General features: G+C 37.2%; 2 protein-coding genes across 6 annotated transcripts; one reads left to right on the forward strand and one right to left on the reverse strand.

The window, feature by feature from the left end:
* The first annotated feature begins 34201 nt into the window (after positions 1–34201).
* On the forward strand, positions 34202–44330 carry LOC104600295 (ABC transporter C family member 10-like). 5 transcript variants are annotated; one of them, XM_088895463.1, is made up of 13 exons: positions 34314–34330; positions 34488–34641; positions 35043–37119; positions 38082–38402; positions 38484–38570; positions 39884–40471; positions 40558–40722; positions 41575–41869; positions 42124–42338; positions 42425–42730; positions 43520–43583; positions 43652–43891; positions 44018–44330. In XM_088895463.1, exons 3-13 carry the CDS (start codon positions 35071–35073, stop codon positions 44122–44124), a joined length of 4437 nt encoding a protein of 1478 aa, XP_088751589.1. In that variant the 5' UTR covers positions 34314–34330; positions 34488–34641; positions 35043–35070; the 3' UTR covers positions 44125–44330. The 5 variants fall into 5 exon arrangements, with proteins under 5 accessions (XP_010261467.1, XP_088751590.1, XP_010261464.1 ...); XM_088895464.1 differs by having other exon boundaries at positions 34203–34641; positions 34994–37119; XM_010263162.3 differs by having other exon boundaries at positions 34203–34641.
* Positions 44331–45395: 1065 nt separating this feature from the next.
* Positions 45396–49131, reverse strand: LOC104600294 (tRNA dimethylallyltransferase). The gene is made up of 2 exons (XM_010263160.3): positions 48525–49131; positions 45396–45713 (listed from the first exon to the last, which is right to left on the reverse strand). The coding sequence occupies exons 1-2, from the start codon at positions 48911–48913 to the stop codon at positions 45608–45610; spliced, it is 495 nt and encodes a 164-aa protein (XP_010261462.1). The 5' UTR covers positions 48914–49131; the 3' UTR covers positions 45396–45607.
* Positions 49132–69117: the final 19986 nt, after the last annotated feature.

Below are 69117 nucleotides of genomic sequence, written 5' to 3' on the forward strand. Positions count from 1 at the left end.
CCAAAGATGAGTAATTTTGTTCAGTGTTCTCTTTAAGTCTCTAAAACATCATTTTTATTTTGTTGAGTAAGATATTTATTTCATAATGTAGGAATTCAACTACTTACACAAGTGGGATAATTTGGCTTGCTCTTGCAGGGTTTGCTGGCCCTTTCTGGTAAACTTCCTTTTAATTGAGAAGAAAGCTTTTAGGAATATAATTTCCTATATTTTCTTTGTTAAAGAAAATCAGTTTCAAGTTTGAACTAAAACAAGAGTTACGAATACAGTTCTTCTATTTTATAGGTAAAAAGATCAAAGCAAAATTCTGTGAGAAACAGAAAGAATAAATACATGGAATGACAGTTGCTAGCAAACAGCAGTCTAACTCAATCAAATATTATCAATATATGAAAAGTCACCTACCCTTAGCCCTGAGCAGTATCCCAATACAAGCTCGGATCTAGGGTTGTTAATGGACGAGTTTTGGGTCGGACCCTGTTAAAATCAAAATCAATTTCCATGGATTGGACCGATCAGTAAGACATAGTAAATTGGACTAGTTCAGACTTAAATGGTCTAAGGTATTTATTGGATTGATTGGACCTGGACCATCCATAATGGAATTATATTGGATTGGGCCAGATTGAGCCGATCAATATCTGGTCCATTGATAGAAGATAGGAATACAGGTGTCAATGGACCAGGTTTTAGTTGGAACCAATCTAAATTAAAACCAATTTAAACAGATTAAACAGTTTAAACATTGAATTAGATCGATCCAGAATGATCCAAAATATTCATCAGGTTGGATTGGACCTGATCCCTTTATAATGGATTCACATTAGACTGAACCAAATCCGTTCGAATTGACGCCCCTATTCGGATCTACTACCCAAACGTACCCACAAGATATTACAGTCATACTCATACATTGGGAACATTCCCATGAATGAAAACTGAGTTGATGTACGGGTACGGCTGTAGTAGTGTCTCGCGGGTAGGCTGTGGGTGGTGTTGTGATAGCAGATTCACTCTCCCAATATAACTCTTCTCTCCGAAGAGTCAGCTTTGCAGTAAGGATGATAATAGGCTGGGCTGGGCATCTGGCCTTGTCAGCATTACTGGGCTGTTTGGGCCTAAGATTTTAGTATTGAACCTCGCCCCAGCTTGCATTATGTGGGGGCTTGATGTGAGCTTGGGCAGAAATGATCATCCCCAGTTTGCAGACATTGTCCAAGGTGTTCATTCTGGTCACCAAACATTTCCCTTCTCTATTACCATGAAGATTGCCAACCACAAGTACAGTATATATGAACATGTGGAGAGCCACAGCCACCTTGCCACATTATCCTCAACGAACCATAATCACAACTCACAATACAAGTTACATATTTTACAACTTAGCTTTTTCAATAAATGAACATTTTTTTTTAAATTAGCATCACATTCTCTATGGATTTTACAACTTCGCTCCAGATTTGGAAGTTAAGAGTTGTTGTTTCTTGAAGGCACATCCGAGTAGGGGTGTCAATGGATTGGATTTGAATTGGACCCATCCAAGTCAAAATCAATTTGAATGGATTGGATGGACCAACAAGACACATTGAATTGGACCAGTCCAGACTTAATGGTCTAAAGTATTTATTGGATTGGATTGAATCTGGTCCATTCATAATGAATTTATATTGGATTGGGTTGGATTGAGCCAATATCTAGTCCATTGATAGAAGATAAAAATATAAGTGTCAATGGACGAGGTTTAAATTAGAATTAATCTAAATTAAAACAAATTTAAATAGATTAGACAGTCCAAACATTGAATTGGACCAATCCAAAATGGTCCAAAATATTCATTGGATTGTATTGGACCTAATCCATTTGAAATGGACTCACATTTGACCGGATTGGATTGGCCAATTGACACCTCTATTGAAGAGTATACTATAGGAGTTAGTTGGTGGGTTGCATTCAGGATGTTGTATGGTGGATTGTAAAGTCTATTTCCTGCCAGCTTGTGACGAAGATACAACATTTTTCAGATGCTTTGGTTGTGCCTGTCAAAAGTGTCATTGGGACATATGGGATCTTTCCACTATGACAGACCTGGGATAGAGGTTTATGATATAACACCTCATTAAATTGAAAGCATTTTATTCCCTTAGGATGACATCCTGTTATTCTTGGGAAACCTTAATTAGGCCCTGTTTGGCATCACGTCTCATAATCGTTTTTGGCAATTCTTGCGATTCTGAGAATGAGAATTGCATTTGGTTTTGTTCGGATCCCGTTTTTCATTCAAAATGGGATTAAAAAACCCCTTTGTCAGCTTCATTTATTAGAGTGAAAAAAAATCTGATTCTCTGAATGAGAATTCTTGGTCAAATTCATTCTTGCGATGCCCTTCTTTAAAAAATGAACACGTGTGGCAGGAGTCACATGTGATAATGAGAGTATAATGGTAATTGCAAACATCTTTGACATAAAACCCTCATTCTCTTCACATTTTGCCTTGCATCTTCTTGCAAGTTGCAATGACTCTCTCTATCCCTCTCCAGCACCATCAACATCATCTTCCTCATACTCTATCTCAAGTAATATTTCAACCAGTTTTGTTTTCTCCACGTCACCTTTCTCATACGACATCTTATTGCAAGTTGTAACAGTTCTCTCCGTTGCTTTTTTCTTTTCTTCTCAGTCTGAGAATCCTTTCAGTCATTCTTTCTCCACCGGTCATCTCTAGCACCATCATCACTCTCCCAACTCACAGGTATGGAACTCTTGATCCCAATAAATTTTATTGTTGGTGCATGGGCTGTAATGGATGCATCCACGAAACGATAAATTGATTGTTTCTTTCTCTCTATTTCGTTCACTCTTGATCCCAAAAAATTGATTGTTGCTCATGAATGGTGATGTTGTAGCTAGGACGAAAATTGTAGCAATTAAATACTTTTTTAGTTGAAGTCCTTGCATTGTTCACGGATTGTTGCTCATGGATGGTGATGTTGTAGCTAGGACGACTTGTTGCATCATTTTGTCTATCAAAGAATTGATTCAAAGAAAGTGGTTGCTGCAAAACATGATTCTATTTCTAAGAAATAGGAATCAAATGACTGTGCCAAACAGGACTATAGTGATTCTCAGGATGAAAATTCTTAGAATCCATCCTTTTCAGAAAGGATTTTGAGAATGAGATTCTCTGGAGTGATGCTAAATGGGGCCTTAGTCTCATTTACTGTTTATTCTCTCTCCCTCTCTCTCTCTCTCTCTATATATATATAGAAAAGGGTAAAAATAGTTTTTCAAACTTTATTTAATACATTATGTTAAAAGACAAATACCGCCAAGTTCAAAGTATTGGATATGCTTAACATATTGGGAAGACAATTTTAAGATATGTATTGAGATACGCTTTGGATGCACATGCGTATCGGAGAAAAATTAAGATACACATAGATACACATAGGAACACTATAAAAACTTCAATATAACATAAAAAATACATCAATAATACTAAATATAAGGCTTTAATAAGATATATACATTAAATTAATATATTTTGACAGAATTTATGAGGAATTGCATCATACTCAACATATGTGAACATCTAAACAATTTTTACTAAAATTATAATCACATCAATATTTAATAATTCAATTCAACACATACAACATAACTCAACACAAAGTGTAATTAAATGTCAAATGATCTATGGATATAATAGATCAGCCATATTAAGAAAATATTCAGTCCTTAGGGCTATATCATAACAAAATGTAATTAAATATTATTTATTATTAATTCTAAAAATTATAAAAGAAATAAAAAAATCATATTTGAATAATAAATGTCAAATGATTTATGGATATGATAGATCAACCATATATTAAGAATATATTCAGTCCTTAGGGCTATATTATAACAAAATGTAATAAAATATTATCTATTATTAATTCTGAAAATTACAAAAAATAAAAAAAATCATATTTGAATAATAAATGCTAAATGATCTATGGATATGATAGATCAGCCATATATTAATAATATATTTAGTTGTTAAGGCTATATGGTAACAAAATGTAATTAAATATTATTTATTATTAATTCTGAAAATTACAATAAAAATTCAGAAAAAATCATATTTGAATAATAAATGTTGAATGATCTATGGATATGATAGATCAGAAATGTATTAAGAATATATTCGGTCCTTAGGGCTATATCATAACAAAATGTAATTAAATATTATTTATTATTAATTCTGAAAATTACAAAAAAAATCAAAAATCATATTTGAATAATAAATGTCAAATTATCTATGGATATGATAGATCAGCCATATATTAAGAATATATTCAGTCCTTAGAGTAATATCATAACAAAATGTAATTAATTATTATTTATTATTAATTCTGAAAACTACAAAAAAATAAAAATATATATATTTGAATAATAAATGTCAAATGATCTATGGATAAATGTCAAATGTCAAATTATCCATATATTAAGAATATATACAGTGTTTATGGACAAATCGTAAAAAAAATAAATAAATAATATTTATATTTAATTCTAAAAATTATAAAAAATAAAAAATAACATATTTAAAGAATAAATGCCAAAATGCCAAATGATCTATGGATATGATAGATCAGCCATAGATCTACAATACATTCAGTCATTATGGACAAATCATAATAAAAAATAATTAATTAATATTTATTTTTAATTCCAAAAATTCCAAAAGTAATAAAAATAATAAATATTACATAGAAAATTTCAAATCTTACATGGATATGGTAAATCATCCATAGGTTTCTAACATATTAAGTCCTTACATTCAAATAAGAAAAACAAACATTTTTTATTATTTTATTATTTTTTATTTTTCCAGATTTATTCATAAAAATCCATAGATCTACACATATAATAAAAAAAATTGTGATTTTTAACATGGGAAATGTAGATCATCTAAGTTTAGAACACTTTCAAGCATTCAAACAAGAAAGAAACAACAAATCAGAGAGATTAAATGAAAAAAAAATTGAAAATTTCACATATTTTCTAAAACTTCAAAAATCTTCCCAAATCTTCATGTTTTATGCGTTTTTGTTGTTTTTTGTAGATTTAGCAATCTAGGCAAGTATATCAGAGATTTGAAGTGGTTTGGGAGGGAGATAAGGCTTTTTTCGGGAGAAAGAAGCCTTCTTTCATCCATTCAAACTTTTTAACATCCGCCCGTATCATTTTGGGTCGTATCGGTCAATATGACCCTGTATTAGTAGCGTATCGACCGATACTGCATCGAAGCAGTCGATAGCTATTGTTTTATATCGATATGGTACCGATATAGGGGAAAAGATACGTGAGACCCGATTTCCTCGCATTCCTCATATTGGCCATTCAAAGATACGATACAATACACCCCGCATCGGACATATTGTATCGAAATTTTAAACCTTGAATACTGCTCTATGCATTAAAAGGTTGCTACCTATTAATGCAATTGAAGTGAAACACAACAAAGACTAATAACTTACATAAAGTCCCTACTAAATGCAATTGAAATGAAACACAACAAAGAAAAATAACTTACATAAAGTCCCTACTAAATGCATTACAAGACTATTAAGATGCCTTTGTGTTACCAAAAGCTTCAATTTTCTCAAGAAAAAAAAGGCATATTAATTTAATGATGGATTCCTATGTAAAGTAATAAAGTTAGTGGAGTAAAGTTGTTTTTACATCATCATATTGGAATTCACACTTCACACCATACCCCACGTGGGACAGGCTGGTGAAGTTGGTACATTTTGGTTTCGTTAATGTGGTGTAATCCAATTTTTAGGAGCAATAATTTTATACCCACAAGAGATGGGCCAATGGTTTAACCGCATAGGTTAAATGGGTTAATGATGTCATAATGAAATAGTAATATTTTTAAAATAAATAGAAACTATAAAATTTTGGACATGAATCTAATATCATATAGTCATTATAATAAACAAAACTTATCAATGAAGAAAATGGAATACAAAATTTAAAATCCACTAAGAATGAAACCACTATTCTGTTGGGGTGGTGGTGGGTAGCTGGTTTAAACACAAGTTAAATGGACCAACCCATGATGTTATAATAAAGTAATAAAAATTTTAAAACGTATAAAATAAAAAATCTATACAAACTTTCTAGAAAAAATTTGGGCAAATCTCAATTCTCTCATATTATATATTCATTAGATTAATCAAAATGTGTAATAAACGGTGATGATGATGACGACTAATAACAATAATAACAATAATGATGATAATAATAATTGTTTTTGTCATATGAAATTTTCATGTGCAACACACATGCACATTTACTAGTTAGAAAAAGCATGTAAAAGTTGCTTTTTATTGCCAACAGCCTTTTTCTTGTTTCAGCTCTAGAGGTGTGGTGCTAGTTTCTTGAGAGGGGAAAATTGGTTGTGTAAACACCCAAGATGCAAGATTGGATGTTGTGCTCAGGAAGAAACTGTTAGAGGTATCTTCCTATCCTCTTAATCTTTGATACTGTTTTATTTAGGCTCAATTTGGGAGTACAAATACAAATATGTATAGTATAAATACATACAAAGTAATACAAAATATGAGGTTTTGCATCTAATATTTGTATTTATACCCCTTCCAAACTAAGCCTTATAAACAATTTTTTGTACTTGGATTGAGGTTATTGCTGAACTGAATAATGTTTTGTGTCCATTTGTGGAATCATTTATCCATTCTCATGCCTTATGAAAGAGTTTCTAGTGTTTTCTTTAACAATAAAATAGAATAAAATAAAAACTAGAATAGACATGTCTAAACTTTCTCAACCATTCACAGGGAAAATTTTAACTTAAAACCCCTCTAGGATGATGTTAACTTGGGGAATAAACATATAGCCAATTCAAAGAAAGGATCTCTCTATCTAATGGATGTTTTGGAATGACCACAAGATTTCTTTATGTGGCAGAAATATGTGAGGTTATTTTGCGAGCTTGCCTAATTGAGGCCTTTTTGAGGTTATTTTTAAATTAAAAATTTTGCACAACATGTATAACTTGAGGAAGACTATGATTCAAGGTATAGGATTGATGTTTTTGTTAAACAATGTATGCACTTAGTTCCAATCAGATTAATGTACAGATACATTTGTTATAAATGAATAAAAGTGTATTATTGTTTCATGGCGATATTGGTATGTTTTTATGTAGTTACCCCTTAAATTGGACACTTATGAGAATCGTGTTAGTTTAGAATGTTCTCGGCCGTTGGATAGACTTGGGGAGTTTATCTTGCCAAGGCTGATACTAATGTGCTACCAAAGAAGTCGGGGTAGTTTGTCTTAGCTGTTAAGGTTAGACTCGAAGCACATGTAGTGTGTGTTTAGATGAAACACTGAACCGATATCATTTTCTAGTTATTCCCTGGACCTTGGAAATTGATGGGGAAAAATTAAAAAGTTACATATAACCCCTAGCTTTGATTATGGTACTGCACTAGGTGTTGAATTGAGTTGTCTTTGATATGCTAATCAGTGAGATTCATCAATGGTCAAAACCTGGGTATGTTGCGGCAATCTGAGAATTCATCTGAGTGGGTGATCATAGTAATAGGATCAACCCCTTTATCAGACAAAGTGAATGATAGGGATTACACTCTCTCTGATAGAAACCTAAACTATCGATAGTGGATTTCGACTGTGTTTGAGATTTGGTTTTGCAAAATGTTTTAATTCTCGAGATCCATCCAAATAGAGAGTGTGACATTGTACCTTGTAGCCAGGGGAGAAGTCCTTCCCTCTCGGGCAGTGTTGTGATCATTGTGGGCCAAGAGGTTAAGTGTAAGAGACCATTATAGGGTTGATGATTTGATGGGCTTTATCTTACTTAAGTCTATTATCTTTGGATCTTCATAGGATGGCTGAATTCAATGATCATTTAGTGTAAATGTTGGGCCCATATTGAGCCCATAGTGATGTGCTCAGGGGTTCAATGCATTTAGTAGTAAATTTGCTTAAGCCTTTTCATAGAGGCTAGGTTGAACCCATGTGGACTTATGTGAGATCATTGTGGGGTCCTACGCCATACAAATCAAGCTAACATTGGCCATGCAACATCTTGGGTCGTGAGCCTTTGAAGGAAATGGACCTAAGGCAATAAGATTTTTTTGATAAATCCCATATTTAATAAGATTAAGTAAGTTGTCACATAACAACTTAAATTGTCATGTGCTCTAGACCAAATCTAGGTTTGGAAATGGGTATAGAGAACTCATCCTCTTAAGAGGATAAAGCTTATATCTTAATAAAGTCTAGATCCAAATTAGATTTGGATAATCTCTTAATTTGATTAGGAGAGTTTTCCATAAGGAGATAAAAGAAGAAGATGGTGAACCAGACTAGAATACCACTCTCTCTTGTTCTCTTTTCTTCTATTTTGTCTTCCAAGAAACCTTATCATGACCTAGGCTTTCAAGGACTGATAGGGATAAGTTTTCTTTTGATTTTTGCAAGAAAAATTCATAGGAATTTCAGTCTCATATTCCCCAGTTCGATTAAAGTAGTTGGATTGTAGTTTTGTTGAAAACTGTGTTGCTGAATCAGCTTCACTTATACATTGTGCCATTTTCATTGGAGGTTGGTTTTAGGATTGATTTGTGCATCAACTTCCACCTTGGGATATACGTTTTTGGTATCCGTATCAATAATAAATCTCCCTCTTCATTTGGTTTCAAATCTGGTCTGGTTGCACCATTTTCATTGGAGGCTGGTTTTAGGACTGATTTGGGCATCAACTTCCACCTTGGGATATACGTTTTTGGTATCCATATCAATAATAAATCTCTCTCTTCATTTGGTTTCAAATCTGATCCGATTCAATGCAATGTTAATCTTGAAAAATGCAAATTTTCAAAACATAGGGAATTCGATTCCCAAAAGGATTAGGAAATTTTTGAAATTTTGCCTGGCCATCTAGCACGGTTCAACCATCCATATGATGGATCCTAACCCTTCCAACAGTTTAACAGAGGAAAAATGGTTAATTAGTTAGGTCATTCAAGAAGCTTCTTTAACTGATCCAATTAGTTTTTTTTTTTTTTTTTACATATATGGAAAGGTGACATAGGAGCCTAAGAGCCAAATATGAATTTTTTTTTGAATTTTTTATGTATTTTTGCATTTTTAAGAAGTTTTCTATGTTCTCATGAGGTCTGGCTTAGGAGTTTGATATTTTTAGCCATACTTTAGTAGGAATGGCAACGGGGTGGGGCGGGGATAAGGTTATCCCCATCCCCATCCCCATCCCCACGAGGATCCCTATCCCCATGGGGATCTCCATTCCCCGTGATTCTTTATAATGCTAACCATTTTGTTTATGTTTTTTATTTTATTTAAAAACATAAAAATAAAAAAATTAACATTTAAAATCGTATTAGAAAATATTCAAACATATTTTTAAAAATATTAATATATAGATGTATATTTACATATTTACATATATAACATATGCATACATATATACATATATACATATACATATATATTAGCGGGGATCCCACAAAGTGGGGATTGGGGTCCTCGCAGGGCAGGGAATGCTCTCCCCGTCCCCACCCCATCCCTGTTAACGGGGATGAAAATTTCCCCATCCTTGTTCCCGCGGGGGGAAAATCATCCCCATCCTTGCCCCATTCGGAGCGAGGAGATGGAGAAAATTGCCATCCCTATACTTTAGTTGTATTAAAACTTCAAAGTCATAGGTTGAGTTGTTTAGGAATTATTTAATTTTTATTGTAGTATTCATGAAGTGTATCTGACATGAACACTTTTCATCCATTTGGGAGAGTCGATGCAAAACTGACTCTAGATCCAACTTAGGCTGCATTTGGCATTTCTTATTTTAAGGACTTATCTCCTTTTTGTAGTTAAAATGCCCTTATGAATACCGTGTTTTTAACCGCAAAAAGGAGATAAGTCCTTATAATAAGGAATGCCAAATGCAGCCTTAGTTGTTTAATTGGGTTTGATTGCTTTGAGTTTTTTCAAGTAACTTTGATAATTGATTAGAAGTATGCTTGCCTTCTGTCTCAGTTGGTCAAACATGATTGATATTAGCCCTTCATTTGATGCCTAAATTCATGCATGAGGCAAGAAATTTTGTATTTTAGATTTTTTTTAAAAGGAAAAGTATGCTTTCGTTGATTGAACTGAAAATAGATTACAGAAGATAGCACCCATACATATAAGTTGTAGTAAAAACAACCAAGAAGTGAGTCCGTAGCTTTGTTTACAATCACCTCTTTTGAGTTGAAAACCTTTTCAAAGACTTGAGCATTTTTTTCTCTCCAATTATCTTCAATGAAGACCCAACAAAGGTGATTAGAAAGTTTTCATGTGTTGTGAAAGGTCTTGAGCTTTGGTTCACTCAAAGCCTTGATTTGGAAATTGTTCACAAAGAGTAACAAAACAATGAAGGTTTTTAATGGCTTTAAGGCTTGTTTGCAAAGGGCCATTGTCAGATTTACTACTTATCCATTAATCCATATAATGAACCATCCATAGTTGATTATTGGATCCTTTTCTAATTCATGGGGCTACACAATGGGAATGTGATTCCCACTGGGACCTCCTAATTCTTTTTACGCCAAAAAAAAAAGACCATTCGTTTCAAAACCCTATTTGACCCCAAGTCCTCAGTGCCTCAGACCTTCCTTTTCCCAATATCCTCTCTTCTTCCTTTTCTTTCTCTTCTTTCTCTCCCTCTTCCTCCTCCCATTTGTTGCTGCCATTGCTACTAAAATCGCCAACAATCAATTTTAGTAGATCACTATTTCTTCTTTCTTCCTCTCTTCTTCCAAATCTATGCTTAGATGAACAGAGGTTGGAATTTGCCAACTTTTCGCTTCTTCTTCTAACTGGGGCCAAACTGAAAATTTTGTCTGATTTATTTCAATTCCCATCTGAATCAAACAGGCATTCAAAATATTCGATTCTGATTCTAAATCCAATTCATGAGGATTCCCATTTCCATTCCAATTCCAATCCTGACCGCAAACCGAAGGACCCTTAGAAGTGTTAGTAGCAATGGCAGCGACATAGGAGATTAGAAGGGTCCATTATTCCGGTGATGATCGACCAATAGACCATTTTACCAATTAAGTTGAGATTGGCTATCAATTGAGTGGTGGCTTGATCTGAGTAGTCACCATACCTTAAAGAAGAATTGTCAAAATTGTTGCTGAAAAAAATAATGTACTATGCCAATAAAAATGAAATACGGCCTCTACGAGTGCAAAAGGTGATAATTCAATACAATAAAGAGTTGAGGTTGGCGGATAAAATGCAATATTTTGCTCACAAGAGAAGCGTTATTGTGCCATTATGATTCTATAGTTGGATAAATTATCAGCTTCATATTTTTATCTATTCTTGCAGCTACCTACAACCACCCATCACCATATCAGTATTCATTCTCCTTGGTTATTTATTTATTTGATTTGATGAGACTCCCAGCGTAATTATTCAGTTTTCGATATAGTAAATAATGAAATAAAGTATGGCTTATGTTGAGCACCTTAATCGATAAAATATGGTACATTCAATTCTCTTTGGTGCTCGGTATCTTGTTTTGGATGTAGAAAGGTTGCTACACGCGCGACAGGTAAAGGTCCCCAGCCCCCAAGGCTAAACCTGCTTGTGTCAGTTCTCGAGGATCAATTTTGGTGCCTGTGATGCTAGGGATTCATAATCCTTATACAATAGCTTTTTTGCAATTTGGATACTAAACCCAAGAATGATGGCTTGAGTAAGATTGGCACACCTTCTCCAGGTTGTGTATGCCTGTGTCTGAGGTTTCTGGTTGTGTCGTCAACAGTCAATACTACTCTCCCGTTATTAGAGGTGATGATTATTTGTAGCCTGTACTGAAAAACGTTCAGGCCTGGGCCAATTTAGCCCATATATATATATGTATGTGTGTATGTATTATTTTGGTCTATGGACATGGTATAGATTATATCCCATGATCATTGTCTCATTGATCACCCTTACCCGTTTTAGAGAAATAAACAACAAAAATACTGACAACTTAAATAGCATATTCAGAATTAGGATTTTTTATTGAGGGGGGCCAAAAGATAGTAAACATAGGTAGAGGAGACAAAATCTAAGAGGGATTTAAATGGATATTATGAGGATTTTTAAGCATAGGGGGCCATGGCTCCCCTCAAGCCCCGAGCACCCAACCACTCCTTATTATGGGGATTCAAGAAGCCCAAACTTTGGATTTTTTTGTATGTGCTTATTTCCTTTCTTAGACTATATTGGCCCACCACATCATTTTGAAAAAGCCCATACTGCCCCTGTTTGAAATAAATGCTTTTTCAGCAAATGCAAATGCTCATGAGTGCTTATTAAAATAAGCACTTAATTTTGAAGCAAGAGCCTTAAAATTTTAAAGCTCTTCTTTTTCAAAAGTTTTAAAGCTTATGTATATATATATATATATATATATATATATATATATATACATATTAGCGGGGACCTGTGCGATGCATAGGATCTATTAAGCAAAAGCTAAATAATAGAAAGGGTCATTTACTAAAATACTCCATATAGTTTCATGGATTTACTAAAATCTACCCTATAGTTAGCATTTTACTAAAACACCACTTATAATTTGCAATGGATTTAATCAATCTTCCATTAGATAAATGATAGTGTTGACCCTAATTTTCATTTAAATAAATTTAATCAAAAGAAAATAAAAATACCATTTTTGCCCTTAATAAGACATGAGCAACCACTCTATTGGCTATATTTGGTCAATTTTGTTTTCTCTACAAAAAAGTGTTAAGAGTATTTTTGGAATAAAAAATCATGGGCCTAATAGCAAAACAAACACTCCTTAATGAAAGGTTGATTAAGTAAATAAGTTGTAAAATATATGGGATATTTTAGTAAAGTGAAAACTATAAGGTAGGTTTAAGTAAATATGTAAAACTATAAGGTGTGTTCTAATAAATGACCCTAATAGATACACATAAGGGTATACAATTGTTTTATATTTTCAACTTTTTAAATAATTAATAATAATTCATATTTTATACACTACTTTTAGTAATACAAAAATAACAATAATTAATTTCAATTAGGTTTATTCATCAAACTGATGAAATCGACCTACCTGATCAATCCGATCCGAGTTGGTTGGTTTTCTAGTATTTTAAGTTGACTTTGGTTAAAAAATTTCCCAATTTGACCAAGTTGGATTACTTTCACTTTGGCTACTTGTAAATTGACCAAAATCAAACGACCTAATCATATATATATATATATACATATATATATATATATATATATATATATTATTTTAAATACAATTTTTAATATGAAAAGTGAAAAATTTCCCATATTTCTTAGTCTAAAATGTTTTATATCATAAATCTAATTTTTAAATTTATTTTTATTAATTGTACTATAATTTTTAAAATTAAATTAAAATTTTAAGTTTAAATCTTTTGAACCGACTAACCAGACCAAAAAATCAACCCAAACCGATACAACTTGAGTAGGTTGATTTTCACAAGAGGTCGGTCGGTTTCAGCTAACCAACTCCCCAACCTGACCAGGTCAATTTGGTTGGCCAAATAGCCTACGGCTGAAATAAACCAACACATGAACACTCATAATTTTAGTTAAATTAATAGTCTCATCTCTGATAAATAACAATAGTTTAATCTCAAATAATTATTGAAAGTTTTCTGTACAATAACAAAACAAAATAAATTTAAACATAATCATTGAAAATACATTTATCACAAAAAGCAATAAATAATTATTGAAATACAATAAATATTAATTTTAGTATATATAATTATATAATAAATACAGATTAAGAGTTTAAAATTATTATTAATAAATATTATTTTTTGAAAGTTATTTTCTCGAACTATTACTTGATATAATTGAAAATAGTTATTTAAAATACTATTTAAAAATATTAAATTATTATTATTTTCAATAATATGTTATAATTATTTTTCTACTTTTCAGATTTTTTTAAATTTATTACATAATTTCTTTATTTTAACTATTTAAAATATAATTATGTTAAATATTTTTTTATTTAAAATATTGAGTTATTTAAATACTTAAATAATATGTAAAAATTTTAAATTTTAAAATATTAATTATTTATTGAATTTAAATAATCAATATTAATGTAAAATATTAATCATAATTTATACTATTATTACATAATTTTATTATTAATTTTGTAATTTATTAAATTATTATTAATTTCAATAATATGTTATAATTATTTTTTTACTATGAATATTTTTTTTAAATTTATTATATAATTTCGATTTTTTAACTATTTAAAATCTAGTAATGATAAATGTTTAGTTATTTAAATATTTAAATAATCTACAAAATATTTTAATTTTTTTCGTTATTTGAAACTATTACATTTAAATTGATAATCTGAAAAGACATAATTTAAATTGTTAGTACATAATTTTGTGATGTATTTTGTAAAATTACAAAATTATTTTTTGTGTTTTTAATAAATATTTTAAAGTTATAATTTAATTTTGTTAGAATATTTAAATAATTCTTAAATTTTTTTTAATCCAAACTTTCTTTAGATAGATATAGATAAAAAGTCGGGGAGAAGATAAATAGGAATTAGAGATAATTTAGGAGAGCAATTCTCGGCTAAATTAGAGATAATTTTGGAGATAAATAGGAATTAGAGATAATTTAGAAGATAAATAGGAATTAGAGATAATTTTGGAGAAAGTGGGGGATAGTGGGAGAGGTAGTTTGGAGAAATTTTAGAAGAAGAGATTATTTAGGTTATTGGGAAAGTGCATCTCATTGGTTGTCTTGAAAATAACATGGAATAAAAATAATAAAAAATTTAAAAATAGGAAAAAATTTATTGACTGCTTTGTTTTAATATATATATATATATATATATTAAAAGAATAATCTACCTTGTTAACGTTATTAATATTCCTGTATTTAATTTTCAAAAGAAACTAAATTATGAATACTTTCCAAATGATTTTTATTGCAGTTTGTTAATTGGCCTAATTAGGTAGTAAAATCAGAATTAATTATTTGAAAGCATGTCAACTCCAAAATCTAGTTTAGAGGCCCACCACTTAACACTTGTAATTGGATACCTCATAGTAAGAAATTTGTTCTTTTAGGCTATTCTTAGTTTGACAGAAAATACGAGAGGAATATTGAATTGTGAAATTCCTTTGAAATTTTCCCTCTACTTTATTTTTCTCTCTTATTTTTTTTTGTCAAACCAAATAGTCTTAAGCTATCCAAGATTCTAGCATAAAGAATTGGCCGTTTGGAAGCTTCCTGCATGATATTACCCCACACCTCTACCAAAAAGGCATGCACATGAAGCTTAGGCTGTTTTTCTTTTTTTCCAAACAGCCAAGCCTTTTTTTCCTGCAAAAAGTATCTTATTCCAGCGTCAAGCTATCCAAATTGATTAATATTTGGAAGAACCATCATCATATTGGGAAGTTTGGATACTAATAAGGTTGGAATAACTACGAATACAGTATAATTACAAACACATAAGAACCACATATTTTAATAGTTTATATAAAACATACATATTGCGAGTCTAGACATTTAGATATCCTACAATAACTTTACTAATAATACATCAAAAAATGTTTGAGCATTCATTCAATCTACTAATTAAAAGTTCATTACTAAACACACCAAATTGTTGTCAGATTAACAGATTTGATAAATCATTTAACCCTTCTTATACTTCTCTCTTACCATGAAAATCATTTAGAATATATAAAATAATTTATTTTTAATTTTTGATTTTTGTCTACAAAATAAGCAAAAAATCATTTTTGACATAAATTATTCTTATACTGATGAATTTAATAGATCATATAGATCCATGTCATAGTGTTTTCTTGCAAGAAAAAAATTTTATAACATAATTTTTGGATGTCAACCTATGTCAACATTGAAAAGCTTTTAACCATGGTTATATATCACTTATTATATAGCGTGATCATGACCATATAGCCATAGGTCCTCAACGATATCACGCCGTTCCGCTTGTGCCACATGTCCAGATATCGATACAATACACCCTATATTAGATGCATCACGCTGATAATTTGAACACTGCCCCATTAGGTAATTCTTAATGAACTTCTTATCTCTTAACATTTCACTTTTGTTTTAGAGTTAATTTTGTTCAGTGGTGTTCTCTTAGACTATGTTTGGTTTGAAGGAAATAATAGGGGATGTTTGTTCAGTGGTGTTCTCATCAACACCACTGATGGCTCTAAAAATCTTGTTTTCAAAAGTAATGTAGGGGGTGTTTGGTACAGTGTGCAGTTGTGTTTTAGGCTAACCAATACAAATTGATTAATCCACTTTTTGACTTGATGAATACAAATTATTATTTCTACCTAAAAAGTTAGATTTGATGTTTCTCAATGACATTTGTATATTTATCACAAATTTGTATTGACCAACCTAAAATACAACAGCAACGCATTAATTCTACTATACCAAGCACCCATTTAAACTTCCTGGCTATAATAAAAAGCCCTCTATATAAATATTTATCTAGATAGTGTGTGTGAACATATATTTTATACTAATATTATTTTTTTAAGCCTGTAAAGGTGAAATTTATTTATAAAAATGTTCAGCAAATGCATGAGCCCTACAAATCCTGCAAATAGCTCAGAAAGCCAAGAAAGCGGAAAAGGAGAAGCAACACTGTAGTGCTACCAAGTTCCAACCCTCTACCAATTTGATTTGACATTACACATCTTACCATCAGACGAGAACCCACTGTAAAAGCGAAATCCGTTTTATATGAGATGTGCAGTTTGAGATGTATTGGTAAAAAGTTGGAACGTATTTTGTTCACAGATGATCAGGACTGAGACTAGATCTATTTCTCACTGAGTGCACCTCACAGATATATCTCACTGTTTATCGGAAACATCTCCATACTTATGTGTTATAATTTATGGGAGATATTCTGAATGTGCGGTGGGATGTACTTCTGAGGTTGGTGTGAGATGTACTCTTTGAGAAGGAGATCCCAATTCATCCAGACTCCCTAAGGCAAGCAACACTTCCCAATCAAAAAACTATAAATCCAAAACCTAGTGTAGGTGGGAGATTCAGAGATTATATATATATAATAACAGTGCCAAGGCAAAGCCCGTCGTTGGCACTAAATATCTCAACCATTAATATAATTGTGAGGAGTGAATCAAAACAAAATATTTAGATAGAATTGCCCCGTACAGAGTACAGAATCTTTATCCGACCCAAGGGTTTACTTGTGGGTTCAATGTATAGTAGGCATTAAACAAATAATTGGGCCACACTCCACAACACACTCTTTCCGTATTCTATGAATCATCTACAATGGTCAAGGGCCCCATCCATGATCCATCACATAGGAATACACCCATTCCTGTCAATTTTATTAGTAGTTGTGCATCACAATCCATTGCACTGTCTTTACTCATCAGAATCAGTAAAACAAAAGAAAAGGTGGATGCATGTTGCAAATTAAGTGGGAGTGGGTGTGTGTCTCCCTCAGTGGTCACAGAACCGCCAGGTCTGGGTTGAAGAGCTAAATTAAGGTGGTGAGCTATGGAGTCGCCTTCAGGTCCAGTCATTCCCCAATCCCTCCTCTTGGCAAACAATAAGTATAAAAGGTGAGCACTGAAGAGGCAGAAAGAAGGGTTTTGGGTGAGATCAAATCAGTCCCCCCACAAAATTATCCCCTACAACGTCTTACAGCATATTCTCATGGTACATTGGGAACATCTCTCAATAATAATACCAGAAATGATAATGTCATCATTGGAAGATATCTCCAATACACAGTGCGGATGTGATGTCGGACGTTGTGGGAGAATCATGTGAGAGCTGATTTGAATTCGTCTTGGGTAAAGGATAACAAGGAAAGAAAGATTCTTTTTCTGTTGCAAGAAGTAGGGAAATAGAAGATGGGCCTGGCAGAAACTCAGAAAAGCTGAGTTTAAAAGAAGATAAACAAGCAAAATTCCATTTGCAATTTCTCCTGGTATATATGCTCCTTTGTGGAATATTTCTATTATAGTGGATGCAGGAATTATGGCCCAGCATGTTCATCAATCAGTGAGCACTAAAATTGTATTCGAAAGAGAAAGGGCAGTTAGTGGGCAGAAAAAGGGAGTAAGAAATATGGACTCTTTTCTTTGGAAAAACACTTTTACCTTTATCTTATATTATTTTCTCGTTGTCACTACCACCCACAATCCGATTCAGTGATTTTGGCCCACCACCATTATTTGCAAAAACCAATTGATGCTGATACCATTACTTAGTCCAATGTTTTACTCTGCATGTGGCCCATGAACATAATTATGTTTTTCTTTTTAAACACTTTTTTGCCACGTGAGCAAATCATATAATATTTGTCCTGAAACCATTGTACTTAGGAAGTGAAGAGGATTCCATAATAATTATATATTTAATTCTGTAATTCACATTACATGAATGAAGAAGTGAAGAGTATTCCATAATCCATACTGTGAGCTTTATCATTTACATGTAATGTATATAACAATTTACAAACATTTGATATAAGCTCAACACTGGTCCATGCATGTATAATTTCTTCTCCCAATAGCAAGGACTGAGTGAATCTATCATAATTTCCACAATTCTTTTAGTATTACAGAGAACAGGTAGGTGAGAGATCCCCTTGTTTGATTCTTTTATACTTCGCAAAACAGCACTTCATTCCGCCTTAAAGGGAGTTATCACCTTGCCATGTGCATTCTAAACGTGAAAAAATTGAAAATCGATTTCTAGGTGAACACTCTTGTTGTGATTAATTGATTTGAAATCTCAAGTATAACCTAGTTTGGGTCTTGAATGATGTTATTGATGTTGCACGATTTGAGGTGTTTCGAACCGTGGACATAATCAGATAGTCCTGCCAACTGAACGAGACCGAGGTAGAAGGATGAAACCGCGCAACGAGATCTACAACTAAGAGAAAAGTTAGAGGCCCGAGGAGTTGTTCCCTGGGTAGGCACTCCAACGCTCAAGTCAGTAGGATAAAACAGCACTTCATTCCGCCTTAAAGGGAGTTATCACCTTGCCATGTGCATTCTAAACGTGAAGAAATTGAAAATCGATTTCTAGGTGAACACTCTTGTTGTGATTAATTGATTTGAAATCTCAAGTATAACCTAGTTTGGGTCTTGAATGATGTTATTGATGTTGCACGATTTGAGGTGTTTCAAACCGTGGACATAATCAGATAGTCCTGCCAACTGAACGAGGCCGAAGTAGAAGGATGAAGCCGCGCAACGAGATCTACAACTAAGAGAAAAGTTAGAGGCCCGAGGAGTTGTTCCCTGTGTAGGCACTCCAACGCTCAAGTCAGTAGGATAAAAAAAGGAAGTGGCCTGGCCAAACAGGTTGAAATAGTGTTGGTTCGAGCTAAAGAGATAGTGTAGATAGGTATTCAAAGAGTACATTTCCAAAAATCCCTTCCCTCGAGCGAATAATACCTATTTATAGTTGGGTGTTTGTGTCCCATATGGACAAGGCTTCCGGGGTTATTGAAATGAGGGTGTCCACCAAGGATTTCGATAGGCTTTCTCATCCCCAATGGAATCTACTTCCTTGTCCGTGTAGAACACTCCTTAGTCATGCTCTTCCATTACATATGACATCAACATAGCTTGTGAGGGAATCGACTACAAGAATAACCACATAGCATCCTTGACCAACTCAACCATCATCCCAACAGTTATTGTGAATTCTTTTATTTCTCAAACAAATGGCAATAGCAAGGGATTTAATCTCCTTTCCAAAAATTAGGATCCAAAGCTTGTTGCCATCCAGAAACATATTGTGTGTCATCTTGGTATCCAATTAATTGATGCTAATTAATATGTCCAAAGCAAACTAAACAGTTGATGCATAATTACATGTAAAAAGTAGATGGTGAGTGGTTTCCAACTCCATCCCACATAGATTGCATATTTTTTCTTCCTTATTTTTTGTAAGTTTTAATCTGTCCTTTGTTGGCGCTAGAGGTGTAAATTGGGTCGGCATGACATGGCATGAAGGCCCATGGGCCATGCCAGGCCCGGCATGAAGGTTCGTGCCGCGTTGGGTTGGGGGTTCGAGGTCCACGGGCTGGCATGACATAGCACGACAATTTGTATGCCGGCATGGCACGACACGACAATTCATGTTGTGCTGCCCACGGGCCTGTGCTCGGTCCACTCGGAATAGTTTCAGCTTTTGGGAGGGTTTTACAGAAATACCCCCCAACAACTATAAACAACCATATTAGGGGGTATTTGTGTATTTTTCTTATGGGGGGTTGAAAAATGACATAAATGCCCCCCAATAGCTATATAACAACTAGTTTAGGGGGCTTTTTGGGTAAAGTTATAAATAACTTTACAATGACCAAAATACCCCTCCTAATAACTAAATAACAACTAGTTTTTTAGGTATTTTGGGCAATTGAATTATGTTCAATTCCTATAAATAGCCTTATCCTCCACCATTCTCATCACACTAGTTCAACAATTCCCTCTCTCTCTCTCTCTCTTTCTCTCTCTCTCTCTCTCTCTCTTTCTCTCTCTCTCTCTCATACTCATACATTCTCAATTCTCTACAATCGGAGTAATTCTGATTATCTAATTGTCTAATTCTACATTCTCCAATTCTCAAGTCTCAACTTTATTGAAATTTCAACTTTCAATAAGAAGAAGGCTTGCTTAACCAGCTCAAGTATCTCAATTTGGGAGGTTTGGACGTTGAAAGACTTCAACTATTGAAATCAAGTTGGGATTTTGATTCGGCAATCCAGGTAAGTCGAATTAGATTAATTTTTATCTTTTTAGTGCTAGAGAATAAAACTTATTCAAGGACCTCACTAACAGCTTAAGCTTTTATGTTGAATGGTTCTTTGAGATGGTATCAGAGCCACTTTGACCAAGTGGTCTAGTGTTCGATTCTCGTCACCCCCATTATAATAAATTAAGTTTTAGCACAAGGTATGGGTGGGCCTATGTTGTCCATGCTTTAAGCCCAATGGGCCCTCATGTGAGGGGGCATGTTAGAGAATTAAACATATTCAAGGACCTCACTTAATAGCTTAAGCTTTTAGATTGAATGGTTCTTTGAGATTTAGAATTAAAGAAGATGCCTGACTCTTCTGAAAACCGATTCCCCAACATGTTCACCATTGATGATATTCAATTGCATCATGATAGTGTTAGCACTGATGCAATTGATGTCGATGGAAGTGAAACTTTCACCCCCAGTATTGATACTAGGAGAAAAAGGAGGAACTCTAAGTTGAGTAGCCCGGTTTGAAAAGTTTTCAAAGTAGAGGATATTGAGGGGAAGGGAAAAATGGCCATTTGTCAAAAATATAGAAAGGACTTTAGTTATTGTAGCAAGGGTGATACGGGTTATTTGAACAGACATCTACTGACACATGAGAAAGAAGAAGATGAAGAGAAAGAAACAACCCGAACACAGATTGGGAGGGGGAGCACTTTTGGTACTTTTAAATATTCACAAGAAAAAATGAGACAAGAACTTGCTAAGTATATTGTACATGTAGAACAACCATTTATATTAGCTAAAGATCCAAAGCTAGAAAAATGGTTGCATAGTTCTGTAAACCCATAATATAAAAAGGTTTTTAGGAATACAATAAGAACTAATGCTTTAAAAATTTTTCATTCATATATACAAAATTTAATTTCTTTGTTACCAAATCATAATTCTATAGTTGGAATTACTTCGGATGTTTGGATATCCAAATTTAATATTAGTTATATTTGTATTATCGACCATTTCATTGACGAAAATTGGCTTTTGAATAAAAGAATTTTAAGTTTTACTAGGCTTGAATGGCCACATAGTGGCCCAACTATTGCTGCAAGTATTTCAAATACTTTGCATGCTTATGGAATAGAAAATAAATTATTTTCTATTAGTTTTGATAATACCAGCAATAATGATTTTGCAATAAATATATTAAAATCTCAATTAAGACCATGCTTAAATGGTAAATTATTTCATATTAGATGTGCATGTCACATCTTAAATTTATGTATTCAAGATGCCTTGAATATTATTTCTACTCATATTAAAAAACTAGAAATTGTATTATATATATAAAATGTTCAGGGGCAAGAAAACAATAATTTAAATATTTATGTCAAAATTATGGTTTAAAATATAAACATTTTATACTAGATGTAAAGCATAGGTGGAATTCTACCTATGTTATGTTAGAAAGTTGTATATCACCATCCCTAAGGTTGTGTTTGGTTTGAAAGAAAAAGATTCACACCAAACACAACCTAAACTAGTCATTCAATTCCCGTAACCTTATTAACTTTAAGGGGGCATTCTTTTTTTGGATTTTGAGAGGGGGAAAAGTTGGTCAATGGGATTTTGGTTCCCATTAACCAAGAATCCCATGTTATTTTTTCAGATTTATGTGGGGACCAGGGAAAGTTTATTTTCCTGTGTATCATTACTCGGGTAAGTGATACCCATCTCCTAGGTGGGTAAATGACTTTCCCGCATAGGGGGAAAGTTGCCAACACTTGAATGGGACAAAAATGCCCATTTTAATAATTGAATTTTATGGCTAAAATGGTCATTGCCTTATTTACATGAGAAATAAAAGAACATGGGTAAATGCACTTACTCGGTTAAGTGTTTCCCAGAAAAACTTACCCAGGTAACTGCATTTACCCAGGTAAGTAACTTACCGAAAAAGCGAACGAGGCCTAAGTTTAACCAATCAAGAGCTGTGTGATGCACAGGTTTGTTATGTGAAATTGAAGAGGAAGGAGCCTATGACATATTTCCAATCGAACTAAGTCAATGCAAGCCCAACTCAAGCATTATTTTTTGGGTTTTGTATAGTCGGTCCAATTATAGTTTTACTCATGTATCATACCCAAATAAACTTTTTGTTTTTTTAATACAAGTTTTATTGGGATTTTAAAGAAAATTTATACATGCACTTCCTCTTGTCTCTCCATCTATTTCTGCTTCCTATAAATATGAAAGTTATATGTTATTTACTTTTGGTCCTAAAATAATAAAATTATGGGCAAATTTCTTAAACTACCCCTATTGTTTATCTAATTGACAAACTGTACCCTTACTGTCTAACTATTATCTTAAGCCACCCCTACTATCTCTGACAATTGACTAGCTCTACCCCTGTCGTTAGTGTCTGTTAATATTCTGTCAAAATCCTTACACATGTGACATTTAATTTTTTTTAAAACTTAATATTACCATCGTTCTCTCTCTCTTCCTTTTCTTCATTCTTTCTTCTTCTCTACCTGAAACAAAACACTGATCTGAAATGTGTACTCATACAAGCACAGACACTACTTTTGTGGCGTAACTCACGCTCCGTAGGATGAGAGCTCCTTAGACAGAGACAAATGCCACAAAGCAATGTGACTTGTGACTTTCTATGAGGTCAGGAATATTTTTATTGAGCCACATAGTATAGTTGCCGCTTTAGTATTCATAGCACCAAGTAAGCTTACTAGCTGAGTGAGTGCAAGAGAGAGAGAGAGAAGTTAAGGCTTGGACACATCTGTGCTTGGGGAGAGACAATAGAGCTAGACCCGTAACATCTGCGCAATAGCAACAACGTTGCTTTTGATCACCAATGCATTGAAGAGATTGAACCAATTTGGAAAGAGGATCAAGGGTCCCTGATCCACTTGATGAATTATGATTATATAGATTTTGGAGCATGATCACCAATTTGGAAAGAGGATCAAGGGTCCCTGATTCATGTAAGAATGCAAATTTGTTGCTTTTTTAGTGATTAGACAGGATTGGAATAGTAGTAATGGGTATTTAGGCCCCGTTCGATTTTTGGTAAGTTACTTACCCGGATAAATGCAATTATCTGGGTAAGTTTTTCCAAGGAAACACTTACTCGGATAAATGCATACCCATGTTCTTTTATTTTCCAGGCAAATAAGGAATGGCCATTTTAACCATAAAAATCCATTATTAAAAGCGCCATTCTTGTCTCATTCAAGTGTTGGCAACTTTCCCCCTAAGTGGGAAAGTTATTTACCCACCCAGGAAGATAAACTTTCCTTGGTCCCCACATAAATCTGAAAAAAGAACATGGGATTCTTAGACAATGGGAACCAAAATCCTATTGACCAACTTTCCCCTTCTCAAAATCCAAAAAAAGAATGCCCCATAATTGGAAAAATCCCGCTGTTTAATTCAGGTTTCTCAAACATCCTATTATTTCCCCTATTGAAGGAGGGGCCATCACAAAAAGTAAAATTTTACACATCCAATCCCGACCCAAGTTTGTGTTGGGGGCCCTCCCTGTGCTTGTCGGAACCTCATTGCAACTCCTAACCTGCAACAGTGGGATAGCAATCAATTGCCCCCACCCTCTGCAAACAATCACCAAGTTGTAGCGAAGAGATTGGTGGAGGTGATGGTGACAAAGGTATTCAATAGAAGAAAAAGAGAAAAAATGTGAGAAGGTGATGATGTAGCTACCTACGGAGGTATTAAATTTGTAGGCGATATAGATCTGTCGCTGCAACTTGGTGGAGAAGATGGCGACAGAGGTATTAAATTTGAAGCTCTAACTTGCGGTGGTAGTAACTCGTTGCATCCACCCATTACTGTTAAACCCTACTAAAAATGTAAAAAAAAATGGTGAATAACGCTTTTACAATAAAAAAATGTTGAAGAAATACTACTTTTCATCGTTTTACAGCCAATCCAAAGTCGTAGAGGCAATCGTTGCAAGTGATGGTGATGGTTCTCCTTCTCTATTCGGGCACTCTATTCATCTGGGCTTAACCCATGCATATGTATTAAATCGAGGTTTAACGAAGTAATTTTAACTTTCACACAGGTTTTTTACTTAAATAATTTTAACTTTAACGAAATATTTTTTAGGGAGAATGACTGTTCAGCCCACGGGTAGGATGCAGTTTATAGGGGGCTACTAGTAAACTATGGGGGATTGTAATTTCAGAATTCCGCAGTGGGCTGCAGTGTACTTCTCTATATTTTTATTTTTAAATAAAATTTAAATGAGTTTTAAATATTAAATTTTGTTAACTCGTATAGGAAATGGTTTAGCCTCACCCATTTAATGAAATGCATGGTACCATGCACTATAAGCACATAGGGGTCTTGTCCCTTATAGGGGTGTAGGTGGGTGGGCTGGTTGAGTTTAAGGTCAACGTAGGCCCAAACCCACCTAAGGCCTGAGTGCAAATTGGGCATCAGGTCAATCTCATTTTTTTTATAGATAACAAAAACTTTTATTAATAGATATTAATAAAGAAATATACAAAGGAGGGGTTAAAACTCTTAACCCTCCCAAGAATACAATTCAGATTACAATATTGCCTAGAAAAAATTAACTCTTCCCACCCCTTGTTTGGCCAATGAGTCTGCCAAGGAATTGGCACACCTCTCAGTCCATCGAAACTTGACTTCCATATTTTGTGTGAGATGTCTAACTTTCTTCTTTTCATTTAGAAACTTCTATAAACTAGAATCATCCTTCATTAGCCAATTTATAGCCAACTTAGAATCACCTTCCACTATCAATTTTCTGATATTTAATTCTTGAGCTCTTTTTAAGCCTTCCAAAACAACCAATATTTCAGCTCTAAGAGAGTCCCCCCATCCAATAGAACCAGAGTACCGAGCAATAATCTGACCTTCATCATCCCTAAAAGCTCCCCCTATACCTGATAGGCTTGGATTTCCTTTGCTACTACCTTCAAAGTTTAGTTTAGTAAATCTTGAATCTGAAGGGGACCAAATTGGGTTAAATGAATTCTTTTGACCAAGTTACTTCTCTCCACTTTCTGATGATATCTCCATTTGAATAGTTTTCAAAAATTTGCAAAGTCTTAACCCAATGAACCACCCTTATAGAAATTAGTTCAACGATTACACCCTTATTTCTTTTTTTCCCATGAAATGTCCATTGGTTCCTTTCCTCCCAAACTGTTCAACATACAGCTGCTCTTACACACCTCCACAAAATTTTCCCTCTCTTCTTCAGCCCCTAACAGTAGTAGAATGGAATAGGCTTTGTACATTGGGGGGGGGGTCCACCTACAACCAAAAAGAAAAAACAACACCATATCTCTGAAAGAAATGGATAAGAAACTAGTAAGTGATAACAAGTCTCACCATTCTTCTTAAAAAGGATGCACCAATGTGGGGATAAACACTAATTAGTTCTTTTTCTTTGGAGTAGGTTGCAAGTGTTACACTTTTCAAGGAAAGCTTCCCAACAAAAGCACTAATTCTGGAAGGAATTGGTCTACAACTTCCAAAATTGGAAAAGGGAGTCCAAAAACAGGGGGAATTAGCTAGTTCTTTGACGAAAGAGGAACATGAGAAGACACCTAAACGAGAAAGGACCCAAATCCTACTATCCCTCCTGAGGGGGTCAACCACCACATCATCTATGATTTTTAGCAGGTCAGAAATGAGGTACAGTTCAGAGTCTCTAAGGGCCCTTCTAAAACTCAAATTCCAATCAATAGTTGAATTAGACGTGGTAAAAAAAGTGGAAACTGGCTCATTACATGATAAAGAATAAAAGGAAGGGAAAAGCTCTTTCAACGGAGTGCTTCCCACCCAAACATAATCAAAATTTCATGAGATTACCAGAGCACAGATCATACCTGATTAGGGGAAGGAAAGAAGGAAGTATGACATGAATGGATTTCCCAGGAAAAGCTCTCGTAGCACTAGCTGAAACTCCTGAGTCTCAGCCATCTGCCACTTGCCCATGAATACCTAAGACAACTTGAGCCCATAATTTGTCCCTCTCCAAGGTCAATCTCCACAGTCATTTCTCCAGCAAAGCTTCATTCTTTTTCTACAAGTTACCTAAAGCAAACCCACCTTCACTTTTGGTTTTGGCAACTATATCCCATCTGACTCTATGATCCATTTTCTCCTCTCCTAGTTCCCATAGGAAATCTCTCATTAACTCTTTCAATATCCCACATATTCCTTCAGCTATTTTAAACACCGACAAATAGTACACAGGTAGATTGGCCAATGTTGACTTAATCAGAGTTATCCTGCTTCCCATGGATAGGTAATTTTTCTTCCAAAATGCTAACATCTTAGTGAATCTCTCAATCACCAGGTTCCAGAAGCTCTTTTGCTTGGGTTATACCCTAGTGGCAGCCCCAAATAGGTCAAAGGCCATTAAGCAATCTCACAACCCAAAATTCGGGCTTTATCCTCCACCTTACTTTCACTCAAATTGATGTCAATCACACAACTCTTATCTAAATTCACTTTAAGATTAGTCACCTTTTCAAACACATTAATCACTTGCTTTAGATTATTCACCCAACTTACCTCATCCTGACCATAGAAAAGAATTGTGCCATCAGCAAACTGTAGATGTGTTACTGGAACCCTATTCCTCCCTACCCTCCAGCCTTTCACCAAGTTTCTAGAGTCTACCCTCTCAATGAGCTTTCCTACGACTTCAGCAATTAGGGTAAAAAGAAAAGGAGAAGGGGGGTCCCCTTGCCTAATACCCATGGTAGCTGAGAAATGATTTACCACCCTACCATTTAATAAAATGGAATATTGGCAAATCCTAATACATCCTTTCACCCACTAGCACCACTTCTACCCAAATCCAAAAGGCTTTAAGACTTCCAATAGGAATATGATTAATCCACCAAGTCATATGCCTTTTCAAGATCCAATTTACACACTAACCCTTTCTTCCCACTTCGTTTAAAATCTTCCACATTCTCATTTACAATTAGGATTTGATCCACAATTTGTCTATTCTTCACAAAGTCACCTTAATTTGGGGAAATTATTAAGGGTAACACCTCTCTAATCTTCCTAGAAAGCACCTTAGCAATGATTTTGTAAAGGTTGTGTACCAAACTAATGGGTCTGAACTCTTTAGGGTGACAAGCATCTCCCTTTTTTGGAATTAGAGCCAGGAAGGTAGAGTTTAAACCTGGATTGATCACCCCTCTTTCAAAGAATTTAGAAAACACTCTTTGGATATCCTCCTTAATTACCTCCCAACAGTCTTGATAATAAGCCATCGTGAAGCCATCAGGACTAGGTGCTTTAGATCTATTCATGGAAAATATGACTACCCTTATTTCTTCAAATTCAAAGCTTTTCTCCAACCACACCCTTGATTCTTCTGGGAGTCTAGGCCATTTCAAACCCTCAATCTATAATCTGCTAGACATAGGCCTTCTATAGATTGATTTAAAATGGTGCACAAAGGCCCCTTCAATCTCACTCTATTGGGTCAATGTTGCATTATTAATCACTAGCTTGGAAATCCAGTTCTTTTTTCTCCTGCCATTGGCTATAGCATGAAAGAATTTTGTGTTCCTATCTTCTTCCTTACCCACTTGTGTCTGGACTTTTGCCTCCAATTAATTTCTTCTTTGAAGAGGACATCCTCCAAGTTTTTCCTCAGCTCTTTGTCCCTTTCCCCAAATAATCCTTGTTCTTCTTTTGCATCTAACTCCTCAATCTGACTAATCAACTGTTGTTTTCTTTCCTCTAGCCTCCCAAATTAAAGAATATTACATTCTTTGATTTTATTTTTTAACTCTTTTAGCTTCCATTGAAATTTCATACCCTCCCAATTATCCCTTGTATTACTTACTACCCACCATTCCTTCACTTTCTCCTTAAAGCTTGGATGGGACAACCACATATTCTCAAATCTGAATGAGATAAGTCCTCTATTCCTAGGCTCCACCTTACTAATCAAAGCTGGCCAATGATCAATGGTGACTCTAGGCAATGTCCTTGGCTTCAAATCTCCCCAATGTTCTTCACAATCAACAATAAAAAGAAAATCTATCTAATTTTGAACAAGTTGGTTCAGCTTGGAGATTGGACCATGTAAAACAACTATGTGACATATTCAGCCCAATTTTCCTACAAATTCAGCCAATGAATCTTCTTTTGTTTATTCTTTTTCAATCTTCTCTAATTCCTTCTCTTTGGTTCCCTCACTCTTTCTATATTCCACCTCTTCTCCAATTTCTTTATTCCCTCTGTCCTCACTCTCATTTTCCTTCTCCTTCTCTACAACTTCCCTTGTCAAAACATTAAGCTCTTCCACTAAAATACTCAACACTTTCTCCCCTGCCTACTCTTTCTCATGTCTCAAGTTCATCATGCGAAATCGACAAGGAAGCAGATATGACACCTGGAGTACAAACAACAAGACCAGAGCTAGAATTAATACCAAAACCCAAAAGCACAGACATACCTTGAACTAAGTTTGAGGTAGGTTCAGTAAGAGTTTGGATTTACAGCTCCCTCCCAAAATAGATTTTGGCAAGGAGCTTCCTGAGCCTGATTCACACTCACAACTACTCCCACCGCTCTATCGTTTATCCCCTCTTGTGATACCCTTATCCGAAGTTTGAAGATTAACTATTATCATCTTACAGGTTCCCTGCCCACTGTTCAAATTCTGACTTGGTGTTCCTCTTTCCATTATACAGTTTTCCCCTTTACCCACCAAAGTGTACTCTACTTCTCTCAGAATTCCACCATTATTAGAAAATTTTGAAATAGAAGTTATCTCATTTTGTTCCACAACGAATAGTTCAGCAACCGCACTAAGCAAATTCTCCACTTCCTCTTTCTCTTTCATATCTTCCCCAAAGTTGTTGCTCTCTGTTTCAGAATCTGGTTCGTAGTCATCATCAAAGGGATTTGTAGTGAATCCAACCAATGTCCTCCTCTTCATGTTCCTCATACTCCTCTCTCCAACCTTTGGAATACCTAGGGTTTGGACGATCTATTCCCAACTTATCTTGGTTCCCTACTTCGGATTTAGAGACTAGAGCCCATTGCAAGTTTGGCTTCAACTCATTTCTACGATTTCAGCTATTTCGTGAAGCATCCATATTTAGTTCCTATGAAGATGATGATAGACCACCAGTATGGTCTCCAGTCGTGCCCAAAGGGACCCGACTCACGTGATCTTTTAAAGTATCACATGAGTCAAGTAAGACCTAAGGTCATTTCTTTAGGTTAGACCTAGTTTGACCCACTAAGAACCCGATTGGGTCAGATCAGGAACTAAAGTCATTTTTCTCTCCTCTGGGTGGGCGCAAACCTTGGTCCGACTGGGCTGTCCTTTTGACTACTTCTGCGAAAGATTGGCTCTTTGTGTTTTTCAATTCAAAAAAAAATAATTTTCCAACCCAAGCCTAGCCTATAGTGAAAATTGATATACTCAAGGTTGGGTCCAAGCCTAAATAGAGCTTAGGTTGGTCAATTGGGCACAAGTGGGTCTATTAGGTTCAATGCACCAAAAAGTTGCATGAACCTATTTATTATCACTAATTTAAAGCTTTAAATGAGAGTTTTGTATATCTTGGGTTAGGCCTATATGCATGTTGAGTTTAATTCGAACTATTACTAAAAAGTTGCATGTGTATAGTTGGGTTAGGCTAAGGTCAAGCTAAGTTTAAGTCAAGGCTAGAACTACCTAGAGGCTAGCTTTGAGCCCAGCACAAAAAATAGAAAAGCCTAGGGTTTGGGGCATAAACCTAGATATTGGACTTAAGGCCTCATCCCAAATTGGGCATGTGGTCAAGCACGATATTTCTAACCCAACCCTAACTTGAAATAAAAGTTGACATGCTCGGGTTGGATCCAAGCTCAAGTCGAGCTTGGATTGGTTAATTTGGCTTAAGTGGGCCTATTAGGTTCAATGCACTAAAAAGTTGCATGAACCTATTTTACCATCACTAATTTAAAGCTTTAAATAGGAATTTTGTGTATGTATCATGCATGCATGTTAATTTTCAGCTAGGTAAGGTCACTAAAAAGTTTCTTGTGCATAGTTGGGTTAGGCTCAAATAAGTATAAGGTCAAGTTGGGTTTAATCCAAGCTAGAGCTACATAGAGAATATTGCCAAGTCCAGCACCAAAAATCAAGGTTTTAATAACCAGATTGGACATGGAACTGTTTTGGCCACCGGTTCCCAAGTCAAAAGGTTCAATCATCCACTTTGAACGAACGACCCATTTTGATTTAAAAAAATTAAATAAATAACGGCAAAAAAACATTGTTCGGGTCGATGGTTCGACCGCTCATGTCAGCAGGTAGCTGACCAAATCAATGGTTTTTGGGTGAAACAAAACCAGTTGCTTAACCAATTCCTAGGTCAATCACTCCAACCGTTTGGTCCTGTCCGGTTTTCAAAACCATGCAAAAAATAGAAAAGCCTAATGCTTTTGGCCCAAGCCTAACCTAAGGACTGAAATTTGAGGCCCAACCCATGCAAAAATGTTGGTTGGGCTAGTTCAAGTTTAGGTTGGCCTTGCCCAAGTTGCACCCTTAGTCACCCCTAGTCCCTTGCATTGTAACTACATAGTATTGTACATGTTACATATACAGGTCTTCTCATGTTATATGGTAATTTAAAATTGGGGCACAATAATTGTAAGGAGCCTTAGGATATTCCAATTTGAGCCTAGTTGGTCCAAGTCCAACCCAAGTTTTTTTCAAATGGAATCTAAGTGGATCTTAAATTTTCATTAATTTTTATTTTTATCATTTTTAATGGGTCATCTATTTTATATAAGTTTTTTATGTATTTTCAACCTATAGAAAGAATAAACAAAATATAATACAACATTAGAACATGAGTTCTATGTGCAACATATCAAAATAAAATAATTATTATACTATTCTTATTTTATTAATATTTAATTATTAATATATTCTTATTTTACTATTATTATCTTATTATTACTTTCATAATATTATTATTATTACCATTCTTGTCAAACAAACGGAAACAATTAGCCATTTCGATTCTGATTCCAAGCATCAATTCAAAGGAACCAAATAGATCCTTATTGTATTATGTTATATTGCTATTCCCTCCCTCCCTCTTTTAATATCTTTCTTAAATGTATAATAACATGTATTGAGATAAGACACCTCTGAAAATCAACGTTCCTCTTTCTCTTTAATAATATAATATCTTGATAATAATATATAACTTTATTAACAATATAACATAGTTTATCTAATCAAAATTAACAATGATTATTTTTTTATATTTTTAAATCAAAATAAAATAAGAAAATACCAAAAAAGAAAATAGATAAATGTGTTAATTTAAGGGAAATTACCCTATTAGTACCTTGTACTTTGGGCTTAGAACCACTTTGATCTCCGAACTTTCAAAATGTGCCAATCCAGTACCTGTTGTAACCATTCGTTAATCAACCGTTAAGTGGAATTTAAAAAGACACAAATGCCCTCTGAGTGTCATCTAAGTTTCTTTATTAATCATCCAAACTTAACAAAAAATGAACAGTCTCAAATCCTTTTCTCTTCTATTCAAGAAAGTTGGGGTCACGTCTCAGTGAGCATTTTGGTGACCCCAACTTTCTTGAATAGAAGAGGCATGGATTTGGAAATGTTCATATTTTGTCAACATTTGATAAAGAAAATTAGATGATACTCGAAGGACATTTGTATATTTTCAAATTCCACTTAACGGCTAGTTAATAGTTGGTTAATGGTAGGTACTAGATTGGCACACAAAATTCAAAATTTTGATACAATATGCCCAATACGGGGCGTATCGTATCGTCCAATTGGGGTTTGGATACATCTATTTACAGGTGTTTCGAGAGCCCCTCCTTTTTAATAAAAATATGGTTAAAAACAAGCCTAAAAATCAAATTTTGAAAAATATACAACGATGCATTATTTTAAGTACCGTAACACCTCTGTCTATACATAAGGGTGCATTGATACTTTGAACCTGTTGGCACGTTTTAAAAATGTGGATACTGAATTAAGGGAAAAGACTTAAACCTCCATTCATTTTTCTCCTGCATACTTAAATCTCCCCCTCCCTTTTTGGATTGGACTTAGACCATCCCTGTTAGGTGATGTCATTGGACAAAAATGAATGTCCCCTCCGTTGACAATCCATCAAGAGGGAAGGTCACGAGTGATTAATTTTTTTGAAAAAACCCAATTTTACACCATTTTGGATACATGAACTAATTTTCCGCAACAACAAAAATAACACATCTGCTCAATACTTTTCTACAGGTTTGGATACATGAGTTAGTTCATTTTGGATACATGAACTAATTCTTCTTTGTCAAAATTAACGGTAATGGAGGTAGCACATTGTCAACCAGGAGTGGTTTGGAGCTCCTCTCACTACTTAAAGATCTGCTTTACAAAAACAAAAATCTTGCATTCTCTCCAAATGGGGAGTCTGCTATTTTTCCTGTGTTATGTTTTTTATTTTTTTTCAATGTTTGCGAGTTCTCGGTCCCTGGTCACTTCTGTTTGTAAACTATAATAGTTTCTTTCTTCCTTCTTTGTATGCATTTATTCACAGGGATGGATTTCCAAGAATTCATGAGGTTGAGGACGAGGGCATTGATACATGGCGGTAACACATTAGAAAGACAGAGGCCCACATCATTTGGTGCTTAGTTGAAAATGAAAAGTGTGATGAGGGGCACTGGTTCATGGGCATGAGGACAAGGTCACAAGGGCACTGTTTCCTTTATTTAAATTTCAATTTCCCCCCTTCTATAATCGATTGTGAATCATACGGTTTTTAATTAGCGGCGAAAAGGTTGTTCAATCTTCAATGAACTCCATGAATACTGGATTTTTGGTTTCTGCTATTGTTCTTGAACATAGTTAGTTTGGGATTTGGTGCATACCAAGTTTTCGTTTCTTCTGAATAGGGCTTCTTCTTTATTTTGAAAATTTGAAGAACTAACAGGGGCAAAAACAGACTTTTAGATGACTCAATTAGAAAGGGGAAGTCCTTTACCCACTGAATTATCGTGCGGACATTCCTTACATATGGTACCTTACACGCACATCCTATCATGCATTGGAAATATCTTCCGTATTTATTAGAATAATAGTATATAAGGGCAATTTTTGGGGTTTAATATCAATAAAAGTAATATTTTTAAAAAAATTTCAAAAATGTCACCTTTTTAACGAGCTAAATATCAAAAACAGTAGTTAGTAATATCGTTAAGGTTTACTTCATCGCTTTCATTCCATGAACTCCAATTATAGTACTAACTACTGTTTCCAAATAAAAAAGAAGAGATAGTATATTGAAATACTAACTTAAAAACCAGGTTTATACGATCACGATACATGGATAAGGTTGCGGTATTACCAGATTTTATTTATTTTACTTTTGTATTTCTATGCACTGTAAAACTCACTACTAGCTAGATTAATTAGTAATAATAACATGCATGGGTTATCTTGGGTTTCTGATATTATGTACTTTGTATATGTTAATCGTGTTCTTCCCCAGGAATAACAAACCAGAAGCTGTAAGAAGTTACTATTTCTGGAACAGGAGAAGGAAAACAAATTAAGTTAAAGTTAACTATTATTCTTCTGATCTATTGAGGTGTGCCATAACCCAAAGCTCATTTAGCTCCCAACATATTTCTCTTCCTTTTGAGGTATGTTCCTTGGACAATTTTGATAAACTCCATAACTCCATTCAGGAATGAAAATTTTCCAAACTCCAAACACTTATATTTTATTTATTGGGTTGCGGGGGGATAGGTTGCGAAACGTATTTTTCAAGTATAAAGTTCTTACTCCAGTTCTTCGCCATGTCACTTTGTCGTCGGTTTTATATATGGGTTTTACGTTTCTGGTAGTGAATCTAAACTAGTTTTCTTCCAAATTCTTCCCCACTATTAACCAGTCTTTCCAAAGTGAACAAAGAAATCTTGTTTTACCATCTCTAGTTTCCATGCATAATCACGTTCTAACAATTTTCCTTTTTAATTTGCTTTTTTGCATCAGAGGTAGTCTTTCGTCTTTTTTTAGTTTTTTGTACTTTCGTGATGGGCAGGATTTGAAAAGCAGTGGGATCAAGCAAGATGGAGTACTTGTGGACTGTTTTCTGTGGGGAATCTGATTGTTCATATAGTGGTGGAAATCAATGCAGCTCCAGTTTGGTTTCTATCATCTATCCTTCGTCATGTATCAACGACATGTTTGTCATTTTTGTTGATCTACTTCTTCTGTTATTGCTCCTATTCGACTTCTTTTGCAAGACATTGCCAAGAAGAATTCAACCTTCCACCCGCTTCCAATGCTTTCACCTTTTACAGATATCTTCTACCATTTTCAATGGTGGTCTGGGGTTGGTTTACCTGAGTTATGGGGTCTGGATCCTAGAAGAGACACTGAGAAACGGACATACTACTTTACCTCTGCATCTGTGGCTAGTGATGCTATTTCAGGGCTTCACATGGTTGCTGATGTGTTTAACTGTGAGCCTTCGGGGAAAGCAACTTCCAAAAGCCTTTCTGAGGCTCTGGTCCATACTTGCCTTCCTGCTAGCAGGATTTCTGGCTGTCCTGTCTCTATTTGTAGGGAGAAGAGTAACGATTAAGACGGTGATAGATGTATTATCCTTTCCAGCAGCAATTCTATTGCTGCTCTACACTTATAAAGGATGTGAATATGGAGAAGTTGTTCAAATGGACGGCAGAAGTTCTCTACATGCACCCTTGATTGGTCAAGACGGAGGCAACAGTAAAATCGATTCATGTGGCAATGTGACTCCATTTTCCAGAGCTGGATTTTTTAGCAGGATTTCATTTTGGTGGTTGAACCCCTTGATGAAGAAAGGTAAAGAAAAAACACTTGAAGATAAAGACATACCCCAGTTGCGTGAGTTAGATCGAGCAGAAACCTGCTATTTGCTCTTTCTGGAGCAACTGAATGTACAAAAACAAAGAAGACCATCTGTACCACCTTCTATTTTGTGGGCGATAGTTTGTTGCCATTGGAGAGAGATTTTAATTTCTGGATCTTTTGCATTGCTTAAGATACTTACCTTGTCTGCCGGTCCTCTGCTTCTTAATTCATTCATTAAGGTTGCCGAAGGGAAAGAATCCTTTAAATATGAAGGTTTTGTGTTGGCAATATCATTGTTCTTTGCAAAGTGCTTGGAGTCCGTATCCCAGAGGCAGTGGTACTTCCGCACCAGATTAATAGGCCTCCAAGTAAGATCTTTGCTATCGTCAGCTATTTATAGAAAGCAACTGAGACTCTCAAATGCAGCCAAGATGATTCATTCATCTGGAGAGATAACAAATTATGTCACTGTAGATGCTTATAGGATAGGTGAATTCCCATTTTGGTTCCACCAGACATGGACAACAGTCCTTCAGCTTTGCATTGCATTAGTGATTCTCTTTCATGCTGTGGGACTTGCAACAATCGCAGCCATGGTTACGATAGTATTAACTGTGCTCTGCAATACTCCTCTGGCCAAACTGCAACACAAGTTCCAGTCTAAGCTCATGGTGGCACAAGATGAGAGGTTGAAGGCCAGTACTGAGTCTCTTGTGAACATGAAAGTATTGAAACTTTATGCATGGGAGACCCATTTTAAGAATTTCGTAGAAAGCTTGAGGAAGGAGGAATGTAAATGGTTGTCAGCCGTTCAACTAAGAAAAGCATACAACGTTGTTCTCTTTTGGTCATCCCCTGTATTAGTCTCAGCTGCTACCTTTGGAACGTGTTACTTCCTTGAAGTTCCTCTCTACGCTAGTAATGTTTTCACATTTCTAGCAACCTTAAAGCTTGTTCAAGACCCTGTTAGAACAATCCCTGATGTTATTGCAGTGATAATTCAAGCAAAAGTTGCATTAGCACGGATTGTAAAGTTTCTCGAGGCACCTGATCTGCAAAGTGGAAACATCAGGAACAAGTGCAACATGGAGGTGCTTGAGCATTCAATTTTTATCAAGTCAGCCAATCTTTCATGGGAAGAGAATTCATTGAAGCCCACACTAAGAAACATAAGTTTAGAGGTTAAACCTGGTGAAAAAATGGCTATATGTGGAGAGGTTGGCTCAGGCAAATCAACCCTTTTAGCAGCAATTCTTGGAGAGGTTCCTTGTACTGAGGGCAAGGTAAGCTATTATTTGCCACCCCAATTTGTTCTCTTGTACATGGTTGAGAAAGAAATGTCTCCAGTTACAAGGACTCTGTTGCATACATCTTACCTTGAAATGTCACTTCTAAGTGTATTCTGATATGCATCACGACTCACAAACAATTTCACCAGTGGGAAAATTTCCAGAATCTTATTTGATATTTTTCCATCTCTTTTTTCCTTAGTTTTTGAATTAAATGAAGGAAATACACAGTTTTTGAAATGTCAAAATATTATAGAGATATCATTTAATTCTTGCAAGAGAGATTTAATTATAGGGACTTTTTTTTGTTTCATTTCATGGAATGTTCTAAATACCATCTGGTATTCTGAAAAGAAAAAAAAAATGCTTGTGAGGCTCATATTGATACTCTTTTTGAGGACAAGAATGTGCTTTCATAAGGTCTATTGACTCCATAAAGGGCGAAAAGGGCAGCCCGGTGCACAAGGCTCCCACCAATACGGGATCTGGGAAGGAACAGATGTATGGAGACCTACCCCTGCACATACAGAGAGGCTGTATGAGTTTATTTTCCCTCCTTTTAAAAACAAGGAACTAGTTCTTTTCATGGTGGATGTTGAAGTAACTTCACCCAATATTATCATAAAAAGTTTAAATATTTTCAAAAAACAGGGAAGCGTGGCCTTGTCATCCACAGTGAAAAGGATTATTTCCTCCTTTTTTAATGGAGCAAAAGTCTTTTCATCATATACTGATAGCCTTTACAAGGAATCATACTTATAATAGCTGATAAATGTTGTTCTTTTTCGTCCTCAGTTACATATGGTTGAACTAAATTACATAATAACATTAGTAGCATTTCTAAGACCGATTTACATTTCCCATGTTGGAAAGAGTTGTCTGCTCTTCCAAGAAACCACAGGATATGGTCAATAATCATCTATTAATAAATATGGCTCCTTTTGTTTCATTCTCAGATTCAAGTTTATGGAAAGATTGCATATGTCTCTCAGACTGCATGGATCCAGACAGGAAGTATACAAGAAAACATCCTATTTGGGTCCAAAATGGATTGGCAAAGATACCAAGAAGTTGTTGAGAAGTGTTCATTGGTAAAGGACCTTGAGATGCTACCCTTTGGTGATCTTACTGAAATAGGAGAAAGAGGAGTTAATCTAAGTGGTGGTCAGAAGCAGCGTATTCAACTTGCTCGTGCATTGTATCAGAATGCAGACATTTATCTTTTAGATGATCCATTCAGTGCTGTTGATGCACATACTGCTACCAGCCTATTTAATGTAATTTCATATTCTCTTTTCCATGAAATTTATACATTTATGGCTACCATTTGTATTGATATCTGATTTGGATTGTTTCAGGAATATGTAATGGGAGCTCTGTCGGGGAAAACTGTCTTACTAGTGACCCACCAAGTTGATTTTCTTCCTGCATTTGACTCTGTTTTGGTTAGTGGCAATTCAACTCCTGTATTCTTCTTTTATAAATTCTAAAAAAAAAAACTTATGCTTACCCTTTATTGTGAACCTAAGAGCAAATTTAGGACTAATCAGTTTTTGGCCTCGTCTTTTGTTTTCTTTTGTCTATCAAAGGTAAGAATTTTTATATATGAACAAAAAAATATTACTATTAATTGAATTGCTAAAAGTGCAATCAACTTGTGCTTTCCAATCAATATGACATAGCCCTACCAGTAGGCTTGCCATGATTACGTATGAAGGAATTTTTAGGGAGTACTGGTCAAAATGAGTTCAGGTCATATCTGCTGGAACTACTTTATGAGACAGGGGCTCCAAAAAATGCTTTATGTTTCTTTCTTGATTTTGATTACTGGTAGTGCAGTGTTGCATAGACACTTGTAAATGGAAAACATGTCTCTGTCAAACATGCATTGGATGCCAACACTCCACATATACCTGAAGGGCACTTCTATGTAACATTTCCTTTTCTTCTACTAGCTTATTTGACATAAATGAACAGATAATGTACAAAATGAATGCCATTTTTCCTATAAAACATTACTTAGTAACAAAGATAACATTCTAAACCCCTTTTTTTATAGGTAAATAATGTTGAAATTCAAATAATATGAACTATTTTAATAGTATATACTTCTCTATAAATATGTCTATAAGTCCATGTTTTCTCATTTTGCCAAGTTGGAAATAAGTCAGGTTCCAACTCAATTGTCCAAGTCCATGCAACATTGAAGTAGTATAATCTGATCTTTAGAGTCGCTGAAGTTATTTTATCAGATGGGTTTCATTTCTTTTAGCATTTTTTTTGGGTGTGATTTTGTAGTTCCTGGAGCTGCTTGTCACAAAAATCCATCATTCATGTGTTGATTTTTCATGGCTTCTCCCCACCCCCCAAACAAAAAAAAAATGCAACTGATTGCCAGAAATCACTAAATTGCCAAGCTGTTGTAAGTTGTAACTGAGAAGTGACCTAATGTGACTGATTAGTTTAATAAATTGTTTTTTGCTTAACATGTAAGTGGTAATAGTGGTGGAAGGATGCTGTATCTGTACATGAACTGATGTCAAAGCAATTTATGAATGCATTTTGTGAAATAATATCATTTTCCTTTCTTCAGCCTTAATCTCAACTATTTGGGATTCATTCACAAAACAATGCTGTAGCTACATGAATCCTCTCCTGGAAGTTTGCTCCATCAAAAGTCATGTTCTGTCGAATTATAATTTCCTAGATGATATGCTACTGTATGCTGTATTTTAAAATGAACCTATCATTTTCACAGTTAATGTCAGATGGGGAAATCCTGCGTGCTGCTACTTATCACCAGCTATTGGCCACTAGTAAAGAATTTCTGGACCTTGTCAATGCGCACAAGGAAACTGCAAGTCCTGAAAGGTTGGCTGGGGTAGTTTCTTCCAAGGGACATGAAACCTCTTCTAGAGATATAAAGAAGACTTATACCAGAAAACAGTTAAAAGAATCAGTACAAGATCAGTTGATTAAGCAAGAAGAGAGAGAAACAGGAGATATGGGTTTCAAGCCATACATTTTGTATCTGAGTCAGAACAAGGGATTCTTCTACATTTCTCTTGCAATTCTCACTCACCTCATTTTTGTGGCTGGACTAATATCACAGAATTCCTGGATGGCTGCAAACGTTCAAAACCCTCATGTTAGCAGATTGAAACTAATCCTAGTATACTTGGCAATTGGATTTTTCTCAGTTTTCATTTTGTTCATCAGATCTCTTGCTATAGTTGCTTTAGGTATCCAGTCATCCAAGTCCTTATTTTCTCAGCTACAGAACTCTCTTTTCCGTGCACCTATGTCCTTCTACGACTCTACACCTCTGGGAAGAATACTGAGCCGGGTAAGCATCTATATCAAAAAAAAAAACAAATACTGAAATCTATGCTTTAGAGATTTGTCTAACTTAACTTCATGCTTCTTCTATAGGTCTCTTCTGATTTAAATCTCATCGATCTTGATGTTCCATTCAGCTTAGTGTTTACCATTGGATCTACCATTAGTTCATATGCCAACCTAGGAGTACTGGTTGTTGTTACTTGGCAAGTCCTTTTTGTCTCTATACCAATGGTTTATCTGACAATACGCCTACAGGTAATAAGATGTGAAAGGAGGAAGACTTTATAGCAATGGTTTATCTGACAATAGCAGTGCACAAGGCTCCCGCCAATGTGGGGTCTGGGGAGGGACGGATGTACGCAGCCCTACCCCTGGCTCATACAAAGAGGTTGTTTCCAAGATTTGAAACCTGATCACCCAGGTCACAACGGAGCAACCCAACCATTGCGCCAAGGCCCACCAAGGTCACCCAGAAATTGTATGAAGCAACATGTTTCCTATCATACAAATAGCTTCCGAACTTGAATTTTTGGGCACTATACTGTGGCTAACTTGGATAAGAAACTGATTCCTGGGGCAAATATTCTTCCTCAATCATACTGTCTCAACTATCTAATATAACCCACTTGGTTTAAGCGTGCAGAGTGCAGGGGCAGGAAGAACTGAAAGTAATCCATACATACATAAATACATATATAACAGCAACTCCCCTGTTTCTGCCACATGGAGAGATGATTTGGCAGATCCAAACCTATAACCAAGTAGGGGATCCTCTGGATTAGCCATGTGTTCAATATTCATGTCACATCAGACCTATACCCCACCCTGTTTTGAATTTCCCTGGCAAAATATTGTCTATTCATAGTTTTAATTTTTAATACAAAAGTTCCCCAAAATAAGGGCTTATTGTGTACATGTGGCAAGTGCTTTGGGGCTGAAATTTGTCCCATAAGTAGAGCCTGCAAGACACACATATGGTGCCTTTTTGGTCATTTAGGGAAGCTCACTAAATGACTCAACTAGCAAACTCACTCACTCCCACAAATATAATTGTTATAGCCTTTTCATCAACAACTAACTCTTTAGAAGTTAATTTTTAATCCATAGAGGTACTACTATGCTTCTGCAAAAGAGTTAATGCGGATAAATGGCACAACCAAATCTTTGGTAGCAAATCATCTAGCAGAATCAATAGCAGGAGCCATGACAATCAGAGCTTTTGATGAGGAAGAACACTTCTTTGCAAAGAATCTGGACCTCATTGACACAAATTCTACTCCGTTCTTCCACAACTTTGCAACCACTGAGTGGCTGATTCAACGTTTAGAAATGCTGAGTAGCACTGTTCTTACTGCCTCTGCACTTGCCATGGTGTTGCTTCCTCCAGGAACTTTTGGCTCTGGTGATCATTTGCTTTCTTCTTCTGAAAATATCTTAAACATTTACTTGAATATGCAATTTTTCCTAGTATATATGCAACTATGGACATTGGTATTTGGATAAACCATTCAATTTTTTTTGAATGAAAATACTATCTCTGTGGAAATTAACATATATAATCACCTTCCACCTCCCACTTTTAAACCACTTATCAACCATAGATTCTTGCACATATTTTGTCTATTGAACTATTTCAATACCAACTTCTTGCTGCAGGATTTATCGGAATGGCACTGACTTATGGTCTCTCAATGAACATGGCCTTCGTTTACTCCATTAAAAGCCAGTGCATACTAACAAATCACATGATTTCTGTAGAGAGACTAAACCAGTACATGAACATACCTAGTGAAGCACCTGAAATTATAGAGGCAAGCCGGCCCTCAACCAATTGGCCTGCTGTGGGTAAAGTAGAGATCCATGATCTGAAGGTATTTTGTCTCTTGAGAACTTAGAGCTCATATTGTCATTTCATTATTGACGAAGATTAATTCATTGAAGAAATTAATGAAAACAGATAAGATATAGGCCTGAATCTCCACTTGTTCTTCGAGGGATCAACTGCACATTCGAAGGTGGGGACAAGATTGGAATTGTTGGTAGGACTGGAAGTGGGAAGACAACTTTGATCAGTGCTCTATTTCGTCTCGTAGAACCAGAAGGGGGTAAAATTGTCATTGATGACATTGACATCTCAACAATTGGGCTACATGATCTGAGATCACGTTTTGGGGTCATACCTCAAGATCCTACACTTTTCAATGGAACTGTTAGATATAATTTGGATCCTCTATCACAGCATACTGATGATGAAATATGGGAGGTATTTTATCTGCTAATCTGCTGTTGCTGTTAACATTTGCAGTAGTTTTGATGATTGGCAGGCCATTTATCTGTCTGAACATTTTGTGGCAAAACTTTGTTTCTCGCCCCTTTTTCATTGAAATAAATGCCTTCTGGAAAAGGGAGATCCATCAAGCTGCAGGAAAATTTGCTCTAAACTTCCCTGCCTTAACTACTGTCTGCAAACTCGGACTTGATCCAGAGATCATCCATGTGAATTCTATTTTTTATCAGGAAATTTGACTTGGATAAAACAGAGTATAGATTTGCTTCAGGGTAAACTTGACTTGGATGAGTTCCTTATTAAATGCACTAGACAATAAAAGTTGAACAAAAATTATATTAAATAGAGTTGTTTGATAGTTATTTGATCAGGAAAAATGGGAGCCTCAGAATCCTTATATTGAGGCATGTCGTCAATCCCTTTTAATTACATGGAAGAGATTGCTAGGCAACTAAATGAAAAGACAAGTAAGTAAGAAAGTAAATCCAGTATTACACCATGCAGGAATGTGTATTTGCACGAATTGTCCCTTGCACAAGCCTGTTAGGTTTCTTGACATAAATGTAATTACCAATTCGTTAGGGAATTGTCACAACAGTTCATAATAATAGCGATTTCTCCTAATTCAAAGTCTTGATCATCTCATAAGTGCACAGTAGCTTAATTAATTTAACTTCAATTTTCTTAAGAAGCTGCTGCACTTTAAGTTATCGTTTTTTAACCTGTTGTTGCTCACTGGTAATTTTTCATGCAATTTTCTGAAAGGTTCTGGGAAAATGTCAGCTTCGAGAAGCTGTTAGAGAGAAAGAAGGCAGTCTGGATTCATTAGGTAAAGTTTTAACCACCTGATCTGCTTTGCTTTTTACCAAGAACTGTTATTTACAATCCATACTGCAGTTGTAGGAGATGGATCAAACTGGAGCATGGGACAGCGACAATTGTTTTGTCTGGGCCGTGTACTGTTAAGGAGAAGCAGGATATTGGTACTTGATGAAGCCACTGCATCAATAGACAATGCAACAGACACTATTCTCCAGAAAACAATAAGGACTGAATTTGCAGACTGCACTGTTATAACGGTGGCCCACAGGATACCCACAGTGATGGATTGCACAATGGTGATTTCCATGAGCGATGGTGAGTCTTACAGTTTCAACCCATATAACTAGGAATGCTCTGCCTTTTTATACATGTCAAACCCATTGGCTCTTGTTAGGACAAGAAATGGCACAAATACTAAAGATAATCCTCTCTCTCTCTCAGGACTACTAGTGGAGTATGACAAGCCAATGAAGTTAATTCAAAGAGAAGGATCATTGTTTGGGCAGCTCGTCAAGGAGTACTGGTCTCATTTACAGTGTGCAGATTGAGTTGCTACATTTCTGATGAAAAAAATGTCACTAGGGATAGGTTCCAGAGCAAATAAAGGGAAGGTTGTGTAGTTTACCTTTATGTATCTTTATTGTTGTACTCATATTATTACAGTTTATTGTTTCTTAACGGAATATAAGATGTATAATTAGCATCGACTTCAGAAGATTTCCCTTAAGAGCATCTTTAAAGAAGCTTGAGAACATGTATGTATGATATACTTTTGTAATATATAGTATATTCTTACATTACATATAGAATATCAAAGTATATTTACAGAAAAATATTTTTTCATTACATAAATAAAAAATATATTTTTATATTCTATAATTTATATATATATATATATGTATGCATGCATGCATGTATGTTATTCGAGCCAAGCTCACGAGCTTTCAAGTCAAACATTTTGTTGAGCTCGAATAACTAATTGAGCTTACCCCAAGGTCCGAATTTGAATCAAGCCTAATCAAACTGGAACCTGAATTATTTGATTAGAGCTCAATTCAATTGCAGCCTTACCACTAGGCCTGATAGTGGGATTTAAGAGCTACCTTGAAGATGCAAAATTAATCAGCATTGACTTAAGAAGACTTACCGTCATGTACTGGTAAATTTTGTAAGTCTTGTTAAGAGTATATGGGTGCAACTTGGACAGGCTCAAGTTGAGTAATTGTTAAAATTTGAAAATCAAAGTTCAAAGTTTCGATACATATTGACGATACACATCGTATCAGGGGCTTCCCAATACACCCCTGAGTGTTTCAGGCCAGACCATGGTTCAGGGGGTTGGCAGGCCTTAAACCGACCCCTTTGAACCAGATAGAAAAAAAAAAAAAAGCCTCAATACAGCGGGCATATCAGCCTTATCAATATTTTGAACCTTGTTGAAAATGCCAAACTCTCCTACTAAAGTTTAGAATCTGTCAACAAAACCTAATTATTATTTATTTCTAAAACTTGGCACCCACGGTTATACATTTGCTTTGTTTTCAACCATAATAACTTCAGTACTAGACAAAAGTAAAGCTAATAGAACTCTGTTACCCGTTCTATTCCTTTTATTTTATGGATGGTTTCTTTTTTTTTATAGGCTTATTTTATGGAAGGTTACCCATTACATTCATTGTCATATAAAAATACTATTATAGACAATTAGATTTTCTTCTACCTCCAATTGCGGTCCATTTAATTGTAAACAGAGAAACAATTTTGCCAAAGAACATGTAAAATTTTACAAATTTAAACCACCCAGGTTACAATAAAATAACTGGAAAGTGAAAAATTAATCTTTCATTACAATAGACAAGAGAAGACAAACAATGTATTGGCCCAATCAAACCTTGCACTTTCCCCAACAGTGAGGAGAAACTTCATAACCAACATCCAACTTACAAATAAGTAAATAATTCACTCAATGGCAAGCAGTTGCTAAAATGTCGTCAATTTTAACCCAAACTAAGAGGATTGTAGATATCAACTTTACGGTCCTCCAAGTATTGCATTCTCGATGTCTTCTCTACTTAGTGCATAACTGAATCTTCTCTCCACATCTTTCTCAAGATTCCCAGGTCCATTCTTCAGATACCTGCATCTCAATTCAAACATCTTTAGTTCACATTCTATAAGGACAGACCTTAAATCATTATTGGAACCTAAAGCAAGTTCACAATTAAACCAATTTTGACAAGTCATTAATAAAATCTCATGGTGACAAGTGCGAGAATGTGGATTCAAGCTTGAGAGTTGCCACTGTGTGAGAAAGTATAGAAAGCTAGGTCCATATCCAGTCCACCCCTCCCAAGACCCCAAATGGTCAGGATCAAAATGGGGTAATGGCGAGATAGAGAGAGTGGGGGGAGGAAAATAAATGGAGAGACAGAGAGAGTGGGGGCAGAAAAAGAATTAATTAAATTTCATGCATGGTCATTTGGATGTTAAACCATGGCAAGTATCAGCATTACATAATAAAGATATATTCTGATAATTTTTACTTTAATTTATACATGGTATGCAATATCCAAATTCAATCCAAGTTTGATCTGAATTCAATGGATAAGATTCAATTCGAACCAAAATATTGATGAATTAATTAAGGATCTAGATGTATCTGATTCAACCTAATTCATTTGCAGCCCTAATAAGAAGGCTTAGGAACGAAGCTACAGATTCACCTCCTTTGAGTTTGAGGTGACATGCCTATACCCCAGGGTACCATCAATCTCAAGTTGAAATGGAACAGCAGACCAAATTGAGGGTAGTCTACGTGTTTTCATCTTCTTGACAATGGCACATAGATAAATAAAAAGCCCTTGCTACATCCTGTGACATTGTTGGATATCCTAGGAATTTTCTGAGCTTAACAACATTGTTCTTTATAGTCCAGATCCACAGGTAACAAAACACTAGCAAAATTGCTAGCAACATCATATTGTATTGCCACCTGTCCCTCATATGCTGTCCTTGCATATGCAGCTATTAGTTCCTGAAAAAGTTTCCCTTTCAAAATACCATAATAACAGTTACAACCCCATATTTCATTTCATTTTGTTCATCGGTGGTTCTGTTTTCTAATACAAATTTCTGTAGTATTCCAAGGCCCACCACCATTGCAACTTCAAAGTTTATCTGTGAATTATCTGGATCAATTCTTATCATAGACTCACAGTACAAGCTTCATGTAAGCCATCAAAACCCCCAAAATCTCTAGTTTTTGTCTTGTAGAGATGATTTTAATCACAGCAAATGGTCCACTACTTAAAAATCAAGAAGGATGGATTTTTCATATTGTTTCTATGTATGTTCTGATTAAGTAGACAAAAAAATCCTTCAGTTCTAGTCATCAGAGATTGCATTAATAAGCATAAAATCTAAAAGGATGGTCTTCTTCACAGTTTTGGTGCAAACCCAACACATGTTGGCTTCTGAGGGAATGGTGGCTTACCTGCAACTTAGTGACTTAGAAAGAAAGAGAGAGAGGGGGGGGGGAGTATTGGAGTAGTACATGCCCAGTGTTGCAAAGGAACTAACATTTTGTTAAGATGCCAGAATAAGTTCGTGCATGTCAGGACTTTACCACATATGAGGAACAAGTGGCGATACAACATGATGTTGCAATATTGCCATTGTTTGTTACCAGAAGATCCACACTCTGTTCTCAGGTGATTTCTTATTACCTTCCTTTTGTATTCTCTTTATCTTTTAATGAATTTCTATGCATCTTTCAAAAAAAAGAAGCTAAGAGTTTGTGTGTCCATACCCTGTATAAAACCCAGGAATATGAAATAAAAACCATCTGAGCTAGATGCTACTTTAGCATGCTTAAAGAAAGCAGCATTTTAAAATGAGACTCTGGTTAAACAGTACAAGTCCCATCATTGGGATCTTTATCTCAACATGATCTGAATAGTTTCCTCCTAAGTTCATACTAGGAAAGCAGAATAAAGTAAAAATGATAGAGATGGGATTTAGATTCCTGGAAGTTTAATTTGGCTCCTCATGGGGCATGAACTTCAAGTTTGAATGCCTCTTTTCTTTATATATTCAACTGTCGAGTAAGAAACGTCATGGTCCTAGAATCTATCCACACGCATTGTATAATTAAGAGTTAAAGGCTGCATTTGGTTGCACTTGCATATGAAATGAAGACAAACAGATGATTCCCTTGAAAATTATATTCAATAGGAAAACAAATCACTTCCCTAATGTTCTTGGTATTTTGCCTAGCCTGGAAAATGAACCTGAATGGTTGAGAGCTGACACATATTGCAAGACATGGACTGAGAATACTGATGTCTGTTAGACAAATGAGTAAGGCAAAATTAGAAACAATGTCAAATTCCCACATTACTATTCACTTTACAGAAAATGTTCAATTTGCACATCCATTTTATGTGCAACCAAAGAGAATCAGCATGCAGATTCAGAAAAGAAAAGAGCAGGCAAATACAAAATGCCAATAGATCTAGCAACCTTCCACGGGAAAGAATGCAAATGCTCTTGATTGTAATAGCACGTGGGTTCAAACTTCATTCAGTATCTAACTAATAATTGAACAAGAAACCTATAATATAAGCTCGACCCCAGAAAGTCAAAGAATTTACGTAAAAAATCAAAATCCCTAAATTAGCCGTCAACCCTACCCCCCCCCCCCCCCCCCCCTTGCTTTCTTACCATTGTTAAACAATCCGAAATAAGGGCATGAACCATATCCTTTTTTTTTTGAAAAAAGAACCATATCCCATTTAAAAGCAAACCAGATAAATCCAAAACAATCCATCTAACTTCAACCATAAAAAATAACGCAGTCAATTCAAGAATGCCCCAAAACTGAAACAAGAAGAGCAGTTAAAAGAACCCTAAGAATCTCAATGGCAGAGCTTATGGTAAATAGAAAGACCTTATATAGAGATCGGTGACGTCAAGCGATAGCTGAGCGTGCCAATCAGGCTTCTCGATAAACCAGATGGCTCGATCCTCTCTGCTCTGGTAAAACCCCAATTTCTTCAACCAAGATTCTATGCAGGGAAGGCTATGAGAATACAAGGGTTTCTTCTTGTCTGGGAGCTTTTTAAGCCATTCTTCTTCTGCAGCGGAGAGCTCTGTTTCAGATGATTTCGAGAAAACTAGGGTTTTTCTTCTTTGTTGGATTAAGGATTGGGTACACGTAGGGAACTTGGTCAAAGGTAGTAAAGAAGGGAAAAGGGTGGTAAACCTAAAGGCATCCGTGGGAGCTGAAGAAGAGAGCGAACACGGACTGATAAATTTAGATACAGAAATGGTGGGCATTTTCTTTTTATCTCTATTATTCTATTTTAAATAAATAATATCTACCCAAGACAGAGAGAGAGAGAAAGAGAATGAATGAATTGTCACAGAAGTAGAGATACTTCCTCCGAATCAGAATTCAGGAGAAGAAGAGAAAGAGCTGCAAGAGCAGAGAAAGGCGGTCGGTCCAAAATCAAAAGCTTTCTACGTTTATTATTTTGAGAAACGTGGGCCTTATCGTTCTGAATCTTACAAATACAAATATTAGAAATACTGCTCGTAAATTCTCCTCATTCACCGGGATATCGTGGGTCCCATCTTCATCCCACAAGTTTATTTAAAAAATAATTATAAGCGATTAAAGCTTCGTTTTTTTTTTTGGTAATCGAAGGAAAGACATATCTTAGAAGGCATCAAGTAGGTTGAAAATCAAATGTTACATCAGATGGTGAAGCATTTACGAGCCAAGTAGGCCAGTTACATAAATATTGAGTTTGACTAAGCTTTGTGTGCTATTGTGTTGGCAGATCCGTGAACATGCTGAATCTCACAAACAAGACTAGGATCCTGTGGCATGATTTTGAGAATGTCCTATATGATTACACGATTTGCAGTTCTCAAATTCGGGTCCCACTTATTAATTTGCTTTATTACCCCAATTGCATCATACTCCATAATGGAATTCATGTCCAAAGCTTTTAATAAAATGGGCTACAATTTTTTCAAGGAAACACTAAATAAAATGGGCTTTTCATGACTCAAATGATCTACCAATGTATCTCTACCCCAACTTTCTCAATAAAACTAAATGACAAATGTTATGGCCACTTCAAACTGAAATGTGGTCTCTGACAAGGGGATCCCCTCTCCCCATATTTATTTATCATAGGAATGGAGATACTAACACAATTGCTAGTATGTGCTGAAAGTGAAGGCTTTATTGAATGAGCTAAGATTTGCATGAACGGCATGTCTGTTACCCATTTTTTATTTGCGGATGATTGCATCATTTTCTACAAGGCGGATGTGTCACAAGTTAAAGTTCTAAGCCAAATCCTATCCATATTTGAGCAACTTTCGAGACAAAAAGCAAATTATGAGAAGTCCGACATCATGTTTAGAGTAGCAATGTTGCAACACCTCACATCCTCAAGGTCAGAAAGGCTTTGTAAGGCACAAAATATCTGGGCACCCGACTACGCGTATAAGATAATAGGATATTAACACATCAGCCTCTAGTGGACCGGGTGATATCTAAAATCACATCTTGGAACTCCAGATTTCTATCCCAAGCAAGTCGCACCACTTTGATCCAGCCATCCCATTCTATTCTATGCAGACAACAATTCTCCCCCATGAAACACTCTCCAAACTGAACAAGTTGATGAGGGATTTCTAGTGGCATGCGGGTGAAAACAAATCCAAACACACAATACAATGGAGAATAGCAAAACAAAATGGAGGCCTAGGATTCAGAAAAAGTCAAGACATGAACAAGGCAATCTTTGGGAAACAGGTGTGGAGAATGATATCCTCTCCCAACATATTGTGGAACCAAATCATCAAATAACGGTATTTCCCAAGTCAAAGCCCATTTCAAGCCAAAATCACTTGTAACTTACACTATGGTGGCATTCCACACATAAACTTTTAAAAGAATTGAAGACAAACATAATATGGCAAGTCAATTCGGGCAGGAACATCTCAGTTTTCTCGGACCCATGGGTTCCAACTATTACAGGGGGAATCCCACATCCAAAAGACACAGTCTCACTGTGATCAACATGTCTCATCATTAATGAACCCAGACCGGAGTTGGAACCACCATATTCTGGCCCAAACTTTTGATGAACAAACCTGCTCTCATATCCTTCAAATCACCCCTGACACAGAGTCAAGCCATGATAACATCTTGTGGAAACATAACACCTCCAAAGCACACTTCCCATGGAAAGATCTATGGATACTGAATATCCCCTATAGGTGTATAATATCCATTTGGAAAGTGGTGTGGAATGGCCTTCTTACCCGAAGTAAATGTACAAAATGGCTCCCCCCATCTGAAGCATATTGTCCTTTTTGTAGACACAAAAAGGAAACAACCTCACATATACTTACATGCCCTTTCACAAGAGCAGTTTGGTGTGAGGCTTAGGTAGGGCTGAACCCAAATGACATCAAAAAGGAAGAGGAAGCTTTTGTTTCCATCATAAAGTGGTGGAAAAAGAGAAGGAGATCAACCAAAAGATTTCACAATAGCAGTTTGGTGTTGGCTAGTGGTAGCCAACAAACCAAAAGATATCACCGAGTTCCTTAAGTTGGCAGACCAGTTCATTGGTACCGAGGAGAAGATTAACCAAAAGATTGACAATCCACCGGCAGAAAAGAGGAAGAGAGAGAATGAAGGGACGAACAACGGTGGACAAAAAAGAAAGAAGAGCAAGTCTCCGAGCAGGGGAAGAAGCAAGTCAAGAAGTCGATCCCCTTCACGCGGGCACAAGTTAGATCGGAGTTCCAGGACCCCGCCCGTGGAGAGAACAAACTATACACCTTTGAATGCTAAGCGAGGAAAGATCTTAATGGCTATTAAGGATTCCTCCTTCGTCAAATGGCCTCCTAGGCTAAGGGGAAACCCAACAACAAGAAACCCAAATGTCTACTGCCATTTTCACTGAGATCATGGACACAACACGAAAAATTGCAGAAATCTCCACGATGAGATCAAGGAACTTATCCGTCGCGGGTACCTGAAGAATTACACCCTGCAAGAAGAGAGGGGACAAGCAGACCGACAGGGGGACCAAAGGAGGAATGCCCCTGAGACTAGCAGGCAGAATGAGCAGCCACCTTGATAGCTGCCAGAGGAAAGACCAGTTCGCGAAGTGATCAATATGATCACCAGCAGGTCCATCATTGTCGGATTTACATCAGTAGTTGGAAGGACCTCGGTCTGGGAATTGAAGAACGAAGGCGAAAACCCACCAAAGCGAACTCGGCTCGAAGAACCTATCTACTTCACAGAGGACGACGCGCGCGGGATCCCGTACCTGCACGATGATGCTTTAGTGGTGAAGCTAAGGATCAACGACTTCGAGGTGAAACGCATCTTACTAGACTCAGGCATTTCAGTAGACATACTCTTCAAGGAGACCTTCAACAAATTACAGTTATAGCAGAGCAACCAGAAACTGGTAGATACACCCTTGATAGGGTTCAGCAGCGAAGAGGTCAGACCTCTTGGTCGAGTCACATTACCCGTGGAAGCAAGCACGTGGCCAAACATTGTACGATTTGAGCACACGTTCTTGGTAGTCATGACTCCCTCCTCCTACAATGCGATAGTAGGTCGGTCTATCACGCACGTTTTGCGTGCGATAGTGTCCACTTACTACTTAGCGATGAAATTCCCAACTAACTATAGGGTGTGAGTCATGCGAGGTGATCAGCTCGAATCCTGCAAGTGCTACGTGGCCGCTTTGAAAGGAAAAGCAAAGCTAGCAGAGGACATCAAACTCGAGCAACCAGTGGAGTATACCAACGAGCGAGCTGCCCTGAAAGAAGAAACGGTCCACACACTAGTCTCTGTCGTCGAACCAACCAAAACTCTTCAGATCGGTGCATCGATCAACGAACCACTTCGAACCCAGCTAGTAAGTTTTTTACTTGAAAATTTAGATATTTTTGCTTGGTCTGCGATAGAGATGCCCGAGATTGATCAAAAAATTATAACTCACAAGTTTAATGCCGACCCTTTAATCAGGCCAATAAGACAAAAGAAACGCAACCTCATCCCAGAACGTTGGAGGGTAGTCGATGAGGAGGTCAGGAAGCTCCTCGCGGCAGACTTCATCAGGGAAGTCCATTACCCGAGCTGGGTGGCCAACCCAGTTCTGGTGAAGAAGGCCAGTGGCAAGTGGCGCATGTGCATTGACTACATCAACCTGAATAGAGCCTGCCTGAAAGACTGTTTTTCGCTGCCCAAGATCGACCACCTACTGTTTTTCGCATGAGTTGCTGAGTTTTCTGAACTCCTATTCTGGTTACAACCAGATTAGGATGGATTCTACTGACAAAGACAAGACCGCTTTCATAACTGAGCTTGGGTTTTTGAACCGTTGATCGGCAATAAAGTAGAATGTTATGTTGATGACATGGTCGTGAAGACCTAGTTTTCAAACTCTTTGTTGAATGATTTAAATGATATTTTTCAAATTTTAAGAAGATATAATATGAAATTAAATCCGAATAAATGCGTCTTCGAAGTCACTTCGAGTAAATTCCTAAGCTATATAGTCAACCGACGTGGCATCAAGGCCAACCTAGAAAAAATAAAGGCAATCCTAGATATGAGACCACCCCAGAAAATAAAAGAAGTCCAGAGGCTGACTGGCCGGATAGCTGCCCTAAGCCACTTCATGTCTAAATCGGCAAACCGATGCCTACCTTTTTTTAAAGCTATAAAAAAGAGCAAGAACTTCGAATGGACCGAAGAATGCCAACTCACTTTTAACAAGCTAAAAAAGTACTTAAGTATCGCTCCAGTTTTAACTCGGCTTGAAGAAGGGGACGTGTTAAAACTATACCTCTCCGCAAGCGACGAAGTTGTTAGTTCGGTACTGAGCAAAGAAGTAGATCGGGTCCAACGACCCATCTACTACGTTAGTAAAGTTTTGCAGGATGTAGAGACTAGGTATCCGGAGATCGAGAAACTAGCGTATGTGCTGGTCATAGCAACCTGGAAACTTCGCCCATACTTCTAGGCCCACACTATCATTGTTCTCACCAACAAACCCCCGAGGCGGATTCTGCTTAAACCTGAGGTATCTAAAAGGTTAACGAAGTGGTCCATCGAGCTGAGCGAATACGATATCCGGTATGAGCCATGACCAGCAATCAAAGCCCAGGTCTTGGCAGACTTCATAGCAGAGTGCACGTTCGGCGCAGCGACCCCCGAATTGACTGACCTCGCTCACACGACGGAAGTGTCAACCAGTGCGGCACCGGGCCTAGTCAGAGTGGTACCGACCTAGGACGAAGAGCCCTGGATCCTCTACGTTGACGGCTCATCCAACCAGCGGGGAAGCGGTGCAGGACTGATACTGTACGACTCAAGCGAGGTGAAGTTGGATTATGCTCTTTGGTTTGGATTCGAAGCATCGAACAATGAGGCAGAGTATGGAGCGTTGATCGCCGGGTTGACCTTAGCAAGGGAAATGAAAGCAAAGCACCTCATCGTATGCAGCGATTCACAACTAGTGGTCAACCAAGTCAGTGGTGAATACGAAGCCCATAACCCAACTATGGCAGCTTACCTGGCCAAAATCAAAGAGATCCTGCATAGCTTCATCTCTTGCTTTATTGGGCAAATTCTGAGGTCTGAGAACACCGAGGCCGATGCCTTATCACATCTAGCGAGCACGAGCAACAACACCATGCGAATGGTGTACATAGAGGACTTACCTCGACCCAACATTCTCGGGGGGGGGGGGGGGGGGGGGCAAAAGAGGTCGCTCCCGTGTTGCAAGCGGAACTGAGCTAGATCGACCAACTCGCTGGTTATCTGCTTCATGGGACCCTACCTGTAGAATGCAATGTGGCTTCGAGGGTAGAGCGTCAGTCAGCCAAATACGTCCTCATAGACGGACATCTATACAGGAGATCCTTCACGCTCCCCTACCTACGCTGCCTGCGACCCTCAAAAGCTGAGCACGTACTTCATAACACCCATGAAGGCTTGTGCGGTGGACACTTGGGGGTAGAGCCCTCACACAGAAAGTGTTAAGGCAAGGCTATTATTGGCCCACAACAAGGGCAGATACACTTGAGCTCGTCAAAAAGTGTGACAAATGTCAGAGGCATGCCAATATCCACCATCAACCTGATGCTAATTTAAAATACCTCACCAGCCCGTTGCCCTTCACATAGTGGGGAATCAACATCCTTGGTCCTTTCCCGCCAGCAAAAGGGCAAAGGAGGTTCTTGGTTGTAGCAGTAGATTATTTTACGAAGTGGGTGGAAGCCGAACCCCTGGTAACCATCACGGCCCGTAACATACAGAGTTTCTTCTAGAAAAGCATAGTATGCCACTTCGGACTACCCCGAGTGCTGATATCCGACAATGGGAAGCAGTTTGAAGATGTTAAGTTTCAAAACTGGTGTGCCGAGATGGGGATTCAGCAAAACTTCACCTCGGTGGCACACCCCCAAGCGAACGGGCAAGCAGAAGTAACTAACAGGGTGATACTTCGCGGACTGAAAGCTCGCCTAGCTCGAGCAAAGGGATTGTGGGTGGACGAATTTTCCAATGTCCTTTGAGCCTACCGAACTACTATCAAGACCGCGACGGGTGAGACCCCCTTCAACCTCATGTATGGCACTGAGGCGGTCATCCCGGCAGAGATCGAGGTACCCACATTGCGATTTGAGGTCTATGATGAGAAAACAAACGACGACGAGCTCCGTACCAACCTGGACCTGGTAGAGGAGGTGCAGACCTAGCCTACATTCGGATCGTGGCCTACCAGCAGAGAGTAGCTCGGTACTATAACGCCCGGGTCAAGAAGTTGCAATTCTGTGTCGGCGACCTGGTTCTCTGGAAAGTTATGGTACCTGAGCCCGGTGCAGGTAAGCTCGAACCAAACTGGGAAGGTCCGTACCGAGTAAGGCGGGTGTTCAGGGAAGGCATGTACGACCTCGAGACTTTGGAAGGGAAGTGGGTACCTCGAGCATGGAACATTGACAACCTAAGAAGGTACTACTTATGAGTCCATGACTCGAAGGTAAAATACCTATAAGACCATGGGACCACTGAACTGGACAAAAAGATGACGAGCTGGGGAGAGGACTTTGAGTCACTCCCAAAAGCCTAAGGGCCATGGTGCCGAGCTGACACCTCGAGACTTTGGAAGGAAAGCGGGTACCTCGAGCATGGAACATTGACAACCTAAGAAGGTACTACTTATGAGTCCATGGCTTGAAGGTAAAATACCTATAAGACCATGGGAACACTGAACTGAACAAAAAGATGACGAGCTGGAGAGAGGACTTTGAGTCACTCCTAGAAGCCTAAGGGCCATGGTGCCGAGTTGACAGAAGATCTCGGCACTACAATAAGTCCTAGTCACCTCTTTGGCATAGGCAGACAACTCCTAATCGCCTCTTCGGCATGGGCAGGCAAGTCCTAATCGCCTCCTCAGCATAGGCAAACAAGTCTCAATCGCCTCTTTGGCATGGGCAGATAAGCCCTAAACACTTCATCGGCATAAGTGGACAGGTCAGGTACATACCCTACAGTGTCCATCCACCTTGGCGTACAGCAATACTAGGTCATTCCTGCTTGGAGTCCAGCTCGTTAGCTTGACACTTCGGGATAACCAACAATTAGAAAAATTTTGGGATAACTAAGACTTAGGAAAATTTTTTACACACAAAAGGTTTTGTGGATCATTATGTTTCATTAACAAAAAGTTCCGAGTGCATGGCAAAAAAAAAAGAGAGAAGAACAACTACAACCGAGCTCGGAGGCTCGGGACATACACTATGTATGGGGGTCCAAGAAAAGAGGCAAGAGGCATCAATCATCTCGGGGCTCTTCACCCCCAATAGCAGCGTCGGTTGGCTGATCAGTCTCCATGAGATCGTTGGCGGTGTCGGTGGCATCACCTCCCTCATCCCCTTCCACAGTCTCCTCGCCAAAGAGGTCGTCGCTCTCCTCCTCCTCGGAGTCAGGGTCCTTAGCTGCCTCGAGGGCCATCTCCTCGATGATCTTTGATTTGGTAATGGCATTGAGGTCGAGATGAGGAAACTCACGTCAGGTCAACCACTTGCTGAGTTTGAAACCTTTGCGGTAGCCCGCCATCCCGGTCTCGAAAAGTAGCTCGCATTGTTCCGCCGAAGACTTATACTCCTCAACGGCCTTAATCTTCGCCTCCTCCATCGAGCGAAGCAGGATGTCAGTCCGCTCCTTCACCAGCTCCTCGAGGTTCTAGACCTCTCTCTTAAGGGTTGCCTCGCGCTCTTTCACCTCCTCCTTCTCCGCCATTAGAATGGTCAATAATTCTGAGATCGTGCATCCCTCAATAATTTGTTGTTCTCGCTGTGATCCCGGTTTAGATTGGAGTGAGCCTTGCGAGATGATTCCTCAGCTTCTAGAGCCCACTTCAAGTTCATCTCAGACTAGTAGACCAGGCGTAGGTCAAAGAGTTCACCTGACAAGAAGAGAAATGAGACATAAGTACTAGGAAAAATCTAAGTATAGATGGGTTGAAGGTTGGTTACATACCACCATGCAGTGTGTCGCCGCTCTTCCTCCAAGCTGAGCAGCCGGTAGCTTAGCCCACCGAGTAACCTCTTTAGGGAAGACCGCATCTTTGCTCTTGAGGAGACCAAGCTTCGACCTAGGACATCGCTGCTCGATGGGATGGCCTCCTGAGCTTGTTGGGCCTTGGAGGATGTAGTTTCCTTGGGCAATTGGCATGGGGAAGCCCTATCTGGTCCTCCTTAACCAGGTCAATTACCGGGGGCTGTTTGGTGTCAGCTGGAGGTTCGGAGGAGGTGGCACCAACGCCCGAAGTGGGAACCTCCTCTTGAATACGGTCCTTCTTGAAGGCCCTCTTTTTCTTCCTGCCCTTCTGCATGCCTTTGAAGAGCTCGTCGGTAGAGAAGTCAGCCATGATAACTGCAACAAAGCAACGAATAGAGTTAGATGCAATATCATTGAAGTAAAACAAAATAAGAGGAAGAGTACAATAGTTAGCGACCTACCGGGAGGACTTAGGTCGGCCTGCGCGAGCTTCTCTTCGGTCACGAAGTTCTCGAACTTCAAGCCTAGCTTCGTCCAAGCCCAGATTTCCTCCCGCACTTTTTTATCCAGCCTAACGCCAGGGTCCTGGATGGCAGGTCTCCAATGAGTTGGAAAAGGCCACCCTTCCGCGTTACGAACTATGAAGTAATGCCTCTTCCAGGTCGGGACTTTGTTGGGGAGCTCATATACCAACCTGTACCTGGGGCGTGGAGACATGTAGTAACTACGCCTGTGCTCATGTAGAACATAGGCAAAATTCTTTTTTATGGAAATGATTGAGGAAAAAATGCCGAGGTCAAGGGTCAATTATAGTCATGAAAAAGGGAGATGGTACCTACAATATTATAAATGGAGTTCAGGTGGAGCTGGTCTATGGTGATGTCAAAAAATTTGATGATCTCGACTATGAATGGGTGGAGTGGAAAGCTCGAGCCGGGCTTTCACTCTGTATTAACAATTTTTTCTAAGGCCCGTGCCCGGCCCAACCATCGAGCCTACAACTTGGGCCCGAACCCGACCCTCATAAAAAGCCCGAAGCCCGGGCCTGGGCCCGAGCCTGAAATTTAGTCCATGTTGTTACTACTGTTGAAGCGGCTGAATAGAGATAGAGAGAAATTATAAAGAAAAAAAATAAAAAATGTACATATTAAATTATAAATATATATATTTCAATAAATATTATATTGTTTATATATTCTATATAATATATAAAATACATATTATATAAAATACATATTTTATAAAATATATAATGCTGAGTCGGGCCGGGCTTTTTTGACAAATCCTGAGCCCGATCCGAAACACAGACGGGCTTACTGTGTTAGGCCCGAGGTCAGGCATGTGGGCCTAATTACCTGACCAAGCCCGATCAGGGTGCGGGCCGGGCCATCGGGCTACCCGGCCCATGAACAGGTAGTCGTGACCGTGATCCCAAGGAAATTGGCCCAAGGGGATACTATAAACGAGATCGTTAGGAAGTTTATAACGATCAACCAAAGATAGAAGCCTGGCGCTGTCATTGTAGACGGACTGAAGCTGTCTGGCAGGCGACCTCGGTGTGAGGAGGAAGCCAATTTGCTAGAAGCTTCTCGCTCTCATCGAGGTGAGTCTACCTCAGACAGATTGGGGTCCTCATCCTGTGCCAAAGTGCCCACCTCGGCTGGATGAAGCCCCGCAATCCGTGTCGAGGTACCCACCTCGGCCCCAGTGGACTCACCGCTTCCATCTAGAAGGCTATCTAAACTAAGGCCAGACATAATGAATAAAAAGGGAACAAGCGAACTCGAAGTAAAAAGGGGCGGAACAAGGCGAAATCACCGAAAGACGAAAGAGGAAGAGAACTACCCCGGATACAAGATGCGAGCTGGAGAACGGATGCGCGACCTCAACTCTCGAATGCACTTTTAAGGACGAAGGAAAGGGGACCTGGGTCCCCCCTATTTGTAGCCACCATATCCGAGAACTGACGGTTCAGATCGATGCGATCCTATGGCTCTCGTGAAAACCGGCCGCACTCCCTTCGAGGAAAGATTTCGGTTGAGCGCGGTTTTTGGCGTCTGCGGAGTTTATAAACCGCGTCAAGTCCATGCGTCCCCGACACGCGATCTGTTTTTTTTTTCACTGAGCCACATGGGTTACATTGGTCCGACCAAAAAACTGGGAGGTGAACCAAGAAGAAATCGGGCCAACCTGCTTGCACTGACCGTGAACTCCCCGCACCGGGGTTGCGATCCCTAGCATGGGGAGTGGGGGGAAATTGACGAGGGGTAAGTTGGCCCGACCTAGCAACCGAGGTACACGTGGACACGATCAGCCATTAGGATGACAACCCAATAAAGGAGCCTCGCCAGCAGCTCAGGAGCTCGGGGTCTTGAGCAACTTGCCATAAAGGCACCTCGGTACCTAATCCAGTTCGAAGCCAAAGAACCGAGGTGCAAGTTTGGGGCCAAAGAACCGAAGCGCCACGTAATCGATTCCAGGAGCTTCTCCAACGAACTCTAAATTCCTCGAGATCACGGCGTTTATTAACAAGACTCATCCTCACTCCGCTCGAATCAGAGGGAATTGGTAAACCTTATCAATTGGCACATTGCTCTCCTTCGGAAACGGAATGAATCTTATCTATGCACCCCGGAGATCCCGGAGCCTTTTCGTAAGATTCACGACTACTCAACTATATAAGGGCATCAATCCTCAAAGAGAAGGTACGCACGATTATTTGCTCACTAGCACTCTAGCATTCAAGTATTCAGCTCGCATCCATAATATAGTACTAACTTAAGTATCGGAGCAACCTCGCCGAGTTAGCCACCCTGGGTTCTCTGATCTATTATCTTGCAGCTTGGTCCAACTCGCCATGCAACTGGTGTTCGAATCATCTTCCAGCTAGGAGTATATAGATTGCACACTATCAGAAACCATAAGGAATATCACCTCAATGGATGCGAGAAGGAACACTCTTACCACACTTCACATTGATGGATCGTATGACTTACTCTCAAGTCTTGCAGGACAAGATTTCATCATCAAATGCACTGGCGGAGGAATAGTTCTTGCTGAAGGAGAACCATGTTGGGCCATCGACAGTTATGACATGGAACTCTGGTCCTTAATCCAAGGGCTCAAAACAGCCAACTAACTCAAAATATCCAAGATCATGATATATAGTGACTCATCGCAGTTGATAAACTTTTTGCAGGATAAAAGTCAACCAAAGAAGTGGATAGACCAGTTACACTGTGCACACTGTACAGTTTGATTTAACTTAATGAAGTGCTAGCTACTTTCTTTTGCGAAAAAAACTGGCTCCCCATCTTTTTGCTTCAAGGACTCCTAGTCTTAGAGTTCTCCTAAATGCATCTTCCACCGAAGACATCTAACTTTTTGGCCCACTACCTTAAGGAAGCATCACAATTAATTTTAATACTGCCATTCTATGGAGGAGTCCATCTATTCTGAGTGAGCCATGAGTCGCGCTGGTTATGTGAACCTCTCTTAGATCTTGAGTCTCTCTCCACAACGTTAAACTCCCGAAAAGCACATCTAAGGAAATACCCCAACGCACGAACTGTCCAAGGCCGCTTGAACCCCTAATAGTTCCAACTCATTACCCAAGGTTCAAAATATTGATATGCTCGATATGCCGGTAGAGGTATATCGGGTGAACCAATACCCTTTTTTTTACTTTTTTTTTGAAATTGGTTCAAAGGGGCGGTTTAGGTCTCCTCCACCCCCTAAACCGGTCAAACCCCCGATACACCCACTATAGGGGCATATCGGAGGGGTCCCAGAACGATATGTATCGACCGATACATGTTGATACTTTGAACCTTGTCATTACCTTCATTTATCCTGGCAACCTAAGCCCCCCTGCCCAAGTTGCCTTACCTCCATTGTTCCGTGAATCACTGCTAATCCCCTTTTTATGCTCCAAGCTGTTCCCTTCCCACTGTAAGGTAAATGGTGTTGTTTGCCGCCCAAGCTGAGGTTGAAACTTCCTATGTTTCCTATTACTCAGACCAAATTCGAATTCCAACCTCTCCACCTGAATCTTCTTATTTTGTCCATGATCCTCTTCATGCTAAGCTCTCTTTCTATTAATTTCAAGTTTTGGTGTCCACTGTACACATGGGTTCACCCTTGTTGTGGTCCCATAGAAATGATTTATTACATGGGAGTATATATGTATAGTGAGCCCTGCACCATCCTTATTAACCATCATGTTGTGAAAAAAACTTGCCATCTCATCCATCTTCAAAACATTCTTCTCGTAAACACCACTTGAGTCTTGCTTTCTTCCACTATCTTCACAAATACTTTTTCCTACTATATCCCCGGTAATAATTGGGATTGGGTTCTCCTTACTTTGCACATTCTCTGTGTCATTTACAATCGTTTCTAACGGGATATCCGATTTGTCAAAACTTGTTACACTGAATCCTCAGTTGGGCCCCACCACCTTCTTTCTCCTACCTTCGACCTCCTCCACCGGAGAGTCACCACTTGCTTCCTGACTCACTCCAGTTCTCCAAGTAGGTGCATCTAGGTAAATGTCCATTAGGTAATTCTTACTCAGTTAAGTTCACTTATTTATATTTTTTAATTCTCATGTAAATAATATAATATAGTATAATGATCTTTTTATCCATAAAAAATTAATGTTAAAAATAGTAAAATTGTCTCATTATGTTTTATAAATTTTTCTCTCAAACGAGAAAGTTGTTTATCCAAATAAGAGATGAATAAGTCTTATACGGATAAATAAAGTTCTCTTTACTATGGAGTCCAGTATTTAATGCAAAAAGAACAATATAAAGTTGGTCAATGGGAAAGAGATACCCATTGACTAATGAGGCCTAATAGTCAATGGAGTCCAGTCTTTACTACGGATAAATAAAGTTCTCTTTACTATGGAGTCCAGTATTTACTGGTAAACGAATGAGGCCTAATAGTAAGTGATTATTCTAATAAGTGTTCATGAATGATGGGTGAAAATGCAGGGGTAATATATGTATGGGGTAATTGGAGTTTAACCCCCAACTCTAAAAATGCCTATATGTATTTTCAAAATGACATGCAACCAATACAAGTTAGAAGGGAAATAAGTAATTATTGTATAAGTACTTAAAAATAAGTCTAAATTTTGGGCTTCTCCAATAAGGGTTTATTCTCAGGAATAAGCATTTATTTGCGCTTATTTTCCAAACACAAGTACATATTGGTGTTGTCCGACCCAAAATAAACGTTTATTTTTTTAAGCACTCTCAAGCATGTATGGATGGATGTTTTTTCGAAAAATGTATACAACACTTTAAGAATTGGAGGTGTGGCCTGAGACTATATCCTTTTCTTATTTTTTATGTTTTCTCAATTTTATATCGTTGTTAGCAATGGTTTATTGTAGCATTTAAAAATGCTTTATGTGGCAACAACGGTCCCAAACAAAAAAAAAATGCCATTTTTTGAGAAAACAGTGTATCAATGCAACACTTTTATCAAAACACATCACTGACCCCAAACTACCTTGGGTTATGTGCAAGTAGTTTTTTGAGAAAATGTCAAAATGAATCTTAATGGATTGAAGAAAATGTTTTCTCTTTTTGGTTGTGGCACATAGCTAATATCATATAATGATATTAAAAGGAAGCATACATACCCCAAAGTACTTAATCGTTTTTCAACTTGTTTCTATTTCATGAGAAAACCTCAATGGTACCAAACAAACTCTTCATCCAAGCATTTTGATTTGATGGTTCAATTTTTTTGCAATGCTAGCTTCCTTTCCAATAGTGTAAATGAACAGGGGTGCAAAATAGGTTGAATATAACTTTAATTTTTGCTTCACATTTGAATTTGTCATGTTTGTTTCTGAGAAGTGAAATGGAAAGTTAACAATGATGCCCACTTTATATGAGAGTGAATAAATTTAGTTAGGAGTGTGAAAAATAAATAAAGATTATGTGATCCCCATTTTATACTAGATAGAATAGATGTAGGAGAAATTGTCAATAAACGTAAATGACACAAAATACAAACTTTAAACCAAATAAGAGTGCAAAACATGGTTAAACAAACAAATAAATGCAAAACTGGAACTGGTGAAAATCAAGGATACAAAGCTACAATTAGAACTTATGGTACAAATTTTGGGTCTGTATAGTTTCATTGTCGTTTATCTGCAACAATTTTTCTCTTGAAAATCAGGACAAAACGTTTAGTGTTGTTTTGATGACAGTTAAGTGCCATATAAGCTAAACAGTAATTGGGAGAAATGTCAAAACGATGTTCCACCAAATGATGGGACTCACACAACCTGAGAAAGGTATTTTTTGACAAATAACATTTCAAACTGTATTGAGGAAATACCTATGTGGCACTGATCTAGTGCCAATTTTTTGGTAAATGAAAATGGAACTAAACACCATTTCTATATCTGGTGGTTAAATTTATGTTTTAACATTTGTACCAATTGTTGCATGGGGATATGTGCTTGGGGTGTTGGGGGAAACATTCTCTCCAATAGAGCATGTTTCTACTTTGGTTGTCCTACCTAGCATCTAATGTCACTTACATGTCTAAAAATGTTATACATTATTCAAATATACCTTAAGTTTGTTTTTGATACCATTGTTGTTTCTATCTAAAATGTCAAATTTGATCAACACAATACAATAGTACCAAATTATTTTTTTAATAAAAATTAAATATTTTGCCTATAGATTATCCTATGCAAAGAGAAAAAGATCCTTTTTTAGGGGGGGGGGGGTAAAATAAGAATGGACCGAACATAATTTGGTGTGTAGACAAAGAAAGTTTAGAGATATGGGGTAGAAATTTGAAGGGAAGAATTAGTTGGGGAGCAAGCTATGATAGAGTTGGGCCATAGTTATTGATCATTGCTACAAAAGAAAAGGGATGGAGGAGAGAGAGAACGGTTGGGGGGAGGGAGAAGGTGTTAATAGCCTAACGTCACACATGAATTAATATAGATGTTTAGATAGATTTTTACTTTCCGTGCTTTTGAAAGTCCAACAACACTTTTTTATTGTTTCACCTTAACCCGTTCCTCAGCCAAATACTGTTGACTTGGTTAGTGACCAACTGACCTGAGCGGTCAAACCGTCGATCCATTCAACATGAAAAAATGGTTTTTTGATGTTTTTATTTTATTATTATTTTTTAATTTTTAAGTTGCAATAGGCCGCCCATTTGGGCTAGACGATTTAACTGCTGACCTAGAAACCAGTGGCCAAAGTGATATTGGTTCCGAGTCGGTTTTTAAAACATTACATTTATTGGAGTGGTTCTTTCAGATGATTTCATTTCTTATCCTATCGTTTAAAATTTTTTGTTCATCAATCTCAATATATGCCTTTTTATAACACTCATATCACCTCCTCTTAAACATGCTTAGTCAATTCACCCATAATCAATAAAAACAAATAAAGACTAAGTGTTCAACCTTGGTAAAGACCCATTGTAATTGCAAAACCTAAGGCTCAATTTGGAAGGAGTACAGATACATGTGTTTGCACTCTACATATTTGTATTTGCACGCTTACTAAAGAGAGCCTAAAGTATCCTTCATTGATATTCAAACGTTTATTTGTTACATCCTCATGAATATATTTAATTATTGTATATTCATTTGGAATTCATTTCTTTTCCAAGACCCACCATATTATATTTCTATTAATGGACTTTTGGAATCCATCGTCAACTCTATATTCATTATGGATGGCGTTCCAAGCATCGGTTTGTGAGGGTTGAAGAGTAGCGGCTTACCAAAAAGCTTATGGACAACAGGTGAATTACCAAAAATCTAAAGTTTTTTAGTAAAAATATGCATCCTAGGTTGAAGAAACTGATTGCAAATTGCATGCATATTAAAAACGTAGAAAACCCCCCTTTAATCTATTTGGGTGCTCATCCTCATTGAAAGAGTATTCAATAAGGCAAGAAGTTGGAGGGGCTCCCTGTTATCTCAAGCAAACAAAGAAGTGTCGCTTAAATCTATGCTTACAACAATCCTTGCTTATTGCATGTCTTGCTTCCTTCTCCCTAAGTCAGTGTGTAATTCAACGGTGAAGAGTCAAAAAGTCTTTTGGTGGGGAGATAGTGAAGGAAAAAAAATAAAATAAGGTGGGTTAGATGGGACCAAATTAGCCAAAACAAATCAAATGGGGGTCTAGGTTTCAGAGATCCAAGCCTCTTCAATCTAGCCCTCTTGCCAAAGTTGGCTTGGATGCTCTGCTCAGATTCCTCGAGCTTGTGGGCCAGAATCCTGAAGGCTAAATATTTTCAAAAGTTTCATTTCCTTCATGCCTCCATGACCAGTAGACCATCCTGGGGGTGGAGAAGTATTATGGCAGGTAGAGAAATTTTAAAAGAAGGGATTTGCTGGAAAATTGGAAGGGGCAATGAAATTAGTATATGGGATGATCCTTGGATCACTGGTTTATAAGGTCTTAAAGTAATGGGGCCTAGACCAAATGGTCATTCAGTCCAAAAGGTAGTTGACCTAATAAATCAACACAATGGAATCTGGAATGAAGATAAAATAAATTCCATTTTCATTCAGCCTATTGCTAAAAAAATCAAGGACTTGGACCTTCCTACTAATCCATAGCCAGATAAACTTGTGTGGACTGGAAGTAAAATTGGTTGTTTCACTGTTAGATCAGCCTATTTAATAGCAAAAAAATCCAAGAATTCTGCCCCCTTAAATTCCAGCTTCCCTAATGAAGAAAAATCCTTTTGGAACTTATTATGGAAGACCCCATTTGAACCCAAAGTCAAGATGTTCTTGTGGAGGGCTTGTGTAGGAGGTTATCTATAAAAAGTTCCTTGTTAAACAGAGGTATAGGAGACTCAAACATCTGTGAGAGATGTGGCAAGGAACCTAAAACAACTATTCATGCTCTTTTGTTGTGTGATAAATCATGGTGCATATGGTTGGGCTTAGGGGTGGGCCTCAATCCATATCATGGAAGAGCCTTCAACACATTCAAAGATTGGCTTAAACGTATTGTTTTTTTTCTCTAGGAAAAAGGAACTTGGACCTTTTGGCAAATAAAGTACAAACAATGTGGGAATTTTGGAAAGATGTGAACTTCTTCCTCTTTGAAAATAAAAATCTAAGTCCCTACATTGTGCTATCTAACATTCACAGGTCAATAGTGGAGAGATCTCTTTTCTAGCAGCAGAGATTGGAAGACTCTTCCAATCCTAAAAAGAATGATGGTGATGCCCATTGGAAGCCTCCTAAGAAAGGTTTTCTCAAGATGAACTATGATGCTGGTTTTGTCTAACCAAATAAAGCGTCTTTTGGATTCATACTGACACTATGAAAGCTTCATCACCTTTGGATGCTGAAGCAAAAGCTATAAGGGAATAATGTTTTTTGTAGATTTCCTATAACTAACAAATATAATCTTTGAATTAGACTGTGCTACTTTGGTTAATGTTTTTTGTAACAATAATTCCAAGATTCATTCTGAAGTTCTCTTTTGTTGTCATGATATCCAAGAGGTGGCTACAAAAAGGAATTACAAGTTCTAGCGGTATTCGAGGTTGTTAAATAGTGCTGCCCATGTGGCAGAAAGTCTGGGCTTTTATTGCTCCTTTAAATCTAGTTTATCTATTCATTTTAGTCTCTCTAAAATCTTACTCAGAGACTTTTAGCTCTTGTTTGTAGTTTCCCTTTGTTTTCTGTTGTGTTGTTTTTGTTTGTCTTTAATGAAAATTTTATCTCTACCAAAAAAAAAAGCATAGCGGCTTCTAGCATTCTTAGGAGAGCCCCACATGAATAACTTATAAGTTATGTTTGGTATATGTAATTTGCCAATTTTTCTATATTGATTAATTGAAGCCAAACTGATACCTTTGGTTTTTCAAAAATACCAAACCAAAATTTTTGTTCGATTTTATCAATTCAATTCCATTTTTGATAAGCACTCCTTTTTCAAAGTACCTGATTCCTTTGCACAACCATCCCAAATGGATCCAAAATTTGAGACCGAAGCCTAGAGTCTTTTCCCCAATGGGGTTGATAGTGTGCGTAATTACCATATTATTTGTATTTTTTCTTATTTAATTAGTAAGTTAATTAATGAACTTTATTGTGTTTTATTTAGAAAATCACAATTTGGGAAGAAAGCTGAAAGGAAATTGTAGCATAGCCCCAGCACGATGGGAGAAGACCAGCATGATTTCAGCATGCAAGAAGTGGGCCCCATCAATCCTAGTAGGATTCGACTGAGTTGGAGGCGTGAGTCACCAAGAGTTTTAATATAGTCTATTTCTTGTTGTACTTCTAAAAAGAAAGAAAGTCAAAGTCCATCTTAGTTAAGAAATTCTATTTAGAGATAAGTATAAGATTAGATCTGAATTAAGCATTATCCTATTAGGAAATTGGACTTTCTATTTTTGAGAAAGAACTCCAAAGAAGTGTTGGAAACAGCTCCTCCCCCTAAGGCTATATAAAGGGGGGGGGGGGTAGACTAGCAGTCGAAATCACTCAATCAAGGAGAGAAGAAGTGAAGGAAGGAAGCAGAATTCTTCCTCTTCATCTGGAAGTTGTGATCTCTCCATGAAGTTCGATTAGCTTTTATTTTCTGGTTGAAGGTTAAGGAAGCTTTGGTTCTACAAAATTGTGAGATCTAATTGATTTTATTTCAGTTCATTGTTTATGAGTATTTATATATTTTCTGCGATTTATTGTTTAAGATTATTTTATTGATTGAGCAAAAGGATCCATTGTTCAATCGATAAAATAACCTATTGCTGATTAGATCATCAAATTCGTATATGTTTGTTAGATTTAATCTGTGTGGCAAATAACATAAACCGATTATGGACAAGTTTTTGGTTCATGTTATGAAGATATATAATCTGGTTTAAACGAACCGAGCTTGTGTGTTCGTTGACCAGAATTGGGTCACTCCAATTCTTAATGTTATTAATAGATTAAACCCTAAGAGCTTGTTTAGGGTTGTCTATTAATAAGAGAAGCAATCAAAGAGCTTGTTTTGATTGCCGAAAATACAAATAGAGATTGGCTATTAGAGCTTGTTAGTAGCTATAACCAATTTACTCATAAGCACTTGAATTCATCCTTGCATCGATGATCAATTGTAAGAATCAAAGCTGAACTTATCCCTTCAACCGGATGCTGCCTTCTATCGAATTTACCTTTATTTTATTTTATTTTCCTTATCTTTATAACAATCCTCTACTTCATTCTCTTGGAAATAAATCAACCCAATCCCTGAGGAGACGACCTTGCTCATCGCTATATACAAAAATATTTAAATCGAGCTGGATTTTTATTTTTGGTTGGATTCAACACCCACCAATTTTTGGCGCCGCTGCTAGGGATTGGTGTCCTAAATAAGATTTATTTCCTTTTGCTTGGTTTATGCCTCGTTCTTCTCATGTAAGTGAACTCCAATACGATCCCGAGATTGAAAACACAGTTCGCCGGTTGAGGAAAGAAGCCAAGCAACATCGTAACCAATCGGCATCGCCCCCATCTCCCAGGGTGAAGCCGGCAACAGACCTCGTCGAGTCATCTAACAACTCTGAAGAAGAAGTCATGGCCAACCTCGACGAAAGAACTCTTAAAGAGCTACCTGCACCATCCACTTACTTCCTACTTTCCGTGGACTTTCAGGTGAAGATCACCACAAACACTTAAAAGAATTTCATGTAGTTTGCTTGAGCATAAAACCTCAAGGTGTTATCGAAGAGCAGATCAAGTTGCGTGCTTTCCTTTCTCACTAGCTGACAAAGCTAAGGATTGGCTTTACTACTTACCCTCTGGTTCTATCACTACATGGAATGAGATGAAGAAGCTATTTCTTGAGAAGTTCTTCCCTGCCTCACGAGCTGCTTATATCAGGAAGGAAACCTGTGGAATAAG

Source organism: Nelumbo nucifera, chromosome 1 (assembly GCF_055504915.1).
Source record: "Nelumbo nucifera cultivar China Antique chromosome 1, China Antique-T2T, whole genome shotgun sequence".
Lineage (NCBI taxonomy): Eukaryota > Viridiplantae > Streptophyta > Magnoliopsida > Proteales > Nelumbonaceae > Nelumbo > Nelumbo nucifera.

Bases quoted from the DNA above. Each gene is read 5' to 3' on its own strand.
- LOC104600295 (XM_088895464.1), top strand. From the start codon at position 35,071: ATGGAGTACTTGTGGACTGTTTTCTGTGGGGAATCTGATTGTTCATAT. The intron at 41,870-42,123 runs GTGATCATTTGC...TTCTTGCTGCAG, and splicing joins TCCAGGAACTTTTGGCTCTG to GATTTATCGGAATGGCACTG. The intron at 43,892-44,017 runs GTGAGTCTTACA...TCTCTCTCTCAG, and splicing joins GGTGATTTCCATGAGCGATG to GACTACTAGTGGAGTATGAC.
- LOC104600294 (XM_010263160.3), bottom strand. From the start codon at position 48,913: ATGCCCACCATTTCTGTATCTAAATTTATCAGTCCGTGTTCGCTCTCT. The intron at 45,714-48,524 runs GTCTTTCTATTT...ATTGAGATGCAG, and splicing joins GTCACCGATCTCTATATAAG to GTATCTGAAGAATGGACCTG.